The following is a 72,089-nucleotide window of genomic DNA, read 5'->3' on the forward strand; positions in this document are numbered from 1 at the left end:
TAGATCTGTTGACAGAAAGTGTTCACATTAGCAAATGCATTTTATTTTATAAAACTAATGCTGCAACACAGCTGGAAAAATGAGCAATCTCTTAACTACAAAGACAATAGATGTAAAATGTTTCTAATCATTTCATTAGGCATTTTAGTAAATATCATAAATTACGAGCTCCACAGTGTAATCATATGTTTTCAAGTTCGAGCATGTCGCATTAGCGATGAAAGGCACACCCTAATGGCTTGTTCTCCAGGTGTTTGACACAGCTGTGTGCCCACAACGCATTACAAAAATCATATGTTTTCAAGTAACGAGCGTGTCGCATTAGCGATGCCCTCTACAAAGGATTGTCAATAGCAAGGTTAATGGAAGTAATGAGGGTGTCGCATTTGCAATATTTTCTCTAAAGGAATGTCAATGGCGAGGATAAAGGCCTGCCCCTTTTTTTGTTTTTCTACCTGTGCTTCCTGAAAGGCACACCCTAATGGCTTGTTCTCCAGGTGTCTGACACAGCTGTGTGCCGACGACGCACGTGCAGGTGGTCACTTTCTTACGGAAATATTTACGACAGCAGTTTCCGCTGCAGTGACAGTCTCATATAAAAATTTCACAGGTCGAGAATTTACGTTGCAAATGTGTAGAAACAAATACCTATGAATATAACAGTCTCCAAAAAAATTTTCGCCGGCATTGTGATACATTCACGCATTTACACACATTTCATAACTCTTAAAGTACGATTCTTGGTTTCCAACATCCTTTTTCACAAGTCAAGAGTCCTTAACTTCTTTCATTATTCATATACATAGAAACACGTAATCACATTCCTCATATATGGTAGCATCATCTTATTGACATAAACATACCTCAACAGCATAATACACATCGTCGTCGTAAAAATAACACCATAACACCTCAGTCAAATCTCAAAAACGTCGTAGCTACCTCCAATAATTTCAAAATCTAAAAAAATTCTCTGCTCATGTCAAAAGTGTCATCTACCTCAAACGTTCTTTAAAAATCATGATCCCATACCAAATACATCATTCAAAGCTCTCATAGTATCACAATGGTTCCGAAAAAATATGAAGAGTTCACACAGTACAGACAAAATACAATTTCATAAGTTGAAAGTTACCCAACTGTGTAATTGCGTAAACATCTGTCACTGACGTAGTAAAAAGGTTTGTCTCTCTCAGTTAAATGATCAGATAGCTGTGTAATTTATGTGTTAGAGAAATATGGTACCGATGTGTAAAGTTGTATAAGCAAATACCATATTAGCTAGGGCTCCTTGTGCTTGCCAAACACATGATACACAAAGTAAGCGTGCACCCCCCTGAGGATTATTGTAATTATACCCTCAGGTGTTACAGATTACAGCAATGGAATGAAATGTATCACGAAAAACTTTCTTTGTAATTCAAAAATCTTTAAAAATAAATGTTTTAAGTACAAAATTAATCACTCAAATACGTGTCCTGTAGCGCTAAATGTGCGTCTTGCTGTAAGATAATCTCTGTGGAAGTATCGTAGTTATCGTCCTCCAAAAGCTAAGTTCAGCAGAAGCCAATGTACTTACCTCATGATAAACAAAAGTGAAATGCTTTGCATATCGATATCATACTTATTACACTTATTGCCGTGATGAAGAAAGTACTGTGCTGTAACGTATTGTTGTGCTACGAAAGAGGCTGTTTCACTGTAGCTATACCACAAAAGTTACTACTAAAACATGTTTTACTTTACAGAAGAATTCAGAAAAACTGTGCAGATATCAAACAGATACACCGCAAAAGCAACATTGTAAATTGTCGCTCATTAGTAGCGTCGTGATAAAATCGTGTAGCTGTCACATAAACTGTCTCATCTGGTAACTCACTGAAAGTACCCTAAATCCAGAATGTATTTTCAAGTGAACCAAAATGTTGCATGAAAATCTCATTAGCAGTGCTGGTATATGTTCTAAGTATGTAAGCCGTATATTCGTTACGTAATCGTGCAACTAACAAGCAAGAATGTACACACACAATAACACTGTGTCGTCTGTTCGCAATAACAATGCATTCGTAATTTCTGTTTAAATAAGTTCTCTTGGTTCTTGACTGGATATTTAACTTCAAACATTGTTGCATGTTAACAGTTTCTCAGTGTGACAAATTGTACAAGTAGCGTGAAGCGAAAATTGCAAAGACTAAGTTAAAAAGCAGATTGTCTGTCAATAAATGGTTTTACATGAGAAATGTGGTGTAAACCTTTACAGTTCCTAGTACGCAGAGTTTCAACTTCAACGCAATTATCATGTGGTATACATCGGATTCTGTAAGGTCCATTGTAAACTAGAAAGAATTTGTGACTCAAGTGTTTCTTCTTATGTGACAATGAATGAGCTTTAATGAGAACTTTCTGACCAATACATAATTTCTTTGCATTTGCTTTACCGTGTAGTTTTCTCCTTTTGTCTGCTGCAGATTTTATATTTTTAAGAGCCAAATCAATTATGTCTTTGTGTCGAAGTTTACGTGTATTCGGGAAACGTACAAGCTCTCTGATTCTGTTCGGAGGTTCTACATTCTTCAGTACAAGAGTAGGTGGTAAAGCAGTGGAATCATGAGGCATTTCATTCAGCACATTTTGAAATAAGTGTAAATATCTGTCCCAATGCTGATGCTTTCTGTGACAATAAAGTCTGCAAAGCTTATTGATTTCTTTCATAATCCGTTCAGACGGGTTACAATGTGGTGAATACAATGAAATAAAAACAGGTTTGATTTTATGGTTCCGAAGCATGCGTGACCAAACAGCAGATCTGAATTGCGGTCCGTTATCTGAAATGACTTTACTAACGTGTCCAACTTCACGTAAGAAATTTTTAACAAAGGCGTTGGATACAGACCGTCCAGTGGCTTTACGTAACGGAGTGAAAGAAACAAATTTTGAAGTAAGTTCAACAGCGACTAGAACGTACGAAAATCCATTCGATGTTCTGACAAGGGGTCCCAAAAGATCAACAGCAGCAAATTCTTTTAATTTAGAAGGAATAATTGGAAACAACGGAGCACGATGTGAGATAGTAGACGGTTTCGCCTTTTGACAAAGTTTACAAATAGACAAGACTCTTCGAATTCGCTTTTCCATATTGTTAAAATAACAAGTCGATCGAAGAATATGATAACATTTTCGTGGGCCAAAATGTGCGTAGCTGAAATGAATGTACCAAATGAGCTTATTAACAAAATCGTCTGGAATGCAAAGTACCCATAGCTTGTCATCAACAGTGCAGCGTTTGAAGAGTATGTTGTTTCTAACCAGGTAATAATGCCGAATCTGAGTGTGTGTCTTTTCATGCCATTTACTTTTGATGTCTTTCCAAATCGGATCTTTATCTTGTTCATGAGCAATGTCCTTTAAAGATGTGGTGATGAAGTTTTCAAAGGCGACTTTCTGAATGTAAAGAATACTGAAATTTTTCTCGAGGTTGCCTTCTGTGTTACTTTTCTCAAGCCCAGCCGGTGCGCGTGACAGCGCGTCCGCAACAATGTTCTCCTTGCCGGGAATGTAGACTATTGTGAAGCGGAATTCTTGCAGAAACAATGCCCAACGTTTTAACCTATCATGATTTAATTTTGAAGACATAAGAAATTGTAATGCACGATGATCACTGTATACTTTTACGTGCTTACCAGAAAGAAAGAAACGGAATTTGTTAAATGCCCAAACGATAGCTAAAGCTTCTAATTCAGTAACGGAATAATTTTTTTCAGATTTTGTTAGCACTCGGCTAGCAAAAGCAATGGTTTTCTGAACAGTAGTGTCATTTTCTATGGCTTCTTGAAATAAGTGGGCACCAAGACCGACTTTAGAAGAACCCGTGCTAAGGCAGAAATCTTGTGACAGATCTGGATGAGCTAGTATTGGCGCGTGAAGTAACGCCTCTTTCAAAGAATTGAATTCCAACTGTGCTTGTTCGTCCCAGTTCCAAATAGTATTTTTTCCAGTGAGAGAACAAAGTTTTGGTGTAACTAGAATTTGCATATTCAGAAAACGACGGTAAAAATTTACGAGACCTAGAAAACTGCGGACTTGTTTCTTTGTGGAGGGAACTGGAATGGCTCTGATTGCTTTTAACTTTTCAGGATCCGGCTGAATGCCTTCAGAAGAAATAATATGTACCAAAAACTTCACCTTTGACCTACCGAATTCAGACTTTTCCAAGTTAACTGTAATTCCAGATTCTACAAAAATACTTAACAAACTGTTGAGGATGCGGTTATGTTGTTCCCATGAAGCTTCTGCTATTAGAATATCGTCCACATATAAGGTGATGTGACGTTTTAAGAACTCAGGTAATATGGAATTTAACCCGCGAATGAATGCTGCCGAAGAAATGTTCAAACCAAAAGGAAGTTTCCGAAACTGATAACAAACGCCGAAACAAAGGAAAGCTGTGTATTTTCTGCATTCTGGATGAAGTTCAATCTGATAAAAGCTGGATCTGAGATCAATGGAAGACAACACTTTTACACCATTAAAATTTTGAAGAAGTTCTTCCATCGTCTGCAGGCTGTCTGTTTCAGGAATAATGATAGTATTGATTTGTCTCGAATCTAAGACAAGCCTGATCGATCCATTTTTCTTCTCAACAACATGTAATGGGTTGTTGTATGAGCTTACTGCAGGCTCAATAATGCCCTCATTAAGCATAGATTGCATTTCTGTTCTAACACGGTCCCTATAATGCGCCGGAATTACGTATGGTCTAACACAAAATTTAGTATGCTCACGAACACGAAATTGGTATTGAAATCCCGTGATTGTTCCTGTTTTGTGAGTAAAAACTGTCGAATGTGCTTGTAAAATCTCAAAAAGGTCCTGCCTATCAGTGTCATTACAATTCTCAATTGTTTGAATTTTATTCTGAATTAACTCATTAATTTCAAATATGCCGTCGATATCATCCCTGTCAGTACTTGCAGAGTGATTGTTAGTGTCTAGTTCCGTAGAAAATTCCGAACTGTTGTCTAACAGAAGGTAAAGCCGATTAATTTCCTCGTCATGGTTTGAGAGCCAATCTTCAAATTTCAAAGCTATTGACTTACCTTCTTTCTCTAAACTTATTTCAGCATCGTGAAAGCTTAAGATTGCTTTGTATTCATTCAAAAAGTCTACTTCCAGTATAATTTCCGTCGACAATAATGGAACAATAAGAAAGTTCATAGAGAAGCTGTGGCTTTGGCAAAAGAATTCTAAGTTGGTTTGTTGGCGTACATCTACACTTTTTCCAAAGATTGCACCTTGTAATTTAATCTTACGTAACGGAAGTGTGGGGCAATCGTTCGATTTGTTGCATTTGCTAAAAGCTGTTTCACTAATTACTGAAATGGGACTGCCAGAGTCAAGTACTGCCGTAAATTTTACGTCATTTACAGTAATGTGAATCACAGGATATGCAATGTTGTTATGTTCTACGTCGTGTTCCTGGAGTAAGATGTCCCTAATGTCTTCCATTTTTACGTAATTACTAGCTACGGCAGCTCCGTCGTCAGTTTCATAAGTACGTATTGTGGCTGCCAGCGGTGTGAGTCATTGCCTATTGTCTCTTTGTTGGCGCGCGTCGTTATTGGGATTTGGAGACCTAACTTCTACAAATTCACGTTGCCCAGAGGGCCCAGCTCTGTTAGAAACCCGCCAGTTCTGATGAAATTCATGTCTGTCGTTTTGTCGGTAGTTTACATAGTTTCTTTCTTGTCTGTCACGTGGTGGAGAATTTATCCCTGAGTCGTAACTGCGTGCTGGACCGTTGCGTCTAAAGTTATTCTGTCTCCCTTGATAATAGTTATATTGGTTCCCATATTGTCTGTTTCTCTGATTGTCTCTGTGATAGTCATTACTGCGGAAAGGTGATCTTTCCCTGTAATTATTACTACTCTGCCAACGGTTGTCATACGGGTGGTGTCTATTTTGGTCACGATTTGTGTGGTGAGAATAGCCTTGTCGCGTCCAGTTATCGTTTCTGTCGTCACGGAATTGTGACGGATGTGACCTGTAGTGATTGTTTCCCTGTTTTCGCATCCCGCGACTATCCGTGTCAATTTCTAATTCTTGTAACAATCCCTGAAAAGCTTCAATGTCGTCTTTGCAACGTCCTGCCAAAATAATATGCTGTAAATGTTCAGGTAATTTGATTAAGCAAATGCGGATGAGTTCTGAGGGGCTGTATGGGTTTGACAGGTACTGATTCTTGTGCAACATGTCTTCAAAATATTTGACAAGACTGGAAAATTCAGATTGTTCAAAGTGTTTCATCATCATGATGCTATGTTTTACCCGGTCTTGTGTGGCTTGAGACCAATATGCTGAGAGGAACGCATGGTAAAATTCTCCTTCACTGTGACAATCGTGAATGACCGATCGCATTCTTACAGCTGGTTCATTCTCCAAGTAGCCACACATAAATTCTAACCTGTGCTCCAATGACCAGTTGGGAGGAAAACAATGAGAGAATTGATGGAGCCATGCTTGTGGATGAATGTCGTTGCCAGAATTCTTAAATGTTTTGAATTTACGTGTAGTAATGAACAGCTTATAGTCAAATTCATCATGTCGGCGAGTCACATATCGGTCATTGTTACGTCGTGTCGGCGGTTCCATCTCAAAATTCGGTGCACCTTGCCAATTCCTTTCATAATTACCGAAATGCCCTGTGTTATTATATTGTGGCTTTTCCGTATTTCTATGTCCCTCTTCCAGTACTGGGGCGCGAGTGTCCTCTGAAATACGTAATTCTTGTATTACCTGTGTCAGCTGTTCTTGTACTTCCCGGATTTCTCTTTGGTGTTGCGTATTAATTTGATTCAGATTTTGTTTCAGTTTCCTAATTTGTTCGCACTCTTCTGTGTCATTAAAGACTACCGGTTTTGTGTCATTCAGATTATCATCTACCTTCGTAGATAAGTTAGTGACCTGATCCGAAAGTTCGGCTACTTTCTCTGATAATGAACTAATTTCCTCCATGTGTCTTTCTGAACCAATTTTCAGAGTATCTACTGTGTCCTTTAAGTTTTCCTGAGTTTTTGCAAGTTGCGTAACCGAATCGGTAGATGCAACTGAGTCCATTTTAGCTTGCAAGGTCTCATGATTTTCATGAACAATAGTTTGCAGTTCTTTTAAGGCTGCTTCGTGATTCTGTAATGCATTTTCATGACGTGAAAAAATAGGTTGGAAATGCTCACAAATTTGTGTTTTTACGTCATTACACACTTTCTGACATTTCGATTCAATGTTATGTAACTCAGCAGTTAAGTCTTCACGTGTTTGTTCGAGAGTTTGTTCCAATGAGTCTAACTTTTGAAGCTTTTGCTGTGTTTGTCTCTGATTTTGTTCCATTATGTGTAACTGTTGCTGTGTTTGTCTCTGGTGTTGTTCCATTGTGTCTAACTTTTGAAGATTTTGTTCCATTGTGTCTAACTTTAGAAGATTCTGTTCCATGGTGTCTAACTTTTGAAGATTTTGTCCCATTTGTCTCTGATTTTGTTCCATTTGTTGCATTAATTGCAATAATAATGTATTAGTGTCTGGAATATGTTTCTCTATGCTTTTTGGCAGTGCATTTTCACCGGCAACATTCACATTTTGACAAGCAGAAAATGTGTCTTGACTCATTTGAGAAAACGGTGAGGACGCAAAACCTGAATCTACAGTATTTGCAAAATTGTGTCCTATCATTTCGGACTCCTGAGGCGAGCTGTTGCCGACCGATCGATCGATAATGCTTCCCTGTTCACTACCTGTTTGACTGTCTACACCATTGTTTGACGCCCGCTCCATTTCCCTATGCACAGTTACCAAATTACTACTTTGAATGTTAGTTAATTCATTACATGGTGGGGCCAACACACTGCTTTCGTCTTCACTGTCATTTCTTAGTTTACTTTGGCGCCTAGTGTTACGTTTTTCACACGCCATTATTGTCACAATATTTCACACGATAACACAGAAAAGCACAATTTGAATAGCAAAAATAAGAGAACACATTAACATAGCACTGAAAATAATATCTAGTTAATTGCAAGCGTAGCTGCGAAATACTTGGTGCAAATCTACATGCATGCCACAACTGTTTTCAGTACAACAATGAAAGACTGCAACTACAAAGGAGATTCTCTCTACAATTACGCGCTAGCAATAAACAAAAGCTACACTAAATACACAAATTACAAGAAAAAATCAGAAGATTCCAGTGAGGTATCCTAGGCTAAGGGTCGACATATGAAACGTCCCCTTAGAACAATTTATACATATGAAACGTCCACTTAGAACAATTGTACATGACTGTGCTTAACCTGGCACACAATAATTTTAGCGCAACGCAATCTGACTATCAAAAATCCGTGCAAAAGAATGGCCCTGACAAACATTAAACTATACCTTTCACAAATCACTTACCTCACAAAAATCTTCGTTACTGGAACTACTGCAATACAGCGAGCGCCACTATTGCCAGCTAAATAAAAGGTTCAAACTACGGAAGGCACTAACTACTGATGGTCTTAGCAAATGAAAGATTCTAATAGAGAACAAACAATGTATTTACCTCAATATTCATAATATATACAGCAGTTCATGACATTTTTCAAAACTCCGCCATCTCTCTCCCCACATCCACCACTGCTGGCGGCTCACCTCCAACTGCGCAACGCTACGCGCTGTTCACATCCAGCTATAGCAGTTCATGACAACAATGACAGACAACAATGCAAACTAGCCACAGGCTGCACACAGCAGAGCCAGTGATTTTCATACAGAGCGCTACGTGGCATTACCAATATAAAAATCTAAACAGCCTACTTACATAAAGAAAACATAAACAGCCTACTTACACCTTTTAATAGGACCCCTGTAGCCACTGGCCCTATCAAAACTGTGCTTTGTACAGGAAGAATGTACCACAAATAAAAAGGAAGGTTACGCAGAACGTTAACAGTCAGAAGTAACTTAACTTTCTGACTTTCAGTGTTATAATGAATTTTCGAAAATCACGACAGCTACACAAGAATTTACAGGATGTGGAGAAATGTTCCTAAAACTGGTTGATATTGGTTCCAAAATTGGCAACAACACCTGCGAATAGAGCGTTTAATCACTACTGAAGATTCCCTCAAAATTCTGATGAAATTAAAGCTGAAATTGTATCAGGTCTCACTTATGCACGATGATGATTTGTTAGCTGATATTTGGACAAACTGACTAGGCGATGATTTTAGGACCGGCTTCGCCACTTGTTGGTTTTCACTGTTACAACTGAATGGGCGTACACGTGCTCGGTATTTAGAGGTCCCAAAGCAGTGAGTGGATCCATAAGCATATTCTATTTTGCTTACGGAGAACATTATGAGTGTGAGGTGTTAGATACCACTTGGAGGTAGTTTAATGACTATTTGCACTGCTCCTTCTTGGTTCTTGTGGTCAGATGCGAGAAGTTCTGGAGCTAGTTGGATTTGCTAGAGACCATTCATGAGGGACTTTCTAACTGTGTCTCGGCGTCACAGTAGGGTCTCAGTAGGGACCACGTTGAACGACATAAACGTGGCGACCCGCGTTTTAGTTATGTTATCAAGAGTTGGGACCACGTTATTTCAACTTGTTAAACTAATTTATACGATGATTGCTTGAATCTCTATTCTAAAAACAACATCCTTTCGATCCAGATACACGGTAAAATACTGTCGATGTTGTTATCTTATGACCGTCTGGAAAACAATCCAACTATGTGCTGCCAAAACGCAGACATTCTGGCACGTGTACTGAAACTTCAAGGCTTCTGATTTTGATAGACTACTATAAGAATAATTTTTTCTATGCTGTGAATAAACACTCACAAAATATTAGATGTTAGATAAAAGTTAGAAAAATAAATCTGAAAATCAACATATGCATGGATTGTGACGGTGGAAACAAATCTCCCACAGAGGATGAGCGCCACGCGTTGGCGGGTGCGCTCAGACGTGGACGAGTTGGTTCTGCTGACAGCGCAGGCGGAGGAGTCCCGGCCACCGCCTGCTGCTGTTGATGTAGCCTGCGGCAAAGTCATCGGAAGGTAAGGCGGCACTAACGACACCACTTCACTTATAACTCGCTACTAAGGGATGTGTTAGATTACGTACGACATACCCTTTTCTCAGACCATTATAATGTGGTACAAGTTTATTTAATGCTGGAAGACAATAAATATGATAGTTGTCACCGTTAATGATTATGTTTGTAACCACATCCCTTTCTTTCGATCACACACAAAAAAGAAACATGTTCTCTCTTAATGAACGCCTTTGTCCAAACGAATTACCGTGTAGAATTATTGCTACTGTTGTTACATAAAGAAAGTGTTATGAATTTTTAAGTGAAGAATTGCTTTTCTGCGCAGGTGAATGACGGCTGGATGATTGTGACGACTGCCGAGATCCATGAGCCACCAGTGACGGAGTGTGACGAGGACATCCCGCCGGTCCCTCGCCGCCGGAGAGGGTGTCGGAGGTGCTGGGCGGAGAGAGTCGGGGAGAAGACCGTTGTGCACCCAAACGGTGGTCGGACACACCGCCTCACTACCCACTAAACGTATTTATGACGATGACATTACACCAGTTCCTCGTCGTCAGAGAGGGTGTTGGAGGTGCTGGGTGAAAAAAGTCAGTGCAAAGACTGTTGTGCGTGTACAAAGTGCACAGGGACAATGACTCACTAACCAATAGACATGTCCGTGAGGAACTGAGTACAATGGATATTAAGGACATCCAACCAATGCCTCAACGGTGTGGAGCGTGTTAGAGATACTGGCCAGAGAATGTCATGGCTAAGACTCTTATGTTGCTGCAAAGTAGATAGGGCCACCGGCTTAGTAACCAATAAATATATTATCGTGGAACCAAGAACAGTGGACGAGGAGGATATCCCTCCAATGTATCGTTGCTGGAGAGGGTGCTGCAGGTGCTGGATTGAAAAAGTCAGGGCTAAAAGTGTTATATGTGTCTGTGTGTGCAAAGTGGACAGGGACACAAGCTCACTACCGAATAAACTTATTCATGAACAAGTGAACAAAGTGGATGGGGAGAACATATCACCAATGCCACATCGTTGGAGAGTGTGCTAGAGGTGCTTGATGGAGTGAGTCAGGGCTGAGACTGTTGTCTATCTGCAAAATGGATGGGCTTTTTACTAGCCAATGTGCATATTCTTTAGGAACTTGGGACAGTGGACGAGGAGGACATACCACCGATGTCTCATTATTGGAGAGAGTGTTCGAAGTGCTGGGTGGAGAAAGTCAGGACTGTGACTCTTTGTCTGTCTGCAAAGTGGATGGTGATACTGGCTCACTGGCTAATGAACATATTCGTGTGGTACCACGTACAGTGACTCAGAAGGACATCTCACTGATAAGTCGTCGTCATAGACAGTGCTGGAGTTGCTGGCAGAGAAAAAAATCAGGACTAAATCTGTTGTTTGTCTGAGAAGTGAAGGGAACACAGACTCACAAATATTTAAACTGAATAAATTATTAAATGAATAAGTAAAATATTTTAGTACTTCTGACGTTAAATGTATCTTTGTAAAATAATCTTAATGACGCTTTAATATCATTCAAATCCATTTAAACAAATAATGAAATAAAATTTACTACTTTCATGAAAGATGTACGAGTATCTTTTTCTCCTTCTCTGTTTTTACATGTGTGATTGCATACAGGCAAATATATGAGAATGTTATCTTTTTAAATGTCCATCTCCGACAGAAATATTATACACAGACCGCCACAACTACCAGTACATAGGATATCCTTCTGCATCATGACAAATGACCAGTAATCGTGAGTTCATTTAATTCACAAGCAACTACCAAACAAATTAAGCACATAGACGATTTTATCTGTCTCCACTGATGCTCTGTGCAATTGCACTTTTACACAAATGCTTGTATTATAACCTAATATAAATTAAATAGCCATGTAACATTGAGACACATTTATGGACGAAGTATACATTGGAACTAAAGCCCGGCAACGATTCGCTCAAAACTCCATTGCTCTCCTCTGAACTTCACTGATTTCATTCTGCACGTAAATAAAATTAATATTCCATACAAGTAACTAGTGGTAGTGTTATGATGTTACAGTGCGCCTAAGGGTTACAAGAGACACAATTTTTTAATTAATCATTAGTAAATGTAGTTTCTGGTTTGGAAGTGTTGAATGGAACTTCAGGAATTACTCAAGACTTCCTGAACACTACAAGTGTTAACGTACATAGAAATGGTCCGGCAGACACATAAGTAACAGCACTGCACTAAGTAGTGCAATTTACTTATTGTGACTAGGTGAATTACTAAATACACAAAAAGTATAAGCAAAGTATGTACAAACAAAAATATTTATATATAATGAGTATCCAGGACTACCGGCCTTATCATTATGCTCAACTGCACAGTTTTACTGTTTGCACAGCATCGATATTGCGATGTCTTGCACACGCTTTAACTAGCCTAAAACGCTGTTGAATGTATACGACTGGGCCAGAAAACAAGGAAGAGCATTCACCGTTGACAACACCAACGCTGCTTTATGCAACAGAACATCAACAAAAATTATTTCACCCCTATTTTTCCTAAAATTTTACCAAACTCTTAACAAGAAAATTTTTTCCATATTACCTATACCTGTCTTTTGGTTATAAAATTTCGGCAATGACTGAAAATTCCCTTTTTTTGTAGACTTCAAAATACCTTAACTGACTTCGGATATAAAATTTAAAAAATGTCATTAAAATTCACCACAAACTGGTAGTAAACACACAACGAATGCGTTACGCCCTATGTTGACGTAAGTTTAGAATCAAGTGAAGTTATGTGAATACAATTCAGATCCCGCTCAGGCGGTGATAATCAAAGAGACAGGATCGGTGGTGCAGAATTGCAATCCACGGGCAAAGGAAGGACACATTCTGGTACATAACAACTGGCAACACCGGCATAAATTGGTGAAAACATCTCCCAATGACTACACTATACATGATAATAAGCAAACTATCTGTAGACGCAACTCAGAATGGCAATGGACTATACAATCCTCAATAACTGTAAAGTAAAAGGCGACAGGACCAGTTTTCAACACTCCAAAATTATTTTTCTAAATGATAGTCCGTAATAACTGCTCTGAAAATATAGCTCTTATAAAAGTAAATTACCCTATTTTTGCTGGCAGACCAGAGAAACATTAAATGCCCAGAAATGTTGTAGTAGTGCTTGCCCAAAACTGTTGCAGGGAAGAGGGTGGCTCCTATTAAAACAATCTTCACTGCTTTTAAATAACAGACATGACAAAATTTCATTCTCCAGAATTGTTTCACCCGTAGTTGTCCATTATAATTGAAATGAAAAGTGCTGCTCCTATTACAAAAAAAGCTTCACCAATGAAATAAGCTTCAGTTATTGAGGAATGAACAGCTACAGGCAACAAATACAGCAATACAGTTGAGGGGAAACTGGCTGGAGTACCACGATGCTAAGGCGACAAGGACGCAGTTTACAGTAACAAGCTCACCGAAATCATCAAACTAGGCTTAGGCAAATTTATGGAGTTTACTATGACCCCAAAATTGGCCAAAACGACGTCCTCGTACAGAGCAGGTCCCCAGACGCAGAGATAGAGTTTAATACACCACTGGCCATAAAAATGTCTACACCAAGAAGAAATCCAGATGGTAAACGGGTATTCATTCGACAAATATACTATACTAGAACTGACATGTGATTTCTTTTTCACGCAATTTGGGTGCATAGATCCTGAGAAATCAGTTCCCAGAACATCCACCTCTGGCCGTAATAACGGCCTTAATGCGCCTGGGTATTGAGTCAAACAGAGCTTGGATGGAGTGTATCTACATCTACATGGAGATATGGAGAATGTGCTGGCCAGGGCAGCAGTCGAACATTTTCTGTATCCAGAAAGGCCCGTACAGGACCTGCAACATGCAGTCGTGCATTATCCTGCTGAAATGTAGGGTTTCGCAGGGATCGAATGAAGGGTAGAGCCACGGGTCGTAACGCCTCTGAAATGTAACGTCCACTGTTCAAAGTGCCGTCAATGAGAACAAGAGGTGACCGAGACGTGTAACCAATGGCACCCCATAACATCACACCGGGTGATGCGCCAGTATGGCGACGACGAATACACGCTTCCATGTGCGTTCACAGCGATGTCGCCAAACACGGATGCCAACATCATGATGCTGTAAACAGAACCAGGATACATCCGAAAAAATGACGTTTTGCCATTCATACACCTAGGTTCGTCGTTGAGTACACCATGGCAGGCGCTCCTGTCTGTAATGCAGCGTCAAGGGTAACCGTAGCCATGGTCTCCGAGCTGATAGACCATGCTGCTGCAAACGTCGTCGAACTGTTCGTGCAGATGGTTGTTGTCTTGCAAACGTCCCCATCTCTTGGCTCAGCGATCTAGACGTGGCTGCACGATCCGTTACAGCCATGCGGATAAGGTGCCTGTCATCTCGACTGCTAGTGATACGAGGCCGTTGGGATCCAGCATGGCGTTCCGTATTACCCTCCTGAACCCACCGATTCCATATTCTGCTAACAGTCATTGGATCTGGACCAACGCGAGTAGCAATGTCGCGATACGATAAACCGCAATCGCGATAAGCTACAATCCGACCTTTATAAAAGTCGGAAACGTGATGGGACGCATTTCTCCTACTTACACGAGGCATCACAACAACGTTTCACCAGGCAACGCCGGTCAACTGCTGTTTGTGTATGAGAAATCGGTTGGAAACTTTCCTCATGTCAGCACGTTGTAGGTGTCGCCACCGGCGCCAACCTTGTGTGAATGCTGTGAAATGCTAATCATTTGCATATCACAGCATCTTCTTCCTGTCGGTTAAATTTCGCGTCTGTAGCACGTCATCTAAGTGGTGTAGCAATTTTAATGGCCAGTAGTGGATGTCAGGGCTGGAAGGCGGAAGCTCAATTACCACAAATGGTAGAAGTTTTGTGGTTATTGGAACGTTTTGACGAACTTACAAATGCATTAACGTTCCACATCAGGTGATCCTTCAGTCAACGTATCTGGTGATGAGGGGTTTGGAGACTAGTGACAACCCGTCGGCTTTGACCACTGACGTCAGAATTGGCCAGAGAGCATTTATTACATACATGAAAGAGCTGACGAGACTGTTCAGAAATAAAGGAATACGAGAGACGAAAAATATAGTTGACACTTATCAAGGCAAGTAGTATTTTCACCTTAAAGTTCAAAAATGGTTGAAATGGCTCTGAGCACTATGCGACTTAACTTCTGAGGTCATCAGTCGCCTTTAACTTAGAACAAATTAAACCTAACCAACCTAAGGACATCACACACATCCATACCCGAGGCAGGATTCGAACCTGCGACCGTAGCGGTCGCTCGGCTCCAGACTGTAGCGCCTAGAACCGCACGGCCACTCTGGCTGGCTCACCTTAAGGATATCGCGTGTTTGTATCATATTATTTCTGTGGAAAATGAAGGAGAAAAAATGGGTGAAAATATTGGTAGCATAGAATACCTCTCGTCACATATATATGCGTTGTATCTCGAACCTCATTCGAACTGTATTGGTTAACTGCAGTACGGGATACAAATCCATGTACGTCGATTTCTTCGTTTTTGTTAGCATTAATATCCTGTTGTTCAGTTGAACTATATAGGTCAACTGTAGCGCGGGATACAAATTTTACATGTGTTGCTCTTCCGCCTCCGCTACCGAAAATTTTCAAATGTGTGTGAATTCCAAAGGGACCAAACCGCTGTCATCATCGGTACCTAGACGTACACATTACTTAAACTAGCTTAAATTAACTTATTCTAAAAACATCACGCACCCATGCCCGAGGGATGACTCGAACCTCCGCCGGGAGCGGCCGCGCATTTCGTGGCGCCTATAACCGCGCGGCCACTCCGCGCGGACATAATACACTCCTGGAAATGGAAAAAAGAACACATTGACACCGGTGTGTCAGACCCACCATACTTGCTCCGGACACTGGGAGAGGGCTGTACAAGCAATGATCACACGCACGGCACAGCAGACACATCAGGAACCGCGGTGTTGGCCGTCGAATGGCGCTAGCTGCGCAGCATTTGTGCACCGCCGCCGTCAGTGTCAGCCAGTTTGCCGTGGCATACGGAGCTCCATCGCAGTCTTTAACACTGGTAGCATGCCGCGACAGCGTGGACGTGAACCGTATGTGCAGTTGACGGACTTTGAGCGAGGGCGTATAGTGGGCATGCGGGAGGCCGGGTGGACGTATCGCCGAATTGCTCAACACGTGGGGCGTGAGGTCTCCACAGTACATCGATGTTGTCGCCAGTGGTCGGCGGAAGGTGCACGTGCCCGTCGACCTGGGACCGGACCGTAGCGACGCACGGATGCACGCCAAGACCGTAGGATCCTACGCAGTGCCGTAGGGGACCGCACCGCCACTTCCCAGCAAATTAGGGACACTGTTGCTCCTGGGGTATCGGCGAGGACCATTCGCAACCGTCTCCATGACGCTGGGCTACGGTCCCGCACACCGTTAGGCCGTCTTCCGCTCACGCCCCAACATCGTGCAGCCCGCCTCCAGTGATGTCGCGACCGGCGTGAATGGAGGGACGAATGGAGACGTGTAGTCTTCAGCGATGAGAATCGCTTCTGCCTTGGTGTCAATGATGGTCGTATGCGTGTTTGGCGCCGTGCAGGTGAGCGCCACAATCAGGACTGCATACGACCGAGGCACACAGCGCCAACACCCGGCATCATGGTGTGGGGAGCGATCTCCTACACTGGCCGTACACCACTGGTGATCGTCGAGGGGACACTGAATAGTGCACGGTACATCCAAACCGTCATCGAACCCATGTTCTACCATTCCTAGACCGGCAAGGGAACTTGCTGTTCCAACAGGACAATGCACGTCCGCATGTATCCCGTGCCACCCAACGTGCTCTAGAAGGTGTAAGTCAACTACCCTGGCCAGCAAGATCTCCGGATCTGTCCCCATTGAGCATGTTTGGGACTGGATGAAGCGTCGTCTCACGCGGTCTGCACGTCCAGCACGAACGCTGGTCCAACTGAGGCGCCAGGTGGAAATGGCATGGCAAGCCGTTCCACAGGACTACATCCAGCATCTCTACGATCGTCTCCATGGGAGAATAGCAGCCTGCATTGCTGCGAAAGGTGGATATACACTGTACTAGTGCCGACATTGTGCATGCTCTGTTGCCTGTGTCTATGTGCCTGTGGTTCTGTCAGTGTGATCATGTGATGTATCTGACCCCAGGAATGTGTCAATAAAGTTTCCCCTTCCTGGGACAATGAATTCACGGTGTTCTTATTTCAATTTCCAGGAGTGTATTTGTATCCCATACTTCCGTTGCCGGCCGGTGTGGCCGAGCGGTTCTAGGCGCTTCAGTCTGGACCGCTACGTTTCGAATCCTGTCTCTGGTATGAATGTGTGTGATGTCCTTATGTTAGTTAGGTTTAATTAGGTCTAAGTTATAGGCGACTGATGATTTCAGAAGTTAAGTCGTATAGTGCTCAGAGCCATTTGAACCATTTTTGAATCTTAAGGTGAATTTGAAATCTGCGCTGAGGATGTTTAACGCTGAATCACAGCTCTAGTGAGACTTGTCTATTCCGAGGTAGAACTTAGCCTTTAATTCGGGCTATCACGAGATTCTTAAGGCAACACCCGTCTCCTTGATGTGGAGTTACGCTCTGAATTCCACACTGGCTAATTTATGGTCTGTGAACGATCTATCGCAGGATAAAGCCACCACTGAGGGCATTAATCAGTAATGGTATACCCACAGAAAGAACATCAGGCTACCACACTGGAGGCTGGCACAACCCTATAATAAGGTTCGCCATGGGTGCAGACAGAGAGAGTCGGTGTTCGCGTTTCTATTCGATATATTTGTGGCTGTGGTCGGTGTGACGTAACCACATTTTCTAAGTTGGTCCCTCATTTAGCGGGAACGTGCAAGCTGATCCAGATGCTCAACCCGGTCGTCCCCTTGGGACGCAATCTTATCGAGTGAAAATATTCCAGAATGCGAGTTACACAAATTAAAAAGCAAGTGAGGGTGTTCAGTGAAACTTCAAGTTCAGCCCTGAGATATTAAACTCTATCCCGGAGGATGTAGACCTGGTATGTAGAATAAAGTTGTTTTGACCAAAATACCTACCTCGTACTGATCCGGTCTCCACTCTCCGAGACCTCAGCTGCTGTTTCTGCCTTCCCTGTCAATCTGCAACTACCCCGTCACGTGATTGTTTAAGGATCTGGCACAGCAAACCGTCAAAGATTCCGCAAGGCTATCGCGATCAGACGTGATTTTTAAGGGTATCTTTACGTGATGGAACTGGTTGGGGATCGATGCTCGTGCTGAAAGTGTTCATAAAAATGAGCTAACTATTAATATGGAAGGCAGGATGACGGTATCTGCATATACATTAAAGAAAAACATTTGATGTTTTAATAAATTGTGTTTCTGGATCTGCACATTTATGATAGTTGAATAAATATTAAATAAATAACTTGCCCATATTTATCTGTCGTACAAGGGATAGCAGTAGGACATAAAAATGGAAGTTTGAGAGAGAATACGTAATCATGTGCTCTGGTAAAGATATCACGTTTACTGAAGACAGAGCTGAACAAAGTAATAAACTAAACAACTAGTAAATGGCTGACTTTGCTATTCTTCATAACGCTCTCGGCTGAGTTACAAAATTACATTTACAGCTGCGTCTTTGAGACCACAGCACGATTTGTCATTTAATATTGATTATGGAACGGTTAGAGGAATCTTTAAATAGCGACATTCACGTACATATAAACATACACTCCTGGAAATTGAAATAAGAACACCGTGAATTCATTGTCCCAGGAAGGGGAAACTTTATTGACACATTCCTGGGGTCAGATACATCACATGATCACACTGACAGAACCACAGGCACATAGACACAGGCAACAGAGCATGCACAATGTCGGCACTAGTACAGTGTATATCCACCATTCGCAGCAATGCAGGCTGCTATTCTCCCATGGAGACGATCGTAGAGATGCTGGATGTAGTCCTGTGGAACGGCTTGCCATGCCATTTCCACCTGGTGCCTCAGTTGGACCAGCGTTCGTGCTGGACGTGCAGACCGCGTGAGACGACGCTTCATCCAGTCCCAAACATGCTCAATGGGGGACAGATCCGGAGATCTTGCTGGCCAGGGTAGTTGACTTACACCTTCTAGAGCACGTTGGGTGGCACGGGATACATGCGGACGTGCATTGTCCTGTTGGAACAGCAAGTTCCCTTGCCGGTCTAGGAATGGTAGAACGATGGTTTCGATGACGGTTTGGATGTACCGTGCACTATTCGGTGTCCCCTCGACGATCACCAGTGGTGTACGGCCAGTGTAGGAGATCGCTCCCCACACCATGATGCCGGGTGTTGGCCCTGTGTGCCTCGGTCGTATGCAGTCCTGATTGTGGCGCTCACCTGCACGGCGCCAAACACGCATACGACCATCATTGGCACCAAGGCAGAAGCGACTCTCATCGCTGAAGACGACACGTCTCCATTCGTCCCTCCATTCACGCCTGTCGCGACACCACTGGAGGCGGGCTGCACGATGTTGGGGCGTGAGCGGAAGACGGCCTAACGGTGTGCGGGACCGTAGCCCAGCTTCATGGAGACCGTTGCGAATGGTCCTCGCCGATACCCCAGGAGCAACAGTGTCCCTAATTTGCTGGGAAGTGGCAGTGCGGTCCCCTACGGCACTGCGTAGGATCCTACGGTCTTGGCGTGCATCCGTGCGTCGCTGCGGTCCGGTCCCAGGTCGACGGGCACGTGCACCTTCCACCGACCACTGGCGACAACATCGATGTACTGTGGAGACCTCACGCCCCACGTGTTGAGCAATTCGGCGGTACGTCCACCCGGCCTCCCGCGTGCCCACTATACGCCCTCGCTCAAAGTCCGTCAACTGCACATACGGTTCACGTCCACACTGTCGCGGCATGCTACCAGTGTTAAAGACTGCAATGGAGCTCCGTATGCCACGCCAAACTGGCTGACACTGACGGCGGCGGTGCGCAAATGCTGCGCAGCTAGCGCCATTCGACGGCTAACACCGCGGTTCCTGGTGTGTCCGCTGTGCCGTGCGTGTGATCATTGCTTGTACAGCCCTCTCGCAGTGTCCGGAGCAAGTATGGTGGGCCTGACACACCGGTGTCAATGTGTTCTTTTTTCCATTTCCAGGAGTGTATAATAGAGAGTCAGCACAAATACAAGAATAAAGAAATACTTCACCAGTGTGCAAGTGATTGGCAAACAGTCGTCCTCTTGGCTTGAGTGCACGAAGCAAGTTAACAAAAATTCATCAGCAAGAGTGAACTGTTACTAGTTGCACCATAGAAGAAGTTCTGAGACTAATTTGGATCTTTTACCCCGAGAATCAGTAACCGTGACATGTAACGGTTCTTACCACACACGAACACGTTGTCGTCACGAACAATAATTCTGCATAAAATAAGTGGTAAACTTCAGAATAGCTAAGGAAATTGTTCAGGATACATTACTGTGAGACACGATCTGCGAACTTACGGCTCTCAAATCCGCACTTAACACCTGCTGAGGCAACAAAGGCACTTGGGAACTAGATAACCAGCTGAAATCGAAATTACCTCAGTTACTGAAATGTGTTCAATTATGCTCTATTAGTAAGATCAACAACGAACTAAATCCGACTGAGCTGAGGAGATACATCACACGTCCACATGTCTGGACAAGGGTGGAGCAGAACAATAGCTTGGATGCGTGGCTACGTACAATTGTTCATAATGTTTCAAAATTAGCAGCAAAAGTTCCATATACCACTCAAAGAGCAATGAGCGATGAGAGCAGGACGTTTATTTTGACTGCTGCTGAAGTCTACGAAACTAAGACAAGAATTAACTATGAATACTCAGACTCACACTTAGTGGCCTGTGTCACATCTCCCGGAACACTACTGAGCGAAATCTTTTGGAACGCACGTGTCTTGTGCTCTTGAAGTTCCCAGAGAGGTGCCTTCAGTGTGGTGCAAAATTGTACAAGACCTCTGTTCGAACAAAATCCCCTTTGCTACCTGGTACGTGATTTATAGGTTTGACTATTCTGCCACAGTAGCAGACTACTTTTACTCCCACATATGTAGTTACTGAATTTTATCTTGTACACTCTCATTAATGCTTTTGATTGATCAGGTGAGAGCAGGAAGGACGTATATACTGACGTATTGCACTTAGACGTATTGGATATGCGTGTGGGCCTCCGATAATTATACAAAAGTTAATTAAATGTGAAGTGATATAAAGATAATATACCTTGTGGTCACTATAGACTCACGCTGCAGCTTAGTTTTTTTTATGTAGCTTACAGCTTGTGCCTGGAATTGATGTGCGTGAGGAGAGTACATTAAGTAAAATTTCAAGCAAAACGATGAAGAGGCTCATGTAGAGACCCTTTATCACAAACACACACCCCGGAGAAAATATTGTGCAGGGAGTGGATTTGCAAGGACACACCTAAATGGGCCTTAACCATGCCATCAACGCAGAATTTGAAAAATCTTTGCTGAAAAAGAACATCGACATTGGTAAATATGATCGAAATTGAAAGAAAAAGGAGAATAAAGAATGGGGAAAACAACCGTGTAGGCAAACGGGCAAACAAGCAACCAACATTTGTAACTGAAGTCTAACAGTTTAGAAGTTAAGCATTTGTTTCTGTGACACAGGTCTCAATGTTTAAGTGAATCTCGTTTTAAAACAGAAAACTGAATCTGACTGACAAGACAATAAGACATTACAAGAGGAACCAAGTGTAAATATGTCACAGCTAAAAAAAAATGAGTAAAATTAACATTAAGCAAAAAACTACAGCTAAAACCAAGTGTCGAATAACACAGGAAAATTGCTTGATTATGGGAGAATATGCATGACGCGAGTAAACAACAAAATTGAACTTTATGTCGGAGGTTTCATAGCAAAAACGAAAAACACACATTACTGAATTGTGAATGTGCACTGGAGGGCAATGCACAGCAAAATTGACATTTGTCTTATTGATGTCAGTTAATTGAAGTCAAAATGAAACACACATTATTGAAGTATAATGTATGGTGGCTCAATGACGTGGTGTTCCACTAAAAGAAAGCCTTGAATACTGGTTTCACGGCACACGAAATTGACATTGATTGCAGCACGTACACAGCAGACGTTGGGGTAGCACTTTGTTGTGAATCCTACGTCGGGAGGAAGAAAGCGGCAGGAGGTGTTCATCATCGCAGCTGTTAGTACACCAGACCGTCTATGTACAAGACGCGACCCATCTCTGACCGAGTTCCGTAGTCCTCTCGAAGACGGCATGTGTGGACCCTGTTTTGTTGTTGCTAGGCATACCAAGTGATGCCCTTAATATAGTAACAATAAGTGTTCCGCGGCAGGTTCCCGTGCAAGGGTCGCACTTCAGAAGCTCTTCTGCGTGCTATCCTTGGCAGTAGCGAACGTTGCCCAGCCTCCGCGACGCCCCGTGCTCCCCATACACAATAATTGCTGATTGCCGCATTTCAGCGCCGCATTTCAGCGCCGTCTACGCAGGACTACCGTCTGCAGCCTGGCCTTGCGATATCAGAGCTCGACTCATAAATGAGAGACGTGATAGATTTATACAGATACTTTCGATGGCAAACGACAGATAGACCAAAATAAGAAAAAACTAGAACTAACCTATTGATTAATGAGAAAAAAATTACAGTGCATTGTCCTAGAAATTCTACAACCTGTGCAGTAAAATAGTTGTAGTCTAATTACTGTGAAGCGGTGAAAGACATTGACACAAATGCAGATACATTAAGTCGCCAAGTAGCCATGCTGAGTACACTGGACAAGAGTCTATTGGAATAGCAGCCAGCACAGTCAGATAGTAAAGAGTGTCAGCTTTTAAGTCACAGCCGCACTTTATCATGAATGAAGATTTGCTCCACACAGTTAAAAAAAGAAAGTGTTACAAAAGGCTCACGAGCATGTTTTTTCAGACCATGGTGACCTACGATCAACTGATGGGCGTATTGCGGAATGGTTTTGGGGGGGAACAGGAAGAGTGGCGTGGTGACATAAATCAAAGACTGTGTATCTCAGAGAGTGAATGCTTTGCACCAGAAATACCTTCGCAGAGGTTACCAGAGGCGTCGAAGCCATTTTAAATGCTTGTTCTAGACATTTGCTAACGATAGAACTAACACCTGTAAAGAATGCGTACGTGCTTACGATCATCAATGTTTCTCACGGTATCCAGTAACGATAGCAATTCCAGATCAAAAGGCCAGTACTGTATCACAAGTATTTATTAACAATTGGATACTGAAGATTAGAGTGCCTGATACCTTAGTTATAGACCAGGGTACGAACTTAGTTTCGGTACCTACAACCAGCTGTGCCGTGTGTTGCATACGTAGCAGTTACGAACGAGCCTGTACTACCCACAAACTAAAAGCAGGATGGAGCGTGAGCATAAGACCATTTAGAAACTGCTAAGCTTTTACGTGAATACCAGACACGACCACTGGGATACCTATCTTCCATATGTAGTTTGCGTGAACAAATCAAATGTTCACATGGGAACATTCATGTCACTCTTTGAGGTAGTGCACCGGATGACAACGACCCCTCATTTTGAATTTTGAGGTCCTAAATTACTAGCGAATTGGAACCAATGAATAATTTTGTGAAAAGAATATGGAAGGTGTGGAGAAACGTGCAAAACCCGGACACAGAGGCCCTCAAACGCCAGAACCAACGAAACAGGGCCACTGACAGGCCGCCGCAGTATCGTAGAGAGCAGTATGTGTTAGGTACTGGCCCTATATACCAAAGAGAAAGACAAATAAGTTCTTGACCAAATACCACGAGCCGTACCAGGTCGTGGATATGACCTCAACTGTTAACGGAAAGGTACAGTTTCCTACCAAGACGTCTATCCTGCACGACAGTCTGGTGAAACAGTTTAAGACTACTTTGGATGCTTTGACCGACCCGGTACGATTACGTGTAGCTGGTGGAAAGAAGGATCCTCAGCGTTTAGACAACTTAAAGCACAAGTTATGCCTATGGTCTGAGGTCACTGATGTCATATTATTTGAAATATTATGTTGGAGTTAGATTTATTTTTGATATTTGTGTTGTAAGTAATTTTTGCATTGTGTTGTGATCAGGTGGATTCGTTGTTTTGATGTAACTGTCACATGTGTTTTTTATTATTGTAGGGTCATTGTCAGGTTTTTGTTACTGGTGTTCTTGTTTCTATTTGTCGTTAGTTACGCGTTTTGGAAGGATGACGGGGGTGATAGATGGTACCTTTCCTCAGGCGGCGTCTTTGTTATGACATCCTGGATCATGGAATGGTCCTGAGTTTGCCGTACATCATCGGGAGTGGAGCAGAATCATTAGCTGTCGTTCAAACGTTTGTTTGAGGTATGTTTTTCTCTAGGGAGTCGGATGTCTTCCTTATGAGACATCAGTGGACATTGAAATCAACAGCTCAGCGAAATAAAAATCGAAGATTGGAAGATTTTTTTCGGATTGATATAGAGAGGCATAGGGAAGTGACTATTTTAGGGAGGTGCTAAAGGAGTATCGTAGTCGCAGTTTAACTACGGTGAATTAAGAACACACTTATCACAACTAGTATAGATTTTCCACAACCTGTTGTTTGTAGCATGAGAACTTGGTTAAATGAGGGACATAAATTAATAAAAACGTTGTCGGGGATAACAGATTAGGAGAAGTACCGAAATTAAATGATGCACTTGGTCATTTTCAGAAAGTGGTGATTTCTATGAAGAGTGCCGTTGGCATTCATCTTGGGAAGGGTTTCTGTCTTAGATGCACACTCACTTTTTCGACAGTCATTACACTAATGCGGAATTCACTGCATTGGCCAGAAGGGCCATTAAGTGTATTACAGTTTCAGAATTTAGAGTACCTTAATGCCACCCTCAACCCTGAACTTACACATTCATTACACAGATTTATCCAATCACAGCAGGGGAAAATTTCAGTGGAGCCTATGTTACATCATGTCCAAACCATTCAAGAAAATCGTCAACATACAAAATGTTGGAACACGTGAGGCAATACCGACCTTACGACTTATCTTAGAAGAAAGATTAAGGAAAGGCAAACCTACGTTTCTAGCATTTGTAGACTTAGAGAAAGCTTTTGACAATGTTGACTGGAATACTCTCTTTCAAATTCTAAAGGTGGCAGGGGTAAAATACAGGGAGCGAAAGGCTATTTACAATTTGTACAGAAACCAGATGGTAGTTGTAAGAGTCGAGAGGCATGAAAGGGAAGCAGTGGTTCGGAAGGGAGTGAGACAGGGTTGTAGCCTCTCTCCGATGTTATTCAATCTGTATATTGAGCAAGCAGTAAAGGAAACAAAAGAAAAATTTGGAGTAGGTATTAAAATCCAGGGAGAAGAAATAAAAACTTTGAGGTTCGCCGATGACATTGTAATTCTGTCAGAGACAGCAAAGGACTTGGAAGAGCAGTTGAACGGAATGGACAGTGTCTTGAAAGGAAGATATAAGATGAACATCAACATAAGTAAAACGAGGATAATGGAAATTAGTTGAATTAAGTCGGGTGATGCTGCGGGAATTAGACTAGGAAATGAGACGCTTAAAGTAGTAAAGGAGTTTTGCTATTTGGGGAGCAAAATAACTGATGATGGTCGAAGTAGAGAGGATATAAAATGTAGACTGGCAATGGCAAGGAAAGCGTTTCTGAAGAAGAGAAATTTGTTAACATCGAGTATAGATTTAAGTGTCAGGAAGTCGTTTCTGAAAGTATTTGTATGGAGTGTAGCCACGTATGGAAGTGAAAGATGGACAATAAATAGTTTGGATAAGAAGAGAATAGAAGCTTTCGAAATGTGGTGGTACAGAAGAATGTTGAAGATTAGGTGGGTAGATCACGCAACTAATGAGGAGGTGTTGAATAGGATTGGGGAGAAGAGAAGTTTGTGGCACAACTTGACTAGAAGAAGGGATCGGTTGGTAGGACATGTCATAAGACATCAAGGGATCACAAATTTAGAATTGGAGGGCAGTGTGGAGGGTAAAAATCGTAGAAGGAGACAAAGAGATGAATACACTAAACAGATTCAGAAGGATGTAGGTTGCAGTAGGTACTGGGAGGTGAAGGAGCTTGCACAGGATTGATTAGCATGGAGAGCTGCATCAAACCAGTCTCAGGACTGAAGACCACAACAACAACAACGATTACATAGATGATTTTCATCTACCAATATGTCGTCTCTTTACTAGGTATTTGCGTATTTTATTTATGCAATAATCGCAGAAGAGTGCAGCCTATAGATCAACCGAGACACCAGTTACCAAACGAGTGTTTGGCAGGCAATAGCCGTGGGAACGATTGATGGTAGTAGAAGTCCTGTGTTAGGTGGTATAAACATTACATTCAGGATTGTATTGCAGTAAGCTCCTGGAGAACGCACTTTGAGAGTAAGCTCATGCTGGAAGTGGATAAGGAAGGACCCATGTGGGACACCACAGGAGTGGAGGGCTCGGTCGTGGAAGACTCAGGACGAATCTTTCAAAAGAGGGGATGTGTGTGGCACCCCAAAAAAGTTAGGTGCGCGACTTGCGAATATCTTAAACGTGTTATTCCCACAAGCGGCTAGGCAGTAGATGCAAGCCTGCCCGAAGTGCTAATAGAATAAGCCGTTGGACTGTACTTTTGACATTACGACATAAGATTCCGCCCGGACAGGGTTGCTACAGTAGGGACGCGCGAGCCACGTAGAACTTCAATGCCGTATCACAGTACGACCAAGACTGAGATGATGTTTTATAACAGACACTTGCGCGCTACCGAGATACTCACGCGTTGCAAATTTAACTGGGTGTAGGAATCCGTGCTCGGGGCACAACGAGCTAGTAAAAGCTGAAAGCCAAGTAACATGAAATAAACATACTCGTCCCCTTATAGTAGTACTAAGTCGGACGCGTAGTTGTATGGTTATAAGTTTCGAGCGTAGAAACTCAAAGCATGAAGTAATGCCTCCATTCTGTCTGCTTATTAAACTGGAGAGAATGATGGCATTTGTGTTTCAGAGAAACCACGACCCAGCCTTGGTGATGGAAATCTGCTCGCAACCTGGCAACGAGACACACCATGTCTGTGGCGTGATGGCTGCGGGATTTGCGGGAAGTTTTGTTGATGTGGGAAGCTTGGGCCCGGCCAGTCTCCACCTGCTGAGGAACTTCGGCCGACGGACTACCAGATGTCTACAGTCAGGCTGAGAGAGATGCATGCGCACTTGCAGTCTCCTAGAAACCTAGACGTCTTTCGCCACCGTCCTGGTCTACCTCTGGGAGGTGACAAGGGCATCGCTGGTCGTCATTAGGACATCTACCCTCGGCTACCACACCCAAGCGCACGAGTGGGGACGACGAGTACGCTCGAGGCTGCTTAGCCGGAACACATCGGTGGGCCAGGGCAGCCAGCGCTCATCGTTGTCGCTGGCGGCCCACGGGCTCCGCGGCTGCAGCCACGGCGGCCCAGGATAACAGGTGTCACCGGGCGTGATAGGCGCTACAGCACATTCCGAGGTCGGCTGAGTTTTCACGCCGAAAGTGCGGCCCTGGAGCTAGACGGAGTGCTGTGTAAGGCTGCTTCAACAGACCTCTGTCAGTGCTATACCTGTTTCACTGCGAGATCGGGTATGAATCTGGCTGCTCCCTCACCATTCCTCTCACCCATCCTGACACATAGCGACGCTGAATAGGCCGGGTCATTACAATACAGAGATCACTGTTTTCGTTGAATTTGTTGTGCTGATGAGGAGATTTTTCTTTTAACTTTTTGACGTATGTTGCAGTATACAGGATAATGTTTTTTTGTTTTTGACATCTTTATTCTTGTGACACATAACAATTCTTATTACTAATTCGTGTACACAATTGTCTGAGATTTACGTTTCATGATGTTTTTGCTTATTCATTAGAACACGATCTGCTATATTGATTTGAGTTGTGGTTTTCCTACCTGCTTCATAGGAGCCAATAGTGCAGATCCAATTAGAGGGAATCATATCTGGAGTACATATGGTACTCTACAACAAACGATTTCATTATAGTTGGAAAAGTGACGGGAGTTTGCTTAGTAAGTTAGTGTTTGGAAAGTAAAGTTTTCTTCAACCTACCACCTCTACACTCACCTGTGTTTGAACAGAGGATATAGAGCAGTTCATACTACTATTAGCATGTACCTGGACTTTGAAAAATTATATGTCTGGAGAGGGCATGAGATGGACTGTGCACGTAGGCTGTAAGCTAGGACTACTTGTACTTCTCTGATCATCAACGTAGGTTTTTCAATGAATAATTAATGTTTGTGGAGCGATAATGTAGCTGTTAGTACATCATTCCTACCAAGGTTGAATGTTTACACTGTCGAGTTTAATTTGTTACAATTTATGAATCTAGTAATATTTGTGATATTGTGGAAAATGATTCTGTAGCTGCTGTTAGTGAGCAATAGAGAAGTAATTCAGTTTCAAAACACAATTAAAAAATGAATAATATGCAAATGTTCCAAACGTTATGGGAGAAGTTGGCGTCTATTGTGAAGGGGGTTAATGAAAAGTTAGCCCCAAAACCATTTGAGTGAAATTACAGACTAGTACCAGTTAGTTTATTAAAAGCGTGCTGGCTGATCCCAGTGAACAACGAGGTAGTGCTATTCCATTACAAAGGCGAATTCACAATTTAGGGCAGAAGCTTGAATTCACTCGAAAAGACATTTCGAGGATATTCAGTGCACTTACCACTCGGTTAAGGTAAGAGCTGCTTTCTGAATTTGGTGAGAGGCTCTCTGCTGTGAAAAAAAGAATGACAGAGTTGTTTTTGTAGAAGAGAGTCCAGTAATCTTACAGTGATGTGCAAGTGAACAGAACAAGCTGTTAGACGAAAATTTACAGATTTCAAAGAATCGGCGCGAAAAAAAAAAGACTGGATTGACAGAATTTTTTTGCTCTACCCAGTTAAGAATAATTATATCAAAAAATTTATTTCCCTTCATACTACATTATTATAACTTTTAGAAATAAATTTTATGGAATGAAATGTTATTGCAGAATCAATGTACAAGAATTAGAAAGAGGTACAGAAGACAAATAAAAAGGTGGCTCCTTACACTGTTGTTGAACAATTAGCACTTAATGCTGATCCGAGTTCAAGTGGTACTGTACGTTCTTGTGTGAATGATTCCAAAAAAGTTAGTTCTTTATTCAGAGTTTTTAATACTCATTGACCACATTTAGTGAAATGCGGTTTATATTAATGGCATGATCCAGTAGTAATCACTACAAAATTACTGTTCATATTGCACATACAAATGATTTATTCTATATTAGCCAGTTGTATAGAATTGTAATCGTAATCCTGAAACACAATTTCTACGCTACTACTCTCGGAAAGTTCTCTTGATCTGTAGAATGTATTGTTTATTAACCAGTTATACAACTTACTTCTGAAATTGTTGAAACATGTATTGATTGGAGAGTGTGGCAGATTATTAAAAAAGACTTATCATCGTCATTATTTTGGTCATAGTGAACAGAGGAGTGCGTTGTCCCCTTGGACTAGTCTTACAATTATTCGTAGCACCTATTTGTGAATCAGCACAACGTCACTAATATGACTGAGTGACCACATAACAACTGCCCATACGTGTGTGAAGCCGAAAAAGTCCAAATTAAGCTGTGCTAAGATTTTTATTTCTCACTAGATCAGATAATTTCTGTATGAGGTAAGACAACCTTGATATCTTTCTAAGGCATGATTAATGTGAGGTTGCCACTTTAGTTTGGAATCAATATATATTTTCCAAGCAATTGTACAGACGTTTGGAGTTTCAGAGAAGATCAAATGGAGAGTAATAGGAGAAGCAAGAATTAGCCCTATACTTGAATGAGAGAGTTTCAAAAGTTGAAAAAAGTTTGGCGTTATTCTTATAGCAGAGGTCGTGGGCCAGATAATAGTGATTTAGACACTGTTCATGAAGATGAATGAGAACCTGTAGCTCCTTATGGAGGGAGGAGAATTCATCACAACCATGGTCATTATAATCACGATGCTGGAAACTGTGAATTGAGGCATGGTTTTCACTAAAACCATTTCTTGACTGTATGGAAATTTGAAGTTTTTTGAATTTCATGAAATCCTCATACTTCGCTAGAGCAGTTTGATTTTTTATTTCCACATGGCCAGAGGTTCATAGAACTGAGTTTGTATGTGGCTGTTTGGTGGGTGACCTTAGAACGTGAACACTGACATTGACTAGAAACTTTGAGCCATATGATGAGTTTTATCAGATATTCCTATTAGCAGCCGGCCGTAGTGGCCGAGCGGTTCTAGGTGCTACAGTCTGGAACCGCGCGACCGCTACGGTAGCAAGTTCGAGTCCTGTCTCGGGCATGGGTAAGTGATGTCCTTAGGTTAGTTACGTTTTAGTAAGTCTAAGTTCTAGGGGACTGATGACCTCAGAAGTTAAGTCCCATAGTGCTCAGAGCCATTTGAACCATTTCCTATTAGAAGAATGGTCTGAGGCAGCGCAAGACAGAATCTTTGGCATTCGTGTTGATGAAAAATTGTGATAATTCTCATTTTATAAATCCTGCTTCATTCTTTGAATGCATGGTGTTGAAATCATACATTTTTTTACAATACTTACAGTCCTACTGAATTGACTTGTAAAACGTACTCCCAAGTTGAGCGAGATTATTTTTCCTGGTCAGTTGAAAGGGTAGTTAGTGGGTTTTGAGATTTTGGTCCAAGAATTAGAGTATGACAAAGCTGGGGAGAATGGTTGTGGTAGAAGCAATAGTAAGTATTGTTATCCTAACCTGAGGCAACAGAGGAACTGGAATAATGGTCACCGGCAATGTGATACATATTGTGAGAGATACAAGAACGAAAAATGGAGGCATCAGAGAAATCACGTGATTTCAGTGAAAGAAACAATTTTAGGAGTGGTAGAAGTGATTGGATTAGAATACTGTTTCGTCATATCAAGGTGGTAAAGGGAATGGTAGTCCCTGACATTGACAAGATAGAAACTAAAATTCCTATTTTGTAGCGGTACGCTCAACTTATCCACAGACAAATGTGCAAGTGGATAGCCCAGAGCCGCATAGCCACATAATTTACAATTGATGTGTGCATCTGATTTGAGTGCTGAAAGCAGGATGAACAGTAATTATGAGAAACTGAGTATATTTACGTTTGTAGGCTTGTGGTACCTACTGTTAAGAGATAGTCAAGAAAATCTCAATTCTCTGAAGAGCCCAGAGTGTCAAATGTGTGTGAATGAAATTATTTTACTTGTGTTCTGGGTGTGGGAAGCCACTCGTCTGTGTTCTTCAGAATTTTGTAAATGAGTGTAATTTTTCTAGTGATACATTTTAGGGTCTGACTTTTTGGTTGACATACCAAGCAGCGATGGCCTTGGCTCGTGGTGCAGTGAGATTTTAAGTACAATAATGCTATGTTAAAGCTGAGTTTGGATGATTTTGCATTTATGGTGGACAGCGGAAGTGTTTAAACTCAGAAAAGTGCTTCTGGAGCCAGTCTGTAGCAATTCTGGAGTGTGGATTATCACATTGTCCTGCTGGAGTTGCCCAAGTCCGTTGGAATGCACAATGGGCATGAACGGATTCAGGTTATCAGACAAGATGCTTAGGCACATGTCATCTGTCAGAGTCGTATCTAGCTGTATCAGGGTTTCCATATTAATCAAACTACACACATCCCAAACCGTTACAGAGCTTCCACCACCTTCAACAGTCCTCTGCTGACATGCAGGGCCATAGATTCATGAGGTTGTCTCCATACCTGTATACGTCGATGCGCTCTATACAATTTGAAACGAGACTCGTCCAACCAGGCAACATGTTCCCAGTGATCAACAGTCCAATAGGTTGTTGACGGGCCTAGCCAAGGCATAAAGCTTTGTGTCCTGCAGTCATCAATGGTACAGGAGTGAGCCTTCGCCTCTGGAAGCCCATGTCGATGATGTTTTGTTGAAAGGTTCACACGCTGACACTTTTAAAAACATATCTTAGTTTTTAAGGAATTATTCTACCAGATTCCATATAAGTGTGGTGCGAGAAAAGTAATGACCTAGACAGCACTGCGTGCGATTTGGCTGTGCTGTATACTGGTGTGATGATCCCTTTCAGACAGTCTGAGTTTTTAGTTCTTTACATCAACCATGTGATTTTTGAGGCCACCATCAGTGAAGATGGGTTTTCGTTGTGTGTTTACAGTAATGGAACAGCGGAATTTTGAACGACGTTATTCAGTCACGTTTTTTGTAAACATGGGTAATCAGCAAGTGTGACGTTTGAAAAGTGGAAACAGGACTATGGGAGCACAAATTTTTCGCTTTTACAAATCATTTTTGGAAGGCTGAGAACATGGTGTAGATGAATCTCGCTCAAGGAGGCCTTCAAACTCAAAAACCGGTGAAAATGTCGAAGGTGTGCATGGTCTTGTGAGATTAGACTGACGTTTAACAATAAGGATAATGGGTGACCTGTCAATCTTAAACACTTTCACCTTAAATCAAATTTTGACTGAAGATTTGCACATGTGGAACTTTCGTGCTCAGATCGTGCTGAGAAACCTCATTATTGAGCAGAACAACATTCGAAGAAACATGTATGTTGGTTTTCTTGAGAAGACTGCCTTTAACTGCGAATTTTTCAGAAGTGTGATCACAGGTGATGAATCCAGGATTTTTGAGTATGATCCCAAGACAAAGGGGCATAGTGAAGAGTGGCATACTGAGAAACCTCCTCCACCAAAAGAGGCTCGAATGAGCAAGTCAAAGATCAAAACAATTCTTACTTATTTTTTTGACTGTAGGAATACCATGCATAATGAATTTGTTCCTTCAGGAAAAACTGTCATCCTTGTGTTTTACAAGGAAGTCCTTCAAATGCCCAGGAAGAGAGTAAATCGAGTGAGACCGACTGGACACGCAGACAAGTGGATGCTGAATCATGAAAGCGTCCCATTTCACACAGCCACTTCCATCCCCGATCTTTCCACCACAAAAGGCATTCCTGCTGTCTCACAGAGACCCTATTCACCTGATCTGAGTCCTTGTCACGCATTTTCTGTTCGCGAAACAAAATATTTCTTAGAAGTACGTCGTTTTAGGACCCTGGAAACATTCGAAAGACTGCATCTGACATATTAAAGGCCCTACCACTTAAAGCCTTTCGGCGCTGCTGCCAAACCTGGGAACAACGAGTCTACCGACATAAAGTTGCCCAAAGGAACTGCTGTGTATAGACCAATACTGTTGTTCGAAAAAAGCTTTGGTAGATAAAAAGTCAGTAACATTACTTTTCTCATACACATAGTATGTTTTAAATTTTTCATTCAATCTCAACCAAAAAAATTAAGTCTCAGTATTAGATGTCACTTCAAATGGTTAAAATGGCTCTGAGCACTATTCGACTTAACTGCTGAGGTCATCAGTCGCCTAGAACTTAGAACTAATTAAACCTAACTAACCTAAGGACATCACACACATCCCTGCCCGAGGCAGGATTCGAACCTGCGACCGCAGTGGTCGCCCGGCTCTAGACTGTAGCTCCCAGAAACGCACGGCCACTCCGGCCGGCGATGTCACTTCCTACAATGATTTTCTTTTTCAGTAATTCCAATCTGAGGGCCATAGTTAAACATCGGTATCTCTTTAAAAAGTATATTGAGAGAAAAAGTCAAAAACAATGACAGAAGTCGGCTTTTCTATACTTTTTGTGTTCAAAATCCTTCAGTATTGAAAGTGTGTCGTACTTGCTAAGACCGTGCTAAAAGGAATTTTCGATTTCTGGACCCTGATCGCACATCAGTTGCCCTTTAAAAAGCATGTTGTTAATATCGATCATCAACAATTAACGAATTTTTTTAAAAAAATTTTCAGGGTGTGCACAATGTCGCTCCCCCTCCCCCCACCTCCCACCCTTCCTCGTAGTAATGCACATGATGTTAAACGTCGTGGCTTTACGGGGGTTAAGCGGTCTTTTAATGTAAACTTTAATGTCTACATTCTGATATTGTACCTTTTAACAGTTCTGTACCCTTAAGCAAACATAGCTTCAGTATTATCTGTCATGTTTGTTGTTGTTGTGGTCTTCAGTCCTGAGACTGGTTTGATGCAGCTCTCCATGCTACTCTATCCTGTGTAAGCTTCTTCATCTCGCAGTACCTACTGCAGCCTTCATCCTTCTGAATCTGCTTAGTGTATTCATCTCTTGGTCTCCCTCTACGATTTTTACCCTCCACGCTGCCCTCCAGTACTAAATTGGTGATCCCTTGATGCCTCAGAACATGTCCTACCAGCCGATCCCTTCTTCTAGTCAAGTTGTGCCACAAAATCCTCTTCTCCCCAATTCTATTCAATACCTCCTCATTTGTTATGTGATCTACCCATCTAATCTTCAGCATTCTTCTGTAGCACCACATTTCGAAAGCTTCTATTCTCTTCTTGTCTAAGCTATTTATCGTCCATGTTTCACTTCCATACACGGCTACACTGCATACAAATACTTTCAGAAACGACTTCCTAACACTTAAATCAACACTCGATGTTAACAAATCTCTCTTCTTCAGCAACGCTTTCCTTGCCATTGCCAGTCTACATTTTATATCCTCTCTACTTCGACCATCATCAGTTATTTTGCTCCCCAAACAGCAAAACTTCTATACTACTTTAAGTGTCTTATTTCCTAATCTAATTCCCTCAGCATCACCCGACTTAATTCGACTACGTTCCAGTATCCTTGTTTTGCGTTTGTTAATGTTCATCTTATACCCTCCTTTCAAGACACTGCCATTCCGTTCAACTGCTCTTCAAACTCCTTTGCTGTTTCTGACAGAATTACAATGTCATCGGCGAACCTCAAAGTTTTTATTTCTTCTCCATGGATTTTAATACCTACTCCGAACTTTTCTTTTGTTTCCTTTACTGCTTGCTCAACATACAGATAGAATGGCATCGGGGAGAGGCTACAACCCTGTCTCACTCCCTTCCGAACCACTGCTTCCCTTTCATGTCCCTCGACTCTTATAACTGCCATATGATTTCTGTACAAATTGTAAATAGCCTTTCGCTCCCTGTATTTTACCCCTGCCACCTTCAGAGTTTGAAAGAGAGTATTCCAGTCAACATTGTCAAAAGCTTTCTCTAAGTCTACAAATGCTAGAAACGTAGGTTTGCCTTTCCTTAATCTTTCTTCTAAGATAAGTCGTAGGTTCAATATTGCCTCACGTGTTCCAACATTTCTACGGAATCCAAACTGATCTTCCCCGCGGTCGGCTTCTATCAGTTTTTCCATTCGTCTGTAAAGAATTCGCGTTAGTATTTTGCAGCTGTGACTTATTAAACTGATAGTTCGGTAATTTTCACATCTGTCAACACCTGCTTTCTTTGGGATTGGGATTATTATATTCTTCTTGAAGTCTGAGGGTATTTCGCTTGTCTCATACATCTTGCTCACCAGATGGTAGAGTTTTGTCAGGACTGGCCCTCCCAAGGCTGTCAGTAGTTCTAATGGAATGTTGTCTAATCCGGTGGCCTTGTTTCGACTCAGGTCTTTCAGTGCTCTGTCAAACTCTTCACGCAGTATCATATCTCCCATTTCATCTTCATCTACATCGTCTCCCGTTTCCATGATACTGTCCTCAAGAACATCGCCCCTGTATAGACCCTCTATATACTCCTTCCACCTTTCTGCTTTCCTTTCTTTGCTTAGTACTGGGTTTCCATCTGAGCTCTTGATATTCATGCAAGTGTTTCTCTTTTCTCCAAAGGTCAGTATTATCATACTAACTTAATATTCATTGCTAGGTCGCTTCCTTTCGTTATGTGAATATATAGGATCTTTTTTTTTTGCTTTGCATCAGTTTATAACATCCTGAAGTGATTCTTTTTAGAACACATTACAGAATTGCCCCAGTTTCTTAGGAGATGTCGATGAAAGTTGTACGTTAAACAGTGCTTTTATTTCTTCAGTTTATTCTTCTTTAGACAGAGAAATAAAAATAGCATGCATTTCAAAAAGATATTTTATAGTGTTGCGAAACACTGGTGTAGATTAGTGATTCACCTACAGCTACAGAGAGGCACGTGTTATGCAGGTCACTCGTGTCATTTAGCCAATTCAGTTTAAATTCGTACTTGTGTCCTGAACGTGGTGGTCATGAGGTCTGAAACTGATCAGAAGATGATGTTGCAGTTGGGGATTTGGTGAGACCGCTACAGTTGTTTTCAGTGCATAATAATACACAATGCATTAGATATTTACGTATTTATATGTTTATATATTTAAATTGCTATCGTTTTGTGTCTTACAGTGATGATTAATTCCTGGCACGGTATAGCATTCAGTGAAATGATATTGCAGAGCCTCAGAGATCGCTTATTTTTCACGTGTTGCAACATGACTATAGGGAAGTATTTAAATCGTTCTGTCTAATGTCTTATGCACTCCATTTCATCATTCTCTCATGCATTTCATGTTAGTTAATGCACTGCTGGAATATGTGTACAGGGACCTTATCCTTTTATGATTCCCAGAAATTCGGTACAGGTTCATGCGTAGTGTAGAGCCAATGCGATTTATATCTATTGTTTGATTATTGTAACCCTTAGAGGTTGTACTTACCACTGAAGTATTTATTTACATTGCGTAGGGGAATATGTGTTACACTTCTGTACGCTCCTGGTATCTAGTGGCAGTCCGCTGCACCAGCTGCAGTTTTAGTTTGTTGTGAAATACAGCCTTCAGGGCTGTGAGAAGTATGTATCCCAACAAAAAGCGGTGTATTAATGGTTATGGGCAAGTATGGTTACAACTAGTGTTGCTTCTTTAAGGAGCTAGGGAAGCATACTTCTTGCAAAATTAATCTGTCATTTGTGGTCCTTGGGAAGCATACATACCATAAACTTAGGGGTATCCTAAAACTTTTGTGAATACTTTTTACCACCTCTGCCTATGCCTGACATTTTGTGGTAGTACATTGTACAAGGTGTACGGAAAATGCTACAAAAATCAGTTTTTGTTAGTGGTGGGATTACTACGGTTTTCATAACATATTGCTTCCCTTCTGCAAGAACGTTATTGCGACCTATATCAGCTAGTACCTTTGTTCACTGATAATGTTGAAGGATTCTTTTCTCAGTGTGGTAAGAGAACATTAATATGGGTGACAAATATTTTCAAAATAAAGTAAAAGAAAATATAACATAAAAACAGAAAACACTGTTCATTTTTTTGTTTAAGTGTGTTGGCAACACATAATAGCACTCAAAAGGGAAGTGGGAAATCCATTTACCACCAATTTGAATACCTCACAAAGATGGCGTGGTGATATATGTACCCCCTTATGTTTTGGTCCTAAATCACAGAAATAAAATTATTAAAAAATAAATACAGTCAGTTGATGACATTTCTAATATCCTAGCAAAAAATTTTCTTCGCTGAGTTGCTACAAAAAATGCACTCGCGAAAGAATTAACACAGAGTATCAGTTAAATTTTATGGCTACTCATTTAAGCTCCCTTCAATCATTTATTTAATTTTCTTTCAGCATATGTTATCTGACGCTATCTGCGGTACACATGTTGCCAATATCCCCCTTAGTGAATTTAGTGATCATCCGTGATGTACATAATAAATTAATTCAGTTAAGTACTTGGTCTTTGTTACCGTAATTTTTACCATAACGTGTTCATTACAGAAGATTGTACCGTGGGCAATGCAATATGCTGAATATGTGATGCTTGCGGTTGATACAAGGAAGGGTCTTCAAACAGTTAGCAAGAACCTATATCTAGGTTCTCGACTATAGGTCAGAGGATGAGCGAGCAGGAACCATAGTGATCTGGATCGATTCAGACACATCACTGGTATTCTTTGTGAGAACAAGATGCCCATCCGCATATAATCTAAGGAATACCGCACAACGGTGAAGACAGTTTCATTATGTGGCTCTGAGCGTTGGTGCATACCCAGGAGTTCTGAACTTTCACTATACATTATGGAAATTCGGATGTTGAGAAGACCATTAGCCATTTTCCTGCTGGACCACAGTAACAAGACAATGATCTGACAACTAAATGGAGTGGCTCCAATCAACGAAAAGGTCCAAAAATGGAAAGTTCAGTGTTATGGACACATCACATACCACCTACTTTAATCCTCAGCTTAGTCTATCGTCTCACTGTTGAAGGCCACAGAAAACGCAGAAGACCTTAACTGCATTGGATAGGTACTATAAACGCAAATCTAAGATCACGAAACCTAAACCCACAGGTAGTGTTAGAATGTAAGAAAAGGTGTACATTGACCAAAAAAGCAGACCACGCTCCAATGGGACTACACTAAGAAGGAGAAGAAGAAGAAGAAGAAGAAGAAGAAGAAGACGATAATGATGAAAAGAGAGCACAACAAGATGGTTCCGGTATTAATGAGAACATCAGGGGCCTGAACTAACGAAATCACAAAAACAGGTTGTTATCTGTCAACACTGGAAGCGCTAAATTAGATGAGGATTTTAGAGAAGTCCTTGAAAGACTAAGTAATTGGTGCACAGAAAACAGTTAAACGAAATCACCACACAAAACAGTTTTTATGTAAGCCCTCTAAATTTCGGACATGCAGCCGCGCAAATGAAATTTCTTCCGCCGATATTTCGGGTGCGTATCGTCCGGCCGTCCTCAGGGCGTGCGGTAAGACTGACGACAAGGTGCCTAGTGCGACCTTATATGATCCACCGCGGTGGTGTTGCGTATGCGAATCACAGACGCTGGTCAGGGGAAATAAGATGCGATTACACAAGCGCCGCCTGTGGCGAAGCACTACAGATATTCGACTCGCTTATCGATGTAAGTTCGGCGGCCGTGAAAGCATGACGACTTCTCTGCAATTTAATTACCCCAAGACCAGTGTACCACGCTTTGTCAAAATTGAAACCAATATCTTTGTTTATGAAATTGTTAGCTAAATCAGGCCGAGTAAAGCTGCAATCTTCGTGAGAGGCCGGAAGATAACGTTAACACTTTGTTTCTCCAGAATATGGCCTATCTTGGAGGAGAGAGCACCCACATAGGTCAAAACAGTACTTGATCTAAAGGAATTACTATCTTCTTTCCCATCACGCACTTGCATTCTAGGTTTTGCATTGAATGCTCTACGAATTTGTTGCGGAGAAAATGCATTTTCTTTAAAAAGGTTCTTGAGGCATGTGAGCTGTTCTTGCAAATTATCTTTATCGAATATAAAGTGTGCCCCGTGCACTAAGGTCTCAAGGCTCGCGTATCATGTCGTTTTTGGAAACCCAAAATCTTTTCTGTAGGAATCAACATTGATTCCGGAAACAGCGATCGTGTGAGACCCAACTCGCTTTATTTGTTCATGAGACCCAGAAAATATTAGATACAGGCTGCCAGGTATTTTCCTTGACTTCCGGAAGGCGTTCGATACAGTTCCGCACTGTCGCCTGTTAAACAAAGTGAGAGCCTACGGAATATCAGACCAGCTGTGTGGCTGGATTGAAGAGTTTTTAGCAAACAGAACACAGCATATTGTTATCAATGGAGAGACGTCTACAGACGTTAAAGTAACCTCTGGCGTGCCACAGGGGAGTGTTATGGGACCATTGCTTTTCACAATATATATAAATGATCTAGTAGATAGTGTCGGAAGTTCCATGCGGCTTTTCGCGGATGATGCTGTAGTATACAGAGAAATTGCAGCATTAGAAAATTGTAGCTAAATGCAGGACGATCTGCAGCGGATAGGCACTTGGTGCAGGGAGTGGCAACTGACCCTTAACATAGACAAATGTAATGTATTGCGAATACATAGAAAGAAGGATCCTTTATTGTATGATTATATGATAGCGGAACAAACACTGGTAGCAGTTACTTCTGCAAAATATCTGGGAGTATGCGTGCGGAACGATTTGAAGTGGAATGATCATATAAAATTAATTGTTGGTAAGGCGGGTGCCAGGTTGAGATTCATTGGGAGAGTCCTTAGAAAATGTTGTCCATCAACAAAGGAGGTGGCTTACAAAACACTCGTTCGACCTATACTTGAGTATTGCTCATCAGTGTGGGATCCGTACCAGATCGGGTTGACGGAGGAGATAAAGAAGATCCAAAGAAGAGCGGCGCGTATCGTCACAGGGTTATTTGGTAACCGTGATAGCGTTACGGAGATGTTTAACAAACTCAAGTGGCAGACTCTGCAAGAGAGGCGCTCTGCATCGCGGTATAGCTTGCTGTCCAGGTTTCGAGAGGGTGCGTTTCTGGATGAGGTATTGAATATATTGCTTCCCCCTACTTATACCTCCCGAGGAGATCACGAATGTAAAATTAGAGAGATTCGAGCGCGCATGGAGGCTTTCGGACAGTCGTTCTTCCCGCGAACCATACGCGACTGGAACAGAAAAGGGAGGTAATGACAATGGCACGTAAAGTGCCCTCTGCCACACACCGTTGGATGGCTTGAGGAGTATATATGTAGATGTAGATGTAGAAAGGACATCTGTGGTCTGTGAAGGGCGATGGCAGCTACTGGCGTGTAGGTATTGATTTGTATGTTTTGGTTTACGATATACGGCATGTCCTAATGTGCCATCATCTCTACGGTGAACGACAACATCATAATAGTGGAGGCAGCGCCCTTTTTCTATTTCCATAGTAAATTTAATACTGGCATGGATAGAATTCAAATGCTCAAGAAATCGATGTAATTAATCCGTCCCGTGCGGTCACACTAGAAATGTGTCGCCCTCGTACCTTCAGAAGACCGGTGGTTTAAAACTTGCTGAGTCCAGTGCCTTGTCCTCGAAATCTTCCATGAATAAATCAGTCACCAGACGGGACAGGAAGTTTCCCACAGCAACTCCATCAATCTGCTAATAAAATACATCGTTAAACTGAAAATAAGATGACTATAGCACATGATCAAACAATGCCTTGATGTTCTTATCAAAATGTTGGCCAATAAGAGATAAAGAGTCCTTTAAGGGTATCTTGATATATAATGATACCACGTCAAAACAAACGAGCACATCCGTACTATTTAGCATGACACTGCTAAGTCTCTGAATTTAACCCATAGCATGAAATCCGTAGAATTACAAATGTGGTGTCTACGTTTTCCTACGAATGGTTTTAATAAAGATGCTAAATATTCGGCAGAAAAATACGTTGGTGAACCAATACCGCTCGTTATATGCCTCTTATTGTCATCTTGTTGGTAGGATCTTCGTTAATCTTCCGGTATGCACCAGAACTAAGTAGACCACAAATATATTACTTGTGGACTTCCTGAACCAAAAGGACGGTGGCATTACCTTTATCAGCACGCGGCACGACTGTGTCAGTATCCTCACGCAGCCTGTATACCGCAAATATCTCTTCCCTGGAAACATTACTTCTTTGTGGACTGTTTCGTAATTGTCCTGCAGCTTTCACGTCTGATTTCTTCAGCTGAATCCTCTGATAGCGAAGGACAGCTTCTTCAACGGCACTGACGAAAGACGATATCAACAAGAAGAAGGGGTATCTTTGGACTAGGAACTCAGTTAAAATCGAGGGATCCCACAATCAGAATAAATGACCAACCCGTGTAAAGAAAAGTACCTAGGTTTGAACATGGAAGAAAAGCTTAATATTCATGCAGAGTTCCAGAACCTGTACAGAAAATTGGAATGGAAATCAACATAAACATCGTTTTCGCCATTTTTATTCCTCATGAAAAAAAGCATTGCATATTGTACCACTATACAGCGAGAAGTTCCCAGGTGGTGGTCTGGACTTCTGCAAACACCGGTACCTCTATTACCCGGTAGCACTTCGTCTTGCATTCATGAATGCCTGTATTCGTCGTGTCATAATATCCACAAGTTCATCAAGGCTCTGTTGGTTCAGATTGTCCCACTCCTCAACGGCGATTTGGCGTAGATCCGTCTGAGTGGTTGTGGGTCACGTCATCCATAAACAGCACTTATCAGTCTACCTCAGGCATGTTCGGTACTGCTCATATCTGGAGAACATGCTGGCCGCACTAGTCAAGCGATGTCGTTATCCCGAAGGATGTCATTCATAAGATGTGCACGATGGAGGCGCGAATTGTTATCCATGAAGAGTAGTGCCTCGCCAAAATGCTGCCGATATGGTTGTGTCTGTCGGATGATGGGATTCACGAAGCGTACAGCCGTTACGGCGCCTTCCATGACCACCAGCGGCGTGCGTCGGCCCACATAATGCCACCCCAGAACAGCAGGTAAACTCCACGGTGCTGCACTCGCTGGACAGTGTGTCTAAGGCGTTCAGCCTGACCAGGTTTGTCTCCAAACATGTATCCGACGATTGTCAGGTCGAAGGCATTTGCGACACTCATCGGTGAAGAGAACGTGATGCAAATCCTAAGCAGTCCATTCGGCATGTTGTTGGGCCCATCTGTACCGCGCTGCATGGTGTCGTGGTTGCAAAGACGGACTTCGCGATTGACATCGGGAGTGTAATTGCGCTTCATGCAGCCTACTGCGCACAGTTTGAGTCCTAACACGACGTCCTGTGGCTGCATGAAAAGCATTATTTAACATGGTGGCGTTGTTGTCAGCGTTTCTCCGAGACATAATCCGTAAATAGCGGTCATCTACTGCAGTAGTAGCCAATGGGTGGTCTGAGTGAGGCATATCATCGACAGCTCCTGTCTCTCTATATCTCCTCCATGTCCGAACAACATCGTTTTGTTTCAGTCCGAGACGCCTGGACACTTCCCTTTTTGCGAGCCTTTCCTGGTTCAGAGTAACAATGCGGACGCGATCAAACCACGATATTGACCGTCTAGGCATGGTTGAACTACAGACAACACGAGCCGTGTACCTCTTTCCCGGTGGAATGACTGAAACTGATCGGCTGTTCAAAATGGTTCAAATGGCTCTGAGCATTATGGGACTCAACATCTTAGGTCATAAGTCCCCTAGAACTTAGAACTACTTAAACCTAACTAACCTAAGGACATCACACACACCCATGCCCGAGGCAGGATTCGAACCTGCGACCGTAGCAGTCCCGCGGTTCCGGACTGCAGCGCCAGAACCGCTAGACCACCGCGGCCGGCCTGATCGGCTGTCGGACCCCCTCCGTCTAATAGGCGCTGCTCATGCGTGATTGTTACATCTTTGGGTGGGTTTAGTGACATCTCGGAACAGTCAAAGGGACTGTGTCTGTGATACAGAGTCCACAGTCAACGTCTGTCTTCAGGAGTTCTGAGAACCGGGGTGTTGCAAAACTTGTTTGCTGTGGGTATAGCATATGACATTCTCAATCCTAAGGGCCCGGCTTCGATTCCCGGCTGGATCGTTGATTTTCTCCTCTCAGGGACTGGGGGTTCTGTTGTCCTAATCATCATCATTTCATCCGCATCGACGCGCAAGTCGCCGAAGTGGCGTCAAATAGAAAGACTTGCACCCGGCGAACGGTATACCCGATGGGAAGCCCAAGTTACACAACATTTATTTATATGACATGAAAGCCTACATGGCCTAGAGACAGCAAAGAAAAGGCCACAAATAATGACGACGAGTTGCACAATGGCAGAACATCCACCTACAGCAACCTTTCACAAGGAGAGAGGAGACGAGCCTCGAGGAGGAACAGGTAGGATTACGTAAGACCCTGCCTGGCGCATCCCAATCTATACAACATGGGTGGCAGTAGCAGGGTCCCTGTGAAACCAGACCTGTGCCTCAGTCCGCAAAAGTCAACTATCTTGACAAATGAGAAAATCGAGTTTGGTTCTGTCACCGGATAGAATAGTCTAATGTAATGTGGTGTTAATGTGGTGTAGTGCTGCAAAGTGTAGTGTTGTATAATAATGTAGTCAAGAATCACAGATTACACAATTTTTGATGTCTCAAAGCAGCATAGTACAATAGGCCAGTAACATGTGCCTCTGGATTCCAGACGAATATACGTTGTATATCCATGTGGCAAATTGCCAAATGGTAGCCTGCAACTGTGAGCGAGCGGTTCTAGTCGGTTCAGTCCGGAACCGCGCCACTGCTATGGTCGCAAGTTCGAATCCTGCCTCGGGCATGGGTATGTGTGATGTCCTTAGGTTAGTTAGGTTTAAGTAGTTCTAAGTATAGGGGACTGATGACCTCAGATGTTATGTCCCATAGTGCTTAGAGCCGTTAGAACCATGTTTGAAGCCAAAGGTTACAACACAGACTTGGTTTCCAAACTTATTATTTACTGACTTACATATTTCATACAGACTTTCAATTAACATTTTATGGAGATATTTAATGTAGACTTTTCCCACTTAAACACTACAGTGATTAGTTACACTATCACATCTGAAATTATGTTAAAATATTACGTGCTATGTTCATGTCAATTCATGTGCAACATCTGGTGTACTGTTGCATTTAGATAAAAGACTAAAAGAAAATAGCAAATAAATAAATAAAAACAAATAAATGAAAGTCATGTTTGTACTGTATGGAGATGAGAGGGTGGTATTCAGCGTTGGCACCGAGCCTACTCCTTCCGCATACCACCAAGATGGCAGCAGTGATTAACGTACACAACCCCCAGAGGGTGGTGACCACAGCGCCATACGCTCTCACTTCATACTACTACACAATGTTTCACTTTCTAAACCTTACATCGTCTGTGTGTACATGTTCTTTACTATAGAGGATATTTCGCATTCGGGACCCAGTATTTACTACCGCATACGCATTTTGAATCTGTTTTCAAACGCAATTTCACACCCTACTTGGATTCTAAGGAATCTTCTCCACCGTCCTGGAACTGTTGTCACTGGGAACTACAGCGGCACCTTATACCATTACATCCTTTTCTTAGTCTCTTGACGCCCAAACTATTCGGACGTTATACCAATTTTTTTCAAGATATAAAAGGAGCATCGCCACACCGCAACGAACCACACACGCACAAGTGCGTCGGTCAACAAATCTAAAAAAATGTCATGGTAAATGTGTGATGCAAACATATTTCGTCGAACTAGAAATTAAGTGTTACCGAAACTTCAAAAGAAGTCGATGTTTCAAATTTGTGCATATTCGTAAGTAGCCCTCACCATCACTACACAGCTCATTATAGAATGATCTACCGTAACAGTAAGGTAAGCCAAAATGATGTTTTGTAGTCAGCGAAAAATATAACTATAGTGATAGTGGACTACGTGCCATTAAATAAAACTTATTACCCCAATTCTTCTCACATATGGTTGCAGCTGTTCTCGTTTATAATAGCTTATATCAACTCATCAGCTTCTTTTCGAGACTTTTCAAAGAGAGATGATTAATAAATTTTACTTAACAGGAAAACAATAATTCTGAGAATGAACATTCCAATAACTTATTATGTATAGATAGTAAGGTACTACTGTACAGTCAGAAGCGTTCGTCGCTCTTTTGCTTGGCTACCAGGGGAATTTGTCAACAATGAAATGTCGCACAATATCAGGCGGGCAGTTGCGTAGCAACATTGCGATTGCGAATCGTATTGCGTAAACACATTGTCTGTGCTTGCGTGATTTTCGTAGTGCTATTCTTTGTGCTCTAGAGCGTCTTCTTGGTGAGAAAAGCTCATTAACTGAATATCTGAACTGCTTTTCGAGAACAGTCTTCCGACAGAAGAACTTCCGAAGCCAGCGTAGGGTGTGACGCAGTACGGAACCGTAAGTGAACATCGACATCTTCGCTCCGGCATCTCTTATCACACTAACATCCGTTGCTGTTAATGTCACTGTAAACTACTGCTAATGAGCGTTTTCTCACACACATGAAATCACTTGTATTTGATTTTATTCGGATGTTTAATGGCAGCATCTACATTTAAATGAAAAAGGGAAAAGAAAACCTTTCCAGTGATCCGACTTGAGCTTCAGCCTATAAGAGCGGTTTTCTAAATTCTGGGCATGATTTAGGTAACTGATGTACCCATCTGAAGTCTTTATATCCTTCAAATTCCGGAAGGTGTATTTGTCCATCATCAAGAGGGTTTGGGGGCTACTTGTAGGCTATATTCTGCGTCATATTAACATGATGTATCGCTTTTATGTCTTACATGTTCTGGAGATTGCCAAGGTACTTTATATTGGTCACAGTCGACGAAGACCGAAAAAGCAGGGTGAAAATTGATATTGTTGAAAATTTGTGCTTGGTGGTAGCAGGGACTGATACGAATATTATACTTCAAAGTCCAGACCGGCGAGATGTGAGCTAGGGCGTATGGGAGGGAGATAGGATGGGATGTGGTGAGGAAGAGGGGGGTTTGTGTTGAAGATGAATTTTTTATTTATCTTAAATAAATCGAAATCGGTTGCTTCAAGCAAAAATGTATTCCAGTAATCAGTAAGCTACATTAAATTTGTCAGGAAAATTGTCCTATTCAGTTCTCTGTAGCAGGGTGGTGGTGGGTGTGTGGATGGCACACTCGTTAGGGAATTCAGTTAGCTGGTATTTGATCAAACTCTTCCCTCTTTGTTAGTCTGCAAACTGAAGCGCAACGAGGCGATTCCCTCTCTCTCTACTCTACTATGTCACCAGAAGCTACACTAAAAACCGCCACTTTTGACCACGGTTTTATTTGGTCGCTTTCTGGCTCTCTCTCTCTCAGACACTTACAGACATTTCGTCTCAGAATGAGAGCGAGACATTTATTTAGCTAAAAGTGGCCTTGCCGGCAAAATGCATATATCTAGTTTCGGATATGTCAGCAATGAACAGCATTAAAAATTTGAGTTCATTTTTCATTTACACAGTGCATACTGATCTAGCGTGTCGCACAGGTTCCGATAAAGTGGACGAGGATGTTTTCTCTTTTGAAGGGTATACGGCGTATCTTCACTATCTATCGTGTTTGGTACAAAAATACATTCACAGCGTAGGTAGCTCTTACAATGCGTTGTGAAGTTGGTAACTGAGTAGGGATTGACGCTAAGTGAAGGCGACCAAACATGGGTTAGACTTCGGCAGTTGACCACCTACGAAAACGAAAAGAAAAGCGAAACAAATTGCAAACTTCACAATGCAACATGGGGTCTGGACAAGGTAAAATGAAATCCACCTGCTACTAAGAAAAATAACTATCTGTGTCTGTTCGCTCACATCACGTTTTGTTCGAGTATAGTCCATGCACAAAAAGCGTGTTTCTGTTATAGATATTTTGATAATTTTCAAGGAATCAGGGTTTTCGTGAAATCTTTTATGTTTGCAGGAAACTCTGGAAAATATTGTATGGATAATTTGTTTCAGAATGTGTTTCAGGACTGGCTTCGGTGAGCTCGATGTGTCTTCCTTTAAGTTTTATCACAAGGAAATGGTGCAGATACGTAAGGGAATTTATTTATCTGTTGTGTGGCAGCGGAAATGAGTTACAGTTAATTCCTTCTTACCTCATAATAGGTATTTTTGGTTTCTGAATTCTGTTAATTATATTATTTGCTTGCTACTGTATAGCTAATATATTTAATTACGTGTTCACAGATTTTTAGATTTTCTGACGTTCTGTTCAGAAGTATTCTCAATTTACTCATTATGTCTGGCTTCTGGATGCAGGAATAGTATTCGAAATTTTCATTAATATGGATAAAATATTTGCCTGGCGTTATTAATAAATTTATCCCACTCTGTCCCTGGATTCATAATATTTGGTATACGTAACTGACCTACGAATTGTTTGCAAAGTCTCACGTCTCAAACAATTTCGTATCATCACACAATATTTCACTTTCTAAACATTCAAACATGTGTGAACATGTTCTTAGGCGAGGATCTTAATGCTTTTAGGCAACGTAATATTTACTGCCGCACACGCATTTCAATTTTGTTTCGAAACGCAGCTGCATTTTCTGCACGTCTGTCACTGTATTAGATGTGTCGTCTTTGAGAATTATAGTTGCCTCTTGAAATCATCGCATCTTATTTCTTAGTTTCTTTCGACGCTCACCCTATTCGGACTCCATCTTAACTTTATTCAGGCTTTAAGAAAGGGTCATCGGCACATCGCAACGAACCACAGACGCACTCACGGTGTCGGCTTATAAATGTCAAAATTTCGTGTTAAGTGCCTGATGCAAACGTATTTCGCCCAACTCCTTTCCCAATGTTATTCACACTTGGAAAGAAGTGAATTTTCGGATCTGTTCGCATTCATAATATTTACCACTATCATTTCACTGTACATTAAAAAAAAAATGTTTTCAGGTACCTCTGTAGCCAAAGAGACACGCTATAATAATCGCAGAAATATGTATATGACATGTGTTGGTCAACTGCGTGTTTTTAAAGCAATATTATTACACAGTTCTTCAGGTACCAAGGCGTAGCTAATCTGAGAAGTAGCGGCTTCTACCAGCGTATTAGCTCCATTTTGGGATATTATCAGTAGATGCTATTATTTTATCTCGCTTAATACGCAAAAAAGAATTTGAGGGTAGAAATTTGAAGCCGATACTAACGTGGTCAGCAAGGAAAGTGACAAATTTCATAGTTTTTAGCACATGCATTTCTGAATTGTAGTTGATCTGGGAATTTGTGAGCTTGGCAGATCAGTCACGTATTATATGTATGGTTAGTAAACTGTCTAGATACAGTCGGAAGTAATCGTCGCTATTTGACTTGGGTTCCAGAGGAATTTGTCAACAATGAAATGTCGCACAACATTAGGTAGACAGTTGCGTAGCAACACTGCGATTGCGAATCGTGTTGCGTAAACACATTGTCTGTGCTTACGTGATTTTCGTAGTGCTGTTCTTTGTGCTCTAGAGCTTCTTCTTACTGAGACAAGTTCATTAATTGAATATCTGAAGAGCTTGTCGAGGAGGGTCTTCCGACAAAAGAACTTACAAAGCCAGCGTTGGATTGACGCAATACGGAACCGTAAGTGATCAGTCAGCATCTTCTCTCGATCATCTCTTATCCACGCTAACATCCTTTGCTGTTGATGTCACTGTAATCTACTGCTGCTGAACGCTGTAGCTCACGCACCACATCGCTTGTATTTGGTTTCATTTCGGATGTTTAATCACACCAGCTGTATTTTAACGAGAAAGACAGAAGAAATCCTTTCCAATGCAATGCAGATTCAATCTACGAGAGTACTTTCACTAAATCGTGGGCATGATTTCGGTAACTGATGTAGTCGGATGAGTTCTTAACATTCTATAAACCGCGGAAGTTTTTATTTTCATTTTAGAGATGATTTACCGGCTATACGCCGACTTTATTCGGCGTCGTATTAGCATAGTGTATCATGTTATGTCTTACATCTTGTCTTTATTATCAAGGTTCTGCATATTATTCATAGCCAAGCCAACGAAGAAGAAACAGGTCGAATCAAGAAAAAAATTGTTATACTGATAATATTTGCTTACATCTACATCTACGAACATACTCCGCAAGCCACCTGACGGTGCGTGCTTAGTAGTAGGGACTGACATGAATATTATACTAATGGTCCAGACAGGCGAAGTGCTTTGAGAAATAATGCAATCCAGTGTTCAGTTAAGCTACATTAAATTTCCTAAGAAAACTGTCCTGTTCAATTCTCTGGAGAACAAATATTCTTAGCGTTGCAGTGGTTGGAAAAATCGTAGATTATTGAAAATAATATTTTGCGTTGTGAAATTAATGTTTATTGTTAAACGAAGTGGATAAAAATCTTATTAAATGGATGTCCCACGTCTAAGTGCAATATAACGGTGTTAAGGGATAAATTATGTTCTGGTACTGTAACAGGGTGGAGAAGTGTGGGCGGATGGTACACACGTGAGGGAACGGAGGCCGCTGACATGAGGTCAAACTCTTGACTCTTCGTTAGTCTGCAAACTGAAGCGCGGCCAGCCGATTCCCCATTCTCTCTCTATCCTACTATGTCACGAGTCGTTACAGTAAAAACCACCACTTTTGACGATGGTTTTATTAGGTCGCTTTCTGGCTGTGTATCTGTATCTCTCCCTCTCTCAAACACATTTCGTAGCAGGATGAAAACTTAATCCTATTCTTACACTTTTTCCCATTGACGCTAATGCAGTTAAGCATTTATTCAACTAATAGGGGCCTTGTCGCCAAAAGGCATATATATGGGTATGAACATGTCAGCAGTACACAGCTTTAAGACTTTTTTGTTCATTTTACATTTACATACTCCTTGCAAGTGTAGCATGTCACTCAAGTTCCGATAAAGAGTCGAGGATGTGATCTCCTTTAAAGGGTCTGTCTGTGTATCTAGATTATTTGACCTCTTTTGCCTCCTTTGTGTACAAATACATCTACAGTGTAGCGAGCTCTTAGGGTGCGTCGTGAAGTTGGTAACTGAGTGGTGAATGAAGCGAAACGAAGACGACCAAGCATCGGTCGGATGTCGGTAGCCAAGTGGTAACGAGCAACGGAAACAAAAACGAAAAACACTGCAACCTTCACAATGCAACGCAAGAGCAAGAGAGGATAAAAAATTTTCAGCAGCTACCAAATCAATTGCAAGTAAAATAATGTTCATTGTCTGTTCGCGGACATCACGTATTGTTTCAGTACAAATCGTGCATAAAAACCGCGTTTCTGTTATAGACGTGTTGCCCATTTTCAAGAAACCAGGATTTACCTGATATCTTTCATGTTTGCTGTAAAATGTGGAACATGTTATATGGATAATTTGTTTCAGAGTGTTTTTAGGACGTGCTTCGTTGACCTCATTGTGTGTTCCTTAGGGTTTTACTGCAAGAAAATGGTGCGGATAAGTAAGGGAATTACTTAAGGTGTCCACGACTTATATCTTGTGTTGCAGCGGAAAGGAGTTATGGTTTACTGCTTCTTACCACTAAATACGTATTTTTTTATTCTGGATGCTGATAATAACATTTTATATAGGTACTGTTGTATGGATAATATCTTGTCATTTCGCGTCCACAAATTTTTAGTTTTTCTGACATTTTGTTCAAAAGTATGCACCATTTATTGGTTAAGTCTTACTCTTGGGGGCATGAATAGTATTCGATATTTCCGTTAATTTGTATCGAATATCTCCCTCGTGTTATTAATAACTCTGCACCCATTTTCAGCATATTTCATGTACGTAACTGACCTAGGATCTGGGTGCTGTGTCTCATGTCTGTAACACGTTCGTACCATCACATAACGTTTCACGTTCTAAGTGTTCAGACATGTGTGTACATGTTCTTTAGTAAGGATCTTAATTCTCCTAGGGACACAACAGCATACGCAGTTCGATTCTGCTTCGAAACACAGCTTCACCTTCAGCATGCATCCTCCTAAATTATTTCACCGTCGTATTGAATGTGTCGTCCTTGCAAACTAGGTTGCTCCTTGACACCATCGCAGTGGTTTTTTAGTCTCTTTCGACGTTTATCTCCTTCCATTCTAATTTTTTCAAGATCTAAAAAGACGTATCTGCATATCCTAACGACTCGAAGACCCACTCAGTGCGTCGGTTCATAAATATCAAAAGTTCTTGTGAAATGTCTGATGCAAACGTATTTCTTACAACTAAAAGTTCAGTTTCACTGAAACTTCACAAGATGTGACTGTTTCGTATCTGTTCATACTCACTAGCAGTTACAACTCTTATTTCACTACATATTAAAAAAAATATCTAACGTAGGGGTCTGTCAAAAAGATATGTTGTAGTCGTGTAGGTCGACGTCTTGCTTTGAAAGCAAACTTATTGCACAATTCTGTAGGCATTCGGGTACTGCGTGTGGCTGCACTGAATTATAGAGACTTACATCATCACATTAGCATTGATTTGGGATATTTTCAAATATACATTATTCTTTTGTCTTGCTTAGTACGCAAATAGTGATACCCATTGTGAAATGTTTAATTCCATACTAACATTATCATTGATGAAAATTACGAAGACAAGTCATCCACATATTACCTATGGCTAGTAAAGCGCTGCGGTACAATCAGGAGCTATCTTTGTTCTTTAGCTTGGGTCCCAGACGGTTTTGTCAACAATGAAATATCGCAACATGAGGCGGCAGTTGAGAAGCAACATTGCGATTGCGAATCGTGTTGCGTAAGCATATTGTGTGGGCTTGTGTGATTTTCGTAGTGCTATTCTTCGTGCCTTAATGCTTCTACATGGTGAGAAAAGACCATTAACTGAATATCTGAACTGCTTGTTGAGGACCGTCATCGGATAGAAAAAGGTAGAAAGATAGCGCTGAGTGGGACAGTACACGAAACCATCAGTGGCGAGCCAATATCTTGTCTCCGTCATCTCTTATCCAAACTAACATCATTTGCCGTTAACGTCGAGTGTAAACTACTGCTGCTGATCGCTGTGGCCTCGTATTTGAAATCGTTCGTATCCAGCTTTATTTAGATGTTAAGTCGACCAGATACGTTTTACCGAAGGAAACGATCCTTTCCAGTGATCAGATTTGATGTTCATTCTTCGAGATTAGTTTTACAGTTTTGTCGGACATGGTTACGGTAACTGATGTACCCTGCTGAAATTTTTGTATTCTGTAAATTGCGATAGTTTTTTTTCCATTATCAAGTGAATGTAGTGGCTACTCGGCGACGTTATCTAGGACATATTAGGATATTATATCATGTTACGTAATGCATATAGTGTAGATCATAAAGGTGATTTATTTTGTTCGGGGTGATTCACCAGCAGCAGATATATGTACACAATTAATTTTTGCTGGTCTGGAACATGGGCGTATCCTTCGAGAAGAAGATGGGGCAGCTTTCCTCCCCTAGAAAGAAATTGATATCCTATATTGCCAGCGAGACAGAAACAAAAATTCAGAATATGATTGAAGAAATGCATAACAGTTATTGGGTGCTGTGTAGTGGCATGTGACGTGAAGTCCTTTGTCATTCGGAACTTCACAAGAGAGTTAATATGAGTTGTCAACATCCCCTCACCATCGCCCTATTTTTAGCGGACGTTCTCTGCTCTGTAGTGGAAATACATGCTATTTGATTGCTGTCTATGTTTTATGTAGTAGCAGTACACGAGGAAACAAAAATTTTGTTCATGTAATGGTTACTTTCTCGTCCTGTCGGTTTAGCTGCTGCTGAGTCTTACAGCTTGTATGATCGCTGTCCATGAGGCATATTTGTCCTGGCTCTTTGTCCACAGGCAGCGTTGAACGTCAGAGATGCCCCCGATTCCCCTAAGGCTTGCAGACACAAGAGGTCAGTCGCGAAACTTGGCGGAATCACGAACTCCCCAATAGTTGTCCAACGACAGATTTGGAAGAAAAGGCAGAAAAAAAGGGTTTCACGTGCCTTGACCTACAACACGGAAGGTTTTCCATTAGCTATGTACTATTATATTTAACAGCGAATATTGATGCATGCGCATTTTTTGCTTTATAAGAGAACTATTCTGTAATGACAGTATATTTTAGGGTAAAGCACCGGTGAAAGAAGAGGAAAGAATTTAAGTTAGACACGCTATAATGTTTGTAGATTATGAAAATGCTGTTGAGAAAGTCAATAGACGTGTGATGTGTCAATAATGCAAAAAATGGCTTCCCGATGCGCCTAATCAAGTCTTTTGAAGCTGTTACAAAGAGACAAAAATTATGATCGAGAATAAAGAACTTGTTTAAATAAGTAATAAGAAAACAGAGAATTAGACAAGTATGTAACCTGTATCCACCTCTTTTCAGTTTCTGCGTTGATGACCTAGTCAGTGCTTGGAAACGCAGTATCAGCTACGGCATAAAGGTCAACAGAGAAAATGTTTTAACACTCTGCTATACGCGTATGATCAAATGACAAGGTTTAGTGAGTGAAATTAATACGAGCATCCTAAAATGTAGCGCAGTCTGTAGAACAACCAGAAACGCGCAACAAAAACAAACGACGAAAGAGAGATAGATGAAGTTGAGAAAGTCATTACTTACTATGTTCCATGAATCTTAAACTTGATTTTCCACACAAAAGGATTTGAGCAGGATAAATAAGAATTGTCCGTAGTGTTATAGTGTGCACCAGAAAATCGCCTCAGAAATGAAGAGATTAAGAATAAATTACAAGTTGATTCAGAGCGTAAGAGAAAGGAAACGTCATCCTTGGTGATACATTTTCTTCCCAGGGATCAAATAACATCGGTTCCGTTGGATCCCCGACGTTAAGAGCTGTCGAGCTGGTTTAGCACTTGGATGGATGACCACCCGGTCTGCCGAGCGCTGTTGGCAAGCGTGGTGCAGTCAGTCCTTGTGAGGCAAACTGATAAGACACTTGATTGCGAATAAGCTGCTCCGGTCTCGTAAACTGACATACGTGCTGTATTTTATTAGTCAGAACAAACAGTGTACTGTGGACTTGCTACTCTACTCTGGGAGTGTCCTTTCCAAATAGACGTAGCTACTTCTAAGTTTGTAGGAAATGAAGGTGGATCATTTACTCTATCTCTCTCTTTTCCCACTTTCTTCTTTTCTTGTCGTGCTCGACATTTAAGCGCCATTGCGATTTATGTGTACATCAGCACCGCATATTTGGTTGCATCTGCGAGTGCGTTCCTATGAGCCTGAGTGTTACATTTAAGAGTTTTCCGGTAGCAGTAGCTGTGAATCACATATCATTCAATGGAAGCCCCGAAGGACACAAACCGTTAAAAACGAGATATGCAGTGAAGCAATTTCAAGGAGAGCGTGATCAGTTTCACCTCAATGCCAAGTGAGCAACGCATTCTGTCTGAGGCACTGCACGTGAAACTAATTGAACCAGGCCTCTCAGTGTGAATGGAGTAAACGTCAACACTTTTCATTCTGTCCCAAGTGAAACAATGACTGCATGAGATGTTAATATTGTTGCACTCTCTGCTACTCCACCTCCAAATGAAGGTGGTTTTGCTAGCTTCAGTAAGGAACAAAGTTGAGCAACTCAGTTACTAGTGAGCATCCGTCGCTTACAGTCTTAAACGATTACCATCTGGTTATGAGAATTTTTAGAGTTTATTGGAACTCAAGTCTATATGTTTAAGTATTGACAACAGAAAGGGAAACTGAGTATACAATCTCGACAGCGGCCGAACTGGACAACAGCGTGGCAGCAAGACGACATTTTCTTTTCACGTGCGCCATTTCATCTTTCTGCTCAGCAAATGGCATTACAACAACTTAAAAAAATCACTGGCGTAGCTGGACGGTAATTTTAACTCACTTACATCCACATAAAGCGCAAATAACTCAATGCTAAATCACTCAACTCTTCCTTCTTGTCCAAAGTACAAGGTATCCGCTACATGCTGGACATTTGGCCAGTTGCCACAAGTATCTCGCACTCTTTTGGTGCCATTTATGGGCAAAATAATAGTACCTTTTTACATGTAGAAGTGGCTTTAAAGTGGCACGGCAAAGAATGTGTGGAAATGTGCACAAAGAGCAAATAAGTCGGGCAACGGTAACTAGTGTGAACCGTTGTTTGTCCTTGTGGTGTTAGTTGACTTGAAGAACAGAGAAAGAAACGGAAAAGAAAAAGAAAAACGTACCACGCGGGTAACCTATAATACTATGTTCTGTCGCATGATATCATGTGTACTGTTCGTACATTGTTCCGAAATGTAAACTGAAGCCCCTCACTCTTTACATCACGTATCATAACACATTTTCGAAAACTGTGCATGTTTTTTAATTGGCACTGTATGTCCCCACAACGAGACTGGACTTGAATCATACATTTGGTTCTTAGAATATGTTGGGTCTACATGTATTATTCTATTATCTATACCGTTACTTTAATCAGAATTTGCAAATTATTCGTGAGATGATATTTGAATTTCGTTAAAATCCTACAGTATGAGAGATATCGACGTTTCTGGTGGTGTTGTCTCCATACGTGCTTACTCATTAGTAAGAAATCTTCGTAGGACACTGGCCGTGTTCCCATTCCAATCTTTCTAACTGTCCAGGAGTCCGTAATGGACACGCTGTCATTCTGTCTGGTCAGTACGTAACGTGATATCCATTTTTTTTCTTCGCAGATGTTCCGAAGGCTTTTGGGCGTGTTCTGCTTCCGGTCTGGGAGGGAGGCAGAGGAAGACTTCTACGAAGACCTGATAGACGTCGATTTGATTGGAAAGCCAGAGGTGAGGAACACCGAGATTTACTCGAAAAACAGTAATAACTCTTAGGTGCACCCACGTTTACCAAGATAATAACAATACATCTCTGATAACTGTAAGGCCTTCTGGATTTGGTTAATCTATCCTAGCTACTCGAAGTTACAAATAGGCCATCATAGAATAACAACATATCTTTTGTGCCTTCGTGTAAATGTGCTTGTAACGGTAATAAAACGAAATAACGTTCGGCTGGCCTTACGAGTACATCCGTTTAATAGGAACTCTGTAGCCACTAGTTTGCTCAAAATTGTACAGGGACAATGGACTAAAATAAAAAAGAAGGTTACGCAGAACATTAATATAAAGAAATCTCTTAAGTTTCTGAATCTTAGTAGTAAATGGAATTTTTGGAAATATCGAGACTCACACAAGAATTTACAAAATGTGGAGAAATATCTACATAAAGTGGTTGCTGTTGTTTACAAAAATGCAACACCGTAGTTATACTACGTGTAACACCTGCTAATACAGCATTTATCACTGCTGAAGATTCTCTCCAAAATTTGATAACATTAATGTAGGAACTGTATCAGGTCGCACTTATGCATGACGATGATTCGTTAGCTGATACTTGAAAAATCTGACTAGGCGGTGATATTAGGACCGGCTTAGCCACTTGTATGTCTTCAAGTCGACCGCTGCAACTGAATGGGCGTACACGTGCTCGGTATTTAGAGGTCCCAAAGCAATGAGTGGATCCATTAGCTTATTCTGCTTTGCTTACGGGTGATACTATTACTCCGTTAGGTGCCAGTTGCAGGTAGTTTATGTGATTATTTGCACTACCCCTTCTTCGTTCTGGTGTCAGATGCGAGATGTTCTGAAACTAGTTCGATTTGCTAGAGACCATTTAAGAGAGACTTTCTAACTGTGTCTCACCGCCGCAGTAGGATTTCAGTAGGAGCCACGTTCAACGACTAAAACGTGGCGACCCACGATTTAGTTACGTTGTAGAGAGGTGGGACCACATCGTTTTAGCTTGTGAAACTAATTTATACTCTAATATGACATTAATTTAATTAATGCTGCGAGTAAATACCCACAAAATATTAAAAGTTAGATAAAAGTTATGAAAATAAAAGTAAAAATCAACAAATGAATGAATTGTGACGGTGGAAACAAATCTCCCACAGAGGATGAGCGCCGCGCGTTGGCGGCTGCGCTCAGACGTGGACGAGTTGGTTCTGCTGGCAGCGCAGGCGGAGAAGTCCCGGCCACCGCCTGCTGCTGTTGATGTAGCCTGCGGCAAAGTCATCGGGAAGGTAAGGCGGCACTAAAGACACAACTTCACTGATAACTCGCAACTAAGTGATGAGTTATATTGCATACAACATACCCTTTTCTGAGATTATTATAAAGTGGCTCGAGTTTGGTTCATCCTGGAAGATAACAAATATGATCATTGTCACCGTTAATGATTATGTTTGAAAACACTTCCCTTTCTCTCGATCACACACGAAGGTAGAAAGTTGTTCTCTCTTAATACACGCTTTGTCCATACGAGTCATCTTATAGAATTATTGCTATTGTTGTGGCATAAAGAAAGTCTTATGTATTTTAAAGGGAATAATGCTTTTTTGTGCAGGTGAACGATGGCTGGATGATTGTGACGACTGCCGAGATCCACGAGCCGCCTGTGGTGGAGTGTGACGAGGACATCCCGCCGATCCCTCGCCGCCGGAGAGGGTGTCGGAGGTGCTGGGCGGAGAGAGTCGGGGAGAAGACCGTCGTGAGCCCTCACGGTGGTCGGGCACACCGCCTCGCTACCCACTAAACGTATTCACGAGGAGGACGTCTCACCAGTTCCTCCTCGTCAGTGAGGGTATTGGAGGTGCTGGGTGAAAAACATCAGTGCCGATCTGTTGTGCGTGCACGAAGTGGACAAGGATAGTTTCTCACTAACCAATAGACATGTTCGTGAGGAACTGATTACTGTGGATATCCCAACAATTCCTCAATGTTGGGGACGTGCTAGAGACACTGGCCAGAGAATGTCACGGCTAAGACTCTTGGGTGACGGCAAATTGTGTGGTGACAACAGCTTTTCTACTAGCCAGTGAACATGTTGATGAGGAACTTAGAACAGTGTATGAGGAGGGCATATCATCAATACCTCATTATTGGAGAAGGTGATAGTGGTGCTGGATGGAGAACGTCAGGGCTGGGACTCTTGTCTGTGTGAAAAATGGACGGGTATACCGGCTCACTTGCCAATGGACATATTCATGTGGAAGCAAGTACAGTGGCTCAGAAGGACATCCCACTGATGTCTCGTCATCAGAGACAGTGCAGGTGGTTCGGGCAGGGAGAATCAGGACTAAATCTCTTGTTTGTCTGAAAAGTGAATGGGGACACCTACTCACAGATATTTAAAGTGAATGAATTATTAAATGAATTAATAAAATATCTTCGACCTCTGACTTTAAAAGTACCCTTGTAAAAGAATGATAATTAAGCTTTAATGTCACTGAAATCCACTTAAACAATTAATAAAATAAAATTAATACTTTCTATCAAAGTTGTACGATTATTTCTGTCTCTTAACAAGTGTGGCTGTATTTAGACAAATATTTGAGAATGTTATCTTTTCAGGTGTCCATCTCCCACAGAAATACATGTAAATAGTGATAGTTTCTGATATTACAGGGTGCCTAGGGGTTAAAGAGTCACATTTTTTAATTAGTCATTAGTAAATATAGTTTCTGGTTTGGAAGTGTCGAGCGGAACTTCCAGTGTTACTCAAGACTAGTGACACACACACGTAATTTTGTCCATTCACATTCATTTATCGTAAAGGCAAAAATGAATCCATTACACGTAGTAACTAGGAATGCCCCAAGGGGTGCACTCAGTAGCGGACTACTGAACATTTAGGAAGGATAATATTCACACATACCATATACTGAACACTAGAAGAGTTGACGTACACAGAAATGGTCCTACAGCCACATAAGTAACAGCGCTGCACTAAGTGGCGAAATTTAATTAGTCTAACTAGCTGAATTAATAAATACACAAAAAGTATAGGCGAAGTATGTACAGACAAAAATATTAATATATTATGAGTATCCCGAGGCCACCGGCCTTATCATTATTCTCAACTGCACAACTTTACTGTTTGCACAGCATGGATATTACGATGGCTTGCAGACCCTTCAACCAGCCTAATACGCTGTGGCATCTTACGACTGGACCAGACAACAACGAAGAGCATTCGCCGTTGACAACACCAACGCTATTTTATTCAATACAGCATTAACACAAATTCATTTGCCCTATTTTTTCTAAAAAACAAATATTTTACCAAGTTCTTTACAAGAAAAGTTTCCCATATTACCTAAAACCGTCTATTGTTTATAAAACTTTGGCAATGACCGAAAATTCCCTTTTTTTAAGGGCTTCGAAATTCGTTAGACTGACTTTGGATATAAAATTTAAATAATGCTTCTAAAATTCACAACAAACTAGTAGTAAACACAAAGCAAATGCGTTACGCCCGTTGGCGACGTAATTTTAGAATAAGACGTGGCTATATGAATACAGTTCAGACATCGCTTATGTGGTGACAATGCAACCGAACATAACTTGGTAAAAACATCTGCCCAAGTTTACTCATGATGATAAGAAAAACTAATTGTAGGCGCAACTCAAAATTATAATGGGCTGTACAGTCCTCTGTAAGACCAGAATTACGGTAACACCAATTACAGTAAAAGGCGAGAAGGAAGGGCTTCAATACTACAAAATTATTTTACTATATGAATACCCTTAATGACCGCCCTGAAAATAATAGCTTTTATTAAAATGAATCTTTATATTTTTATTGGCAGACCAGACAAACTTTAAATGCCCAAAAATAATGTACTAAAGCTTGCCTGGAATTACTGCAATGAAAATGGTAGCTTCCCTTGAAGTAAACTGCACTGCTCCTAAACGGCAGACACGAGAAAATTTCAATCTCCAGAATTATTTCATCAGTAGTTGGTCATAATTAAAATGAGCAGCATCTATTAAAAAAATCTTCACCAATGAAATGTGCATCAGTTATTTTGAAATGAACCGCGGCAGGCAACAAGTACAGAGATATAGTTGAGCGGAACCTGGCTGGAGTACCACGATGCTAAGGCGACAAGCACGTAGTATACTTTAACAAGCTCACCGAAATACTTCATGAATTAATAGCGAAGGGCACACAAGGTATCATCAAGGTTGGATTAGGCAAATTTATGGAGTGTACTATAACCCGAAAATTGGCCAAAACGACGTTCTAATACGGAGCAGATGCCCAGCCGCCGATATAGAGTTTGATATGTCAGGGCTGAATGGCGGTAGAGGAATTACCACAAGTGGGAGAAGTTTTGTGACTGTTGGAACGTTTTGAGGAACTCGCAAATGCCTTAACGTTCCACATCAGGTGAACCTTAAGTTAACGTACCTGGTGACGATAGGTTTGTTACGTAAGAGTGTTGCTGTGGTAGAGAAAGTTAATAGTCTCGAGTTAGGCGCAAACTGCTGTATAAATACATTCTACGCGTCTATCACCGTGGCGGAACTCTCCAACATTATTCTGTGGGGATTAGAATTGCGGTCGCTGCATTGATATTGCTTGTGACTGAGTGGAGAAACAGTCGAGAAGGCAAGTCACGAATGAAAATTGTGTTTTGCAGAGGTTTACCTCTAGCACGAACTGTTCTTTAGAATCGAGATCATACATTTGCCGATACGAGAAGCATTTTTGAAACATCAGCAACAGCGGAACATACTAGAAATGTTTAGATTGAAAGGGTCAGGTAGACAACTCCACCGAATGTTATAGATTCTTTTCGGTGCGGAAATTCCGGTCATTTTGTCTGCCAGTGCCCCATGCAGCGTAGTGGACGTTCGAACAGCTGACGCCTAAGACTTGGGTACTCTGAGAGTCGTTCACGATCCAAACGCTGTAGCCGAATCAGGGTGGTAACTAGTCAGTACCCACCGTTTGTCTGTGCATACGTCAATCATTAACCAGTCTGTGCTGTAATAAATTCTGGGAGAAAGGTTTGTCTTATCAATATAACTGGTACTGGAAAATGTGTAGTACTTTTAAGCTAGCCCCCATGGAGAAACGTTACTGAAATGTCGAACTGCTAACAGGCAAGTGTTGAATGTAGGAGGTTGCTTACAGGGAAGTGTTGCTTTATGGGATTTTCAGCGGCATGTGGAATTAATATTAGCAGAAGAATTGTCAGATAACTTGTGATTGGGGAGTAATTTCATGCAGCGAAGAGCATTAATTCTTAACTATGCCGAAAAGAAGATTTCATTCCATTTCAGTCTTGTTAGGGATTTTAAGCTGTATGCTTGCCAGTCTGTCCGAGAGGCCAATTATCTCGCGGTACATAACAGTTTCAGATCAGTCATTTGCGAGAGTGTAATAGGAGTACCTGGGTGGTTTTCTGACGTGATGACTAATAAACTCGCAGTCACCAGCAGGATTCAGTATAAGATCGGTTTGATGGACGATATTCTGGTTTGCCAACCTCCATAACGGTTGCGACACCCAAAATGAAAATTTTGTTACAGCTGGTTGATGAGAGGCTTCGCGTCGGCGTGATACGGGTGTCAACCTCTCCGTATGCGTCACCCATGTTTCAGGTACCGAAGGGACAAGCCGGTAGTTATCGATCGGTAGTTGATTGCAGAATTCTTAACCAAAAAGTCGTCTTAAAATCTGTGCCATTACCGAACTGCCGTACCTGTTCTATTTCCTTTGCAGGGGGTATAGCATATTACCATCCTGAATTTGAACAAGGCCGACCAGCAGATTCCTCTCACTGAGGACTGTAAACATGACGCAGGATTTGACACCATTTGGAAGCTGTACCAGTTCAGTAGCATTCCTTTCAGCTTATCTCACGATGCGGCTGTATTATCACATCTCTTACGCTCTGTTTGCTGTGACATGAAATTCAAATCAGTGTACAGCAAAGTCCTCATTGGCATGCAGGAAATGGGTTTGACCGTTAAACCATCTATGGTAAATCTGGATCTAAGGGAGCTCCCCTTTGTAGGACCTTGGTCTCAGCCAGTGTTGTAATAGATCAGGAAAGGAGACGAGATCTTCAGAGAAGAAGGAAGTAGCTCGCTTTATCAGTAATCCACATTTCCTTATAAAATTTGTTTCGAATTTTGTCCAATTGGCAGCAACAGTAAATGGCTTGAGGAAGAAAGGGTTGAGTTTCCAGATGGGAGAAACGCAGCAGGCTGTCTTTGAAGCAATTAAATAATCTCTGAGTATACTGCCGGTTTTGGAAGATCCGGATGTTCAACGAACCTTCGTTGTCCAAACGTGTACTTCTAATTCTGTCGTCGTTGCTGTCCTTTCACGAAATAACGATGGCGAGCGTCGTCATTCAGCTTACGCTTCCAGAGCCATGTCGCACGCGGAACTGAAGTACTCCGTGTGAGTGGAAGGCCTTGTTGGTTTTGGCCTTCCAAAAATTTCAGTTCTCCTTGGAGCTTTGACATTTTGTCATTTTGTCCTCAAAACATACAATCAGACTTTGAGTCTGGAGCTCGCGAGATCCAGGAAGACTGTACGAATCTCGAGGTGGGATGTGTATGTTTGCATCTTTCGCTTCTCTGTCAGGGACATCCAGGCAGCAACCAGGTAACAGATGTCCGTAGCGTAAGTTCCAGGAGCATGCAACGGAATAACAGCTGTGACAGGATTTACTGGACTCTAAATGAGTTTCAATCTTGTTTTCTGAGGTACATGAGCTCTTTGGAAACTTGCTGGACAAACAGAGACAGGAACCATAGATTTAGGGGATGAGACAAAAACTTGATACTGGGGAAAAGGGGCTAGGTTATAAACTGAGAAAAGGGAGTATATTTTGTAACACTAAGAGCGACAAATCCTTTATGTTCAGTTTACCTGAGGAGCTAGTACTGGCCATTTTTAAGTATTTTGACAATCCCCTTACTGGCGGGCATATGGAAGTGAATGAAACCAATATGAAAGTTAAACAGTACCTGTCTCGCCCACAATGCGTAAAGATGTGCGTAAATTAGTGGGCAAGTGTCAAGAATGCAATGTCGTCAAGGCCGAACCCAGTTTTGCAGAAGGCTTACTTCAGTTCACGCGAGAAAGTGATACCATGGGAAAGATGTTCATTGGTTATATCGGACCAGTCCCACGGCAAAGGGATGGAAACCTTTTTGGTTTTGTGGTGGTTGACTCCGTTTCTATTTTTTGGGTCATCGGATTTTTGACTGGTTTGATGCGGCCCGCAACGAATTCCTCCCATACGCCAACCTCTTCATCTCAGAGTACCATTTGCAACCTACGTCTTCAGTTATTTGCTGGATGTATTCGAATGTCTGTCTTCCGCTACAGTTTTTGCCCTCTATAGCTCCCTCTATTACTATGGAAGCCTCAGAATGCCTCTCTGGTGTTTTTAACTTTTCTAAAGCCAAACTGATCGTCATCTAGTACATCCCAAATTTTCTTTTCCGTATTCTATTCTTGTCAGCAACATGGATGCATGAGCTGTTAAGCTGATTGTGCGATAATTCTCGCACTTGTCAGCTCTTGCAGTCTTCGGAATTGTGTGGATGATATTTTTCCGAAAGTCAGATGGTATCTCGCCAGACTCTACTACACACAACGTGAATAGTTGTTTTGGTGCCACGTCCCCCAATGATATTAAAAATTCTAATGGAATGTGGTCTATCCCTTGTGCCTTATTTGATCTTAAGTCTGCCAAAGCTCTTTTAAATTCTGATTCTAGTACTGGATCCCCTATCTCTTCTGAACCGACTCCCGTTTCTTCTTTTATCACATCAGACAAATCTTCCCACTCATTGATACTTTCAGTGTACTCTTTCCACCTAACTGGTCTCTCCTCTGCATTTAACAGTGGAATTCCCGGTGCACTTGTAACGTTACCACCTTTGCTTTTACTGTCAGTGAAGGTTGTTTTGACTATCCCGTATGCTGAGTCAGTCCTCCTGACAATCATTTCTTTTTCGATTTCTTCACGTTTTTAATGCAGCCGTTTTGTCTTAGCTTATGTGCACTTCCTATTTAGTTCAGTCCTCAGCCAATTTATTGCTGCATCTATAGCCTTAGAGAAAGTAAAGTGTATCTCGTCATTCCTTAGTACTTCCGTATCCCACTTCTTTTCCTGACTAATCCCTTGAACTTCATCTCCACTACATTGTGATCAGAGTCTATATATGCTCCTGGGTACGCTTTATAATCCAGTATGTGATTTCGGAATCTCTGTCAAACCATGATGTAACCTAACAGAAATCTTCCCGTATCATCCTACCTTTTCCAAATGTACCTCCTTCTTTTGAGATTCTTGAACAGAGTATTCTCTATCACTAGCTGAAATTTATACCAGAACTCAATTAGGATTTCTACATTAACATTCTTGTCCGAAGCCCATATTCCCCGGTAGCCTTGTCTTCCTTCCCTAACAACTGCATTCCAGTCCCCATAACTATTACATTTTCATCTCCATTTATGTATTGTATTACCCTTTCAGTATCCTCATACACATTGTATATCTTTTCACCTTCAGTGTGTGACGTTGGCATGTATATCCGAACTATAGTTCTCCGTGTTGGTTTGCAGTCGATTGTGATAAGAACTACTATATCACAATAACAGACTCTCAGCCTTACCTTCATATTTATAACGAATCCTACACACGCTATACCATTTTCTGCTGTTTTTTGTATTACCCTATACTCATCTGACCAGAAATCCATGTCTTCTTTCCATATCACTCCACTGAACCTTACTATATCTAGATTGATCCTTTGCATTTCCCTGTTTTGACTTTCTTCCCTCCCTACTACGAACAAGCTTCAGACATTCCACGCACCGACTCGTAGAACTTTATCCTTTAGTTGAGTATTCAATCTTTTTCTCATGGTCACCTACCGTTGACAGTCCCCTCCTGGAGATCCGAAAGGGGGACTGTTCCGGCCTCATGTCCTCTGGATATGCGTTACGTGTTTTGATGCAGTGGTTTCCATTGCCTTTCGCATCCGCATTCCATTGACCATTGCTGATTCTTCGGCCTTTAGGGGCAGTTTCCCACCACAAGGACAATTGGGGGGATGAACCTCTGTCCACTCCTCCGCCCTTTTCAACAAGGCCGTTGGCAGAATGGGGGGACTTCTTATCCCGAAAGTCTTCGGCCGCCAATATTTATTTTTAATCAAAAAATAAGCCGTTGTTGGTTTCACACCCGGAAACGGGGAACGTTTCGATTATTACACAAGGGCGCTGCACCTAGACTACGGGGACGTCATTACCTGGTCTATAAAGTTGGTTCCGTGCAGCCGAATGACTACGGCCTTCACCATTCGCCTGTTGTCTAGACTATTCTCCACTTTTGGCCCTTCTTCAGAAAGTAGTTTCTGACAGTACTGAGGATTTTTGTCCAGTCAGTTTAAGTGTTTCTGTTCACCACGCTACCATAATGCCCACGGCGTTCGATTGCCGAAACAATGAACAGTAATTTGAAATCTCTACTGATCATGTTTGACGCAGAATCTCAGCACTAGTGGAGCTTTTCTATTCCGAGGTTCAACTGAGCCTTTAAATCAGGTCTTCACGAGATTCGTAAGGCAACACCCATCTCCTTGACGTGGTGTTACACTCTGAATTCACCACTGTCTACTTTACGGTCTGTGAACGATCTTTCGCAGGACAAAGTCACACCTGAGGTCATAGAGCAGCAATGGAAGACAGCCAGAAAGAATACTGGGCTCGTGCACTGGAGGTATTCACAGCGCTATAATAAAGGTCGCCATGCATGCAGGGTGAGGGTTGGTGTTCATGTTTTTAATTCCAATTTTTGCGGCCATGATTAGTGTGACGTAGACATATTTTCTAAGTTGGTCTCTCGCTTTGTGGGTCCATGCGAGAACATCGAGATGTTCAACCCTATCAGCCCTTTGGTACACAATATCGTCACGGGCAAAGAGACCAAGTTGCAAGTTTCTCAAATTAAAAACAAAACTGAGGGTGATCAGTTTAAACATACTAAACTCTATCTCGACGGATGTATACTAGATCTATACAAGAACGTTTTTTGTTTGACCAAACTACCACTCCCGGACTGATAAAGTTCAATATATCAGGACTGAAAGGCGGTAGGCGGCACGCGAGCCCTCAGGTGCTGTTTCCTCTTTCCCTATAAATCTGCAATTGCCTCTCCACGTGCTTGTCAAAACGCATGGCACGAAAAACCGTCAAAGATTCTGCATGACTATCTCGATCGAGAGATCGATCCGAGCCTGCGAAACTCAGACATGAATTTGAAGGGTATCTGTACGTGATAGATCTGGGGATCGGTGCTCCTGTTGGAGGTGTCCATTAAAATGAGGTATGTGTTAACATTTAGGGTGGGGAGTCGGTATCTGGATATACTGCACATGAAAGAAAATCCTTCAATGTTTAAATGAAATGGTTGCTGGATCTGCACATTTATGATAGTTGAATAAACATTAAATAACTAACTTGGACATATTTATCTGTTGCACATCGGATAACAATAAGACGTAAAAATGGAAGTTTTGAGAGAGAATACGTAGGCATGTGCTCTGGTAAATATATCACACTTATTGAAGACACAAAGGAACAAACTAATAAACTAAACCATTAACAAATGGGTGACTGTTGCTGTTGTTCATAACGCTCTCCGATGAGTTACAAAATTACATTTACAACTGGGTTTTGCAGACCCCAACACGAATTATCGTTAGTTATTAATTATGGAGAGGTCAGCGGAATCTTTAAATGACGACATTCAGGCACATACACGCATATAATAGAGATTCGGCAGAATTATAAGAATAAACAAAAACTTCACCTGTGTGCACGTGGTTGGCAAACGGTCGTCCACTTGGCTTGAGTGCACGAAGCAGGTGAAGAAGAATTCACCGATAAGAATAAACTGTTAATACTTGCACCACAGAAGAAGTTCTGAAACAAGTTTGGAACTTTTACGCCGAGAATCTCTAGCTGTGACATGTAACGTTTTTCACAACGTGTGAACTCGCGGTCGTCACTAACAAGAATTCTGCATAAAATGAGTGGTAAAATTCAGAATAGCTAAGAAAACTGAACTGGATATATTACTGTGAGAGGCGAACTGCCGACTTAAAGTTCTCAGATCCGTACTTAACACATGCTGAGACTACAATGACATGTACGAACTACATACGAAACTGAAATAGAAATTAGTGAAGTTTGAATAATTTGTTCTATTATGCTGTACTCGAGAGACCAAACAACGAAGTAATATCAAACTGAACTGAGAAGATATATCACAAGTCCACATGTTTGAACAAGGGTGGAGCAGAACAACAGCTTGCAAGCGTGGCTAAGTTCAGTTGTTCATAGTTTTCCAGAATTAGGATGAAAAATTCCGTATAGCAATCAAAGAGAAATGAGAGATGAGAGCATGACATTAGTTTCGACTGGAGCTGAAATCTACAAAATAAGATAAGAATGAGCTATGAATACGCAGACTCACACTCATTCGCCCATGTCGCGTCAGCGGGAACACTGCTGAGCGAACTACTTTGGAACCCACGCGTCCCGTTAGCCCAGAAGTGCCCAGAGAGCTCCTTGCTTTGTGATGACAGACTGTACGAGAGCTTCGGCCAAGGCGAACAGAGGCCTGTTTTCTACCTGGTACGAACTTATAGGGTTGACTATTCTGCCACTGTAGTCGATTACTTTTACTCCCACAGATCTGGATACTGAAGTTAATCTTGTACACTCTCATTCATGCTTTTCATTCATCAGGCGAGTGGAGGAAACGATGTATATACTGACATATAGAGCATAGATCTATTGAATATGCGTGTGGGGCTCCGATTATCAAAAGCTTAGTAAAATGTGAAGTGACATACAAATAACATACCTTGTCGACACTATGGACACACTCAGCTGCTCAGTCTTTTTATGTAGTTTACAGATAGCGCCCAGAATTGAGGTGATAGACACCCTTCAATTTGATATGTGTAATGCAGGGAGATAAAAACAAAAATATTACTAGACCCCCGCTGCCTCCACGGAAGCCTGCCAGGGTGGCCGAGCGGTTATAGGCCCTACGGTCTGGAACCGCGCGATTGCTACGGTCGCAGGTTCAAATCATGCCTCGGGTTATTAGGTTTAAGTAGTTCTAAGTTCTAGGGGACTGATCGATCTCAGCAGTTAAGTCCCATAGTGCTCAGAGCGATTTTACCCAGTTTAACTTCCACGTAAATTGCATTCATTGTGCTGTTTCGCCCCCTGTGATTCTAGTAATGGCAACCGGTACCATTAAGACGTGGTAGAAGACTGTTTACTGGGTCCATATTAAACACGATTTCCGTAGGCTCTACCGACTCGGAAATTCTGTGTGCTTCGCATTGGAAGGTTAGATGTGGTGCAGTTTCGTCTTCCTCACCACGTAGTCTACATTTAGCGGCTTTCTCCTCTGTGTCCTCGCGTGCCCGATGTTTTTCGAAGTTCTATGGCCAGTCATGAGTTTCACTACGAGTTCTTTAATATAGAACTTCTTTTGAAATATGTATCTGCCAACATTGGCTTGCCTGTTTCTGATTTTGGATAGTAGTCCATTATTCTACTCGCTGCCTCCTGATTCAACTACATAGTGTGATTGTATCATCATCTTCGGTTGCTGGCCGGAGTGAAGCAGCGGTTCTAGGCGCCACAGTCTGGAACCGCGCTGCTGCTACGGTCGCAGGGTCGAATCTTGCGGCGGGCATGGATGTGTGTGGTGTTCTTAGGTTAGTTAGGTTTAAGTAGTTCTGAGTTCCAAGGGAACTGATGACCTCAGAAATTAATTCCCATAGTGCTCAGAGCCATCTGAATCATGTATTGTTATGCAAGTACCGGTCCAATAAATCGATTCATCACCCCTATCCTGGCCGTTCTGTTATTGCTACTAATTCCTGAACGACCAAGGACCCACAGCTGGTTTACCATATTGCTTTCCCCTAGTCCCTGAAGGTCTTCTTTGCGTTCTGGAATGACCTTTGATCTCAATGCAGGGGCTGCCAGATATTTCACAGCTGCTTAGCAATCTGAATAAATGAGTAATATTCCCACTAAATTTTTGTTTCTGTATGAAATTTAGCCTGACTTTACCTGCCACTCTATAAAAAATATTGTACGTATTACAAAAACAATGTCCTTACACTTACCTCGCCTCTTGTAAGAACACTAGTGCAGATTTCTCGAAAGCACAACAGAAAACGGCAAACAGGCATCAGCTAATCGAGACTTCTGTTTCAAAATGAAGCTTCCACACAATATTCAAGCTGTTGCATATCTTATGGTGCAATGTGAATAATGATTTCCAAAGTGTGCAATGATGACAGAGAATTTCTATAAAAGTATAACAGGTTAATCAATTGAAATCTTAATGCATGACTCAAGGAAGTGCTGAACAAGTGCTGAACAAGTAAACAAAGTTAACTAGCTGCCAATAATCATTTCTACAAATTACGTGACCAGTGCTGCAGTCCTTTCTCAAAATTATTGTGTTCCAAAACAGCTATTATGAGAAATTTATATAGCTTTCACTTTTCAATGAATACATCATATTCATTATCGCTGTCCTCCTGTTGTAGCTAAGCGGTCCAATCTCTGTACCTTACCGAGCTCCCCAGCAACCACTTTCTACTTCATTCCGTAATACTGTAACCCCATCTCTTGTCGTATGTCTTATTACAGTAGCGAATATCCAGAACATATTCCTAGGGACATAGAATTTAGTTTTTACCACAGACCCTTTTAGTGCTCATAAGAGTACTTTTTGCCTGGTAACGTTTAATATTTATATAGCTTCGCGTCCCTCTATTTCTAGAGATTCATCGAGATACTTGACATACCAGTATACAAAGTATGTAATAGATTTGGTTCCTCATAAATGGTGCTACAACAGTTTCCTTGGGCCTAACACGTAGATCCTGTTTACTGCACAAGTTTTCCGAAGTGCGTAGTACACTTTCTGCTGTTGCGTCCAGGAAAAGTAGGTCGCGGAATTTGTGAATTTTTGCCATTTTATTCGTACCGTGTCCAGGTGGTAGAGGCCAGCCCACACGATGCGCATATTAAGTATGCCACTGCACGGTATTGTTGACATTATGACAAAACAGTCCAGGCAGAGGGGCGTTTATGACGCCTGTCAAAGGCCGAGCGCTTGAAACGAAGTGTGACCAAGAGTGAAGAAATATTTTATTACTCGGGAACGTACGTGATACCAAAAAACTTTACAGATAGAACTGGGACTGGCAACCATCACCCAGTAGAGAACGAGCTAGAAAAAGCTAAGGCGACAAGTAATATGAGAAAACTACTCGTTATCATCCTATAGGTCTTCATCGGAAGCATAGCTATAAGTGTACAAATAATCGAACTGCACTAAGTAGCCTGATCTGTGTAACGACGTTGTTTCGACCAATATACCCACCCTCGTACTGATCAGGTCTCTACCCTCCGAGATAAGGTTTAACATGTCAGGGCCGATCTGAGGTAGGCCATCCTTTGTGAGTTTGTACTTGGTGTTACAGTCAATGCACAAGCGATAGGACACGGCATCGTCGAGGTAACGATGGAATCGAGAATTTTCGTTCGTCAATTTCACGAATGTACCGTGAATATTAGGAATCCGTTAATATATTAATACAAAGATTTACGCCTCGTCTTGGCCGTTAACACTGCCATTGGACTATTTATGTCTGGAAACATATTGCCTGGTCGGATGAAACTCGTTTCAAATTGTATCGAGTGAATAGACGTGTACGGCTATGAAGGCAACCTCATGAATCCATGGACCCTGCATGTCAGCAGGGGACTGTTCAAGCTGGTTGAAGCTCTAAGCTCTATAATGGTGTAGGGTGCATGCAGTTCGAATGATATGGGATCCCTTTTATGTCTACAAGTCTGGCAGGTGACACGTACGTAAGCATCCTGTCTGATCGCTTGCATCCCTCCATGTCCATTGTGAATCCCGAAAAAACTTGGGCAATTCCAGCAGGACAATGTGACACCCCACACGTCCAGAATTGCTACAGAGTAGCTACACGAATACTCTTCTGAGTTTAAACACTTCCGCTGGCTCCAAACTCCCCAAACATGAACATTTCTGATGATATTGGCGATACCTTGCAACGTGCTGTTTAAAAGAGATTTCCATCTTCTCTTACTGTTACTGATTTATGGGACGCCTTGCAGTATTCATGGTATCAGCTCCCTCCAGCCCTACTTCAGACATTAGTCGAGTCCATGTCACGTCATGTTGCGGCAGTTCTGCGTGCTCACGGGGGCCCTACAGGATATTAAGCAGGTGTACCAGTTTATTTGGCTCTTTAGTGTACAGGAAAGAAAAACCATTGATATTTAAAGGAACGGGTTTGCAGGATCTGCACATTTATGATAGTTGAATAAATATTAAATAAATAACTTCGCAATATTTACCTGTTGCACAACGAAAAGCAATAGGACATAAAAATGGAAGTTTGCGAGTGAATATGTAAGCACATGCTTTGGTAAAAATATCACTTTTATTAAAGAGACAACTGAACAAACTAGTAAACTAAACAACTAACGAGTGGGTGATGGCTGCTTTTTCTAATATTCCTCTCGGCTGTGTTACAAAATAAAAAATTGC

Source organism: Schistocerca cancellata, chromosome 7 (assembly GCF_023864275.1).
Source record: "Schistocerca cancellata isolate TAMUIC-IGC-003103 chromosome 7, iqSchCanc2.1, whole genome shotgun sequence".
Classification (NCBI taxonomy): domain Eukaryota; kingdom Metazoa; phylum Arthropoda; class Insecta; order Orthoptera; family Acrididae; genus Schistocerca; species Schistocerca cancellata.